This window comes from Serinus canaria, chromosome 4A (genome assembly GCF_022539315.1).
Source record: "Serinus canaria isolate serCan28SL12 chromosome 4A, serCan2020, whole genome shotgun sequence".
NCBI lineage: Eukaryota > Metazoa > Chordata > Aves > Passeriformes > Fringillidae > Serinus > Serinus canaria.
In genome coordinates, this window is record NC_066318.1 from 2,538,792 (window position 1) to 2,610,880 (window position 72,089).

A 72,089-nucleotide genomic window follows, 5' to 3' on the forward strand; every position below is an offset into this window, starting at 1 on the left:
ATTTCTTTATTGTGTATATCCTGAATAAAAATTATTTATTTATTGTGTATATGCTGACTAAATAAATTTAAATTTATATAATCAGGATATAAACAATAAATTACTTGCTAGAAATTTATGTTTAATTGTGCAAAATTAAGATGAAAAGTCAGTCTTTAGAATGAATATTTTCTGAACCTGCTTATCATGGGCTCAAGTCTAAGGTGAAATTTCTGTGATTCTACAGAAAATTCACCTGATTCTGAGCTGCAGGAAATATGCATAACACTATTAAAGGCCCATAAAATGAATCACAAAATTTATTTTCTTTATTAAAAGGATGTAAAATGAAAAGTTAACTTTCAGCCTTTTTTCCTATTAACTCAATGTATGGAAGAATAATCAAAAAGCACATAAGAACAAGAACTTCCTTGCCATATTTTGCTGGCAAGAAAGGAAAAATAATAGTAAGAGGTAACATGCTAAAATACAAATACTGTTTTAATAGTCTGAAGATGAAAGATTTATATATTTTCCTGTTTCTCTGACTGTGTTTTAGCACACAGAGGAGAGTAACAAATTTTTTATAACTCAGGCTGAAACTACATATCCTAGGACTGCAGTTAATGATATAAATTAATAAGCTGAAATAGAAACCAAAAATTTTGGAATCTGGTCACGATTGAGCTGCAAGGGAATTTGCAAGACTGAGGGAATTTCTAAGACCAAACTCTGGGTTCCCTTTTGAAGTATTTCCCCCATTTCAACGAAGAGATAAAGATCTGTGTTCTAAACAGAAATTCAGAATAAAGCTTTTTAAAATTTGTGCCTTGAAGGGTCCCCAGCAGTGGGTGAGCTGTGACCATCCTTGTGAGGTTTAATCTGTCACCAAGCACCCGCAGTGACCCGGGAGACACAGCAGGATGGACAATGCACAAATCCAGAAACTGGATCTTCTTCTCAATGCCACAGGATTTAATATGGCAGAGCAACACAGAAGAGCAGAATGGCACCTGATGGCTACAAAGAGCACAGGGAGAACATCAGAACTTGAAGGAAACTTCTAAAAGTGACCTCCAGTGCCCTTCTGTGTGCTGGGATGTGCCCATCACTTACATGCCACTACCTAAAAATGTAAGAGCTATATTGGGATGAGGCTAGCAGGGTGAAATATTAGCTGAGAAAATGACAATGTTCTTTGTTGGTGATTTATTCTGGCTTCAGTTAATGTGTTTTCTTAAGCTTTTGGATAGTGTCATCTTCATTCTCAATTGTTAAGTTTCAGACATGCAGCTATATTATTAAAAATTCCTTTTGATAGAATTAGACTATCATTACCAGGTAATGAGAAGAACATTACTGACTTTGTGAGGAATTATGTCTTCCAGGATTTTCATCTAAATTAAACTTTGGTCTGACTTAAAAGAATAAATTGTCTCTGAAGTCTCCCGTTTCCTTGGTGATATTTTTTATTCTCGTGTCATAATGCGAGCAGAAGAAACATTTGAAACTTTGGTTAGATTACTCTCCAATACTGCAGAAATGGGAAGATCACACAAAAATTGAATGGTACCAAATGAATGGAGTAGAGAATATGCAATTATGGTTAAAGTAGGATTAAATAAGTAAAGGTTAACTGCAAGCATGACATGATGGAGAGGGGAGAAAAGGAAAGGAAAAATTTCCCTGTGCCTCTTTTCATAACTCATACGTGTGAGTTCTCCAGGCAATAGATATTTTATAGAGATCATATAGATCAGCTTGCACAGAGAACTAAATGTGCTTCAAATGACAGAAACTGCTAATAACACACCTGCAAGAAAAGCAGAAATGGTTTTTTTCATACTACATACAATATTTTTAAATCTATGTATATATACACACACGGGTAAAAAGGGTAAATGGAAATATTGTAGAATAAGTTTGGCAGTCCAACAGAGATATGCAATAGTTCCTATTTATTTTTTAAATTCAAGTACTTTCTTTGAACTTCTGTAGTTATCTGGAATTTGCAATAAATAAAACAAGCACAGTCACTACCTTGTAGAAAATCCATACACCAAAAGGCTTCATGAAGAGAATAAACTATTGCACAGTAAGAAATCCAATCCAAAGAACTTCTTCACATACTCAGTACCTGCTCAAAAGGGATAAAAATTGTATGAAAATCTCATAATTTTTCAGAGCAAAGAATGAAATCAGGAAGTGGCCAGAATACATTTCATTACTTAAAAAAAAAAAAAATCTGCTGTGAGCAGAGAGTTTTCCATATTGGTTAATCAGAAAACAACATCAATAGCTTTAGAGACAGGCATAATTTCAGTATTTATACTGATTTCAATGGCATCAGCCTTTCCTCGAGGAGAACCTCGTGGGTTTGCCTTAGAGAACGCTCACCACGTGTGAGAATGCTCATCACAGCCTTGCTCCTGTTTATCTGAGGGATTTCCAGGAGCAGCCCTGGTGGAAGCACAGATGGATTGCTGCTTCTCCGGGACAGTTTGTCAGGTTGGTGCCACCCATTTGGACCCTGCTCTTTCAGGGTCCCTGTGCAGAACCACAGCCCAGGGCAGGTGATTCCCCATCCCCTGGATGTTATTTTATGGTGCTGGGTTACAGATTCAGTCAGAGAAGGTCAGAGCTGGCCCTGCAAGAGCAGGGATTTGTTATTCCCAGGGAGATTGCAGTGCAGCCCATCAAGCACTCAGAGCTACCCCTGAGCCAAAGCTGCAGGCAGAACAGCAGCAGTGCCCCAGCCTGGGCTGTTGGGCTCCTGCCCCAGCAGCAAGTGGCAGAATAATCCCATTTTCAAAAACTACAGGTCTGGACCTTCTTATTCTCTCCTAATTAAAGTAATAAATAATCATTTGATTAATAGTGACTAAAGCCACTGTCCAACCTTGATTTTTTTTTCCCCTTTAGACCAATATTCTTTCAAATACTAATGAAATAGTAATTAAAGGTTTTTTGTTAGATTAGGACAGAAAGACTTAAAATTATCCAAATATCTGCAATTATTGTTCTGCAAACATGAACAAGGACATCCTGCATTTTAAATTTTATGTGTTAAGAAATCTGAGATGACAGAAAATCCTTAATAAATCAACCTTTTACAGAAGAGGAGCTCAGTCAATATTCCAAGAAAAATATTCACCTGGCTGGAAACATTTGCACTACATTTGGAGGCCCTGGGCTATTGGCTTGTGTGAGGACTCAAAGTAAATTTTTAGATGAAACATTAATTTCTTTCAGGAGAATTTTTACTTCATGAGTTGAAATGACAAAAATAAACCCCATGTAGTTGTTGGGATCTGTGCCTGATTTGTCCTCAGCTGAATATTTACCTGGCTTTGCATCCAGCAGAGCAGGGAGAAGGCTCTGTCTGGGAAGGGATCCACTGGGTCCTGCTCAAACACAGCTTGGAGAATAACAGGAAACAGTTAAAAAGGATGCTGCTGAAATAAATGGAAGTACTTTTTTGTCTTTACCTCATCATCCCAAAGCACATCCCCAAATACCAGGGACTGTTTAATAATTTTCTGCTTATTCTGCCCATGCAATGAACACTTCACTGAAATTAAAGTGATTTTGCTGAGTAAGTGATTTTGCTGCATTCTAAACTGTGGTTTCCCACTTAAAAAGTGTTCCTTAAGTCTTTTATTCTTGTATATAAACAACTTTAAAAATCTTCTGCAAGAGTAAGAAACTCAAATTTCTTGAAAGCCTTCAATTAGTGGAATGCATTAAAACTATTACCTTGTAATTTTTATCAGCATCATTAGCACATTTCTTAAATTCCATGTCCATCTTCAGTAACAGAATCATCAGAACTGCTTAGCAGAAATACCTTTTCAAAAAGAAGCCAATCCTAATTAAGAAAATCAAGCATGAAAAATACTCAAATTTCTTCCAAATTTCATTTGTGGAGCAAAAAGCCAGAGTTATTTTATTTATCCTTGAGAAGTAGGAAAAGAAACCAACAAGGAAGGATTTCTGTGCAGTTATCTGGTGCCTGGAGAATTTGGGAGCACTGAAGATGTCAAGGTAAGATCCCAGGCTTTAGAAGACTTTTGTGCAGCACAGAGGACTGACTGCACCTCAAGTTAACCAAGTCTCTGTAGAGTCACCACATCCTCACAAAATTTCAGGATCAGAAACTAATTTACTCATCATTTCCACTATGGAAAACTCAGTTACAGGTGCCCCTTCTAATTCAGACTTTTACATTTTCCTAAATTTTCAATAAAATCTTCCAACGGGTCTGGACTATATAAGAATAATTATAAATTCTATATAAGAATAATTATAATTGAGATAATAATTACTGCCTGAATATGCTAATAAACATTGTGGTTAATTCAGGCTAGAAAGAGCACCTGTGCCAGAGCTGGAGAGGAATGGTTGGATCTCAGTCTGAACTGAAATATCAGCTCCTCCTTTTACCTTGCTGGAGAATTTCTTGGCTTTAACCACATTATGGTTTCTCCAGATAATCACTGGGCTGCTTTTTCTTTTTTTCCTGCTTTAAAATAGAAGGTTCTTTGGGAGGAACCAAGGCTTTTGGTGCTCTCTGAGCCGGAGGTGCAGCAGCCAAGCCCAGGGTGCTGTGGAGCAGGAAGGGCTTTGCCAGCAGCAGCTGCAGGATTTGGAAACTCAGGAGCAGCAGAAGGAGAGGCACAAATGGGATAAATCTGAGTGCTTTAAATAATGTGTGGCCTAATATGCTGCTTTAAAATATTAAAATCTCAAATGATCAACGAATCCTCTCATACCTGGAGGTTTCACAGCTTCCCTCAGGGCTGCAGGGACAGCTGCTCCTGACAACTCCACTGCACTGCTGTAAATCTGGAGGAAATGCACCCCTAAAACCCAGCTGGTTACAGAAGGGGCAATCCACAAAACTGTAAAAGATACTAAAACTGATCCTAAAAGCTTAGTTTTATGGTTAAGATACATATGCCAAAGTCTATATTACTCATTACAGGTTGTAAAGTCAAGGTAAATGGGATATGAATTCACATCCTACAATACAGAATTGATGGCTAAGCTGCCTTACTTCTAACATGGTAACTCCAAAATCCATCAAGTTTTACACTTGTGGGGATAACAGAGAAAAATTTAAGAAGTTGGACCCTCTGAAGGAAAGACTTGTTAAAATGTTTGTAATCAAATTTAAAAACGCTTTATAAATGATAGAGTGGTAAACAAAAAAATTCATTTTATTGTCATTACAGATATATGAAGCACATCATGAATTGCTCCAACAGCTGTTCTTTTACTGTAAAAATAATCTGTAGAAACATCTGAGTTTGTTTTGTTTGCTCTGCCTACCCAGGAGTTTGTTTGTCTGAATGTTACAGCTCTATGTTTCCAGGATGCAGAAAGACAGATCAACTCCTGTTCTGAGGCCAGAAAGGCACAGATCACTCAACCCTTCCACTAACATACCTTGGATAACCTCATTATTCTTATTAAAATTAGGTTCTAAACATGAAAATTTGGATGATGCATTTGAAAAATCATTCATGAAAAAATCTGATTCATCGAACCGATTTCTTTCATTGTACTTTTTGTGGCTGATTTCCCCTAACCCAAATGCCCTTTGTATAGGATAATCTGGCCTGATTGTGGGAGAACTATTGCACCTTCACCAATCAAATAAAGGCCTCTGTGAAAATTAGCTCCATCTCACCTTTTGGCTGTCTGCTGTCTTCTGGATCATTTGGGCTTGAAGCCAATGTTGAAGAGCCACTTCCATTTCCTGTAAATTGCTGCCTCCTTGTTTGTGGCGCACTTCAAACAGATTTTGAAGCTTTGACTCCAGATTCCAAAGCTCCTTCACACTCAGTCCCCTGGCACTTCCATCAGGATGACTCCACTAATTAGTTGCTGTAATTTCTCAGCCTGCTCTTTTGGAATTGGAAACCTTGAGCTGCCGACCTGGTTTTGTTTATTCTGTTTGACTGCAAACACAGCGCTTTGTGCTCAGCTTTTGGGTTATCCCCAAGGTTATTCTCTCTGATAGTTCAGCTGATATTTCACCCTCCTGTTGGTCCAGGGGCTGCCCAGTGGGGGAAGGGGATGCCTCCAGAATTCCCAAATTTCTGGCAGTGCTGGCAGCCCTGGCTGCAGGCGGGAGGTGCAGCTGCTGCTGTTGCTGTAATGGCACAGAGAATGTGAAATTCCTCTCTCCATAACATTAACAATCCATTTAAATCTGTCCACAGAAAGTGGAGCAGAACAAAAACACTGGCTCAGAGAATGCTCTTTGCAATCTTTCCCCACCATTGCTTCTCTGATTCTTACCTCAGTTGGGCTGGGTTTTTTTCTAAATCAGTCTGCTACTGCCTCTTTTTTCTTTTTCCTTTAGAACCCAACTGCTTAAAAAAAAAGGGACTCTTCTATCCCTCTGTTCTAGCTTTGATACCACTTAAACCTATTATTTTCCAGCTTCCTTTAAAAAAATAATTAAAAAAAAATATTTCACATTGGGAAAAAAAAATAACAACCCCAAAATTGTTTAATTCAGATATTTCCGCCCAGGAACATAAATTCATTTTCACTCATTCAGTGAAAGTTGAGCTCTGGCTGTATCTGTAATATTTAGGATGGCGTTCAGACAGTGTTGTGGCTCGAGTTTTTAAAGATTTGTAAAAATATTCCCTAAAAAGTTTAAATTTGAAGCCATTTTTGAGGGACTTGTGGAAGTCTGTCACAGTACAAACAGGAGAAGGGGGTGTGTGCACTTCACTCCACATCACAGACAGATTCATGGCACATCCCATGCTCTGTAGGCATGTCTGAAGTATTTTCTTATGTGTGTATCTGTGTGCTTTTGTCTGAGAAACTCGTAACAAGTATAATTTAAATGCATTTAGATTTTTTCTGGTTTATGAACAGAAAGGAGAATGAATCCTCCAAACTGCCCAACCATTAAATGTGTTTTTTAAAGCCTCATTTTAACTATAATATTAATTATCTATGTTTCAAACCTCCATCTTTGACTAGCCCTATTTCTATTTTTTTTGCAAGTTTCTGCTTTGAAAAGTGAAAATCTTATTCAATCTGGTGTTCTGCTTTAATATATAACAAAGAGAATAAGCCTTTGTTGTTTCTCACATAATTTTCTTTGTATTTATATTCAACACACAACTGTGCTTTTTCCCCCTAGTCTTTGGTTTGATTTACCACCAGAATTATTCTTCCTTCTAAATAAAATCTCATATTAATTTTATTCATAGATAGCCCTTATAAAAGTTGTCTCCATGTTATTTAAAGCCCATTAATGGGACAATATATATTAACATAACTTATGTTACATTTGTTTCCTGTAGGGGTTTTAAATCTAGGCAGCAACTGATTAAATAATGAAAAACCACTTGCAAAGAATTATTTTTGGCATTCTGATTTAGTTCTCTACCAAGATTCTTTTTATCTTAGACCTCCATGCTGGCTCCAGGATAGGTTACTGTCCAGCTGAAATCAACTATTAATAAAGAGAGCTTGGCATGCACATCACAGTTTAAAATAGACACATTTCAGCCTATCTCATCCTTTTGCATTGTAATATTGACCCAAAAACTTTCCTCATGTAATTGATCCATAAATATCTCAGGATGAAACAGTCAATTCAACTGCAATCAATTCAAGATTTTCGTTTTAAGAAATTAAAAAATCCCCCATCCATGCACAACCTCTTTAAACTATCTTTGCTATAGTCTTAATTCAAATAACTTGTTTTTTTTTTTTTTAATAATTAGAAATTGAGCCATGTGCAAGTTCACATTTGGGAAGCAGAAAGTGTTGGTGGAGCTGCCTTCATGAATTCTATTGCACAACAATATTGATGCTGACACAGGGTGAAGGACTCTGTGCAGAGGGGACACTGAGCTGAAGCCAACCACAAAAATATAAGGAATTCACAAATTGGGCAAAATAGGAGTTGTTATTGAGATGATTTCGAATCAAATAAAATGTAGGAATTGTCAAGAAGGCAGAGTTGGAAACCATGGAAAAGGAATGATCCTGCAATGAGCTCTGGTCAGAAGGAGCCAGTCCTGGAGTGGGACTGCACAGACACAGACACAGACACAGACCCGGGGACTGGGCTGGGCACTGATGGCTCAGCTCCTCTCAAACTCAGAAGGAATTCTCCAGCACTCACTGAGATTAAGATCCCATCCAATGGCAAGCATGTCATTGCAATTAATTTCATTTTAATGCCTGTTTGACACAAAAAAACCCCAAAACCCACAAACACTGTTTAAAAATCAAACCCAGTCCTTTAGAGCAGCCCTGCAGAACATCAGCTGGTTGTTAATTTACTGTATCAGATCTCTGCAAACCTTCACATAACCACAAAACCAAAAATGTGTCTTCCACCATGGCAGCCATTTCATTCTCAGTCCTCAACTAAAGATCATGTCATCCTCATGACAGCAGCAGAGATTTTACTGAATTTTTCCATATTTTGAATGGTTTTTATTTAATTACAGTCTACACCACATAACAAATAAGTATCACACACAAAATCTGTTCCACAGAACAATGAACCATATGTTTGAAAATTTGTTTTCAGATGGAAAATGGTAAAAAATGGAATAAGGATATTAAAATATTTCTAGTTTACTTCTGCAAGTTGCATGATTTTGGATCAGCAGAATAATCACCTGCAGCTATGTCCAACCTCAAGAATACTTACAGGAGTGCAGACCTTACCTGAGAGGGTGATGAAAGCAACCATTTCACAGCAGAATGCCATTTTGCCCTTTCCTTAGGAAACAAGTCTCCTCTCCATTGTTTTTTTTATTTAAATCTCCCAAAATTTCAGCCCCTTAAGACCAGAGCTTTGCAGCTAACTGCTGTCTCCACATCTTTTCACCCCAAAACATCCCTGTTCAAAATCAAAGCAGGCCCAACAGCCACTGCAAATGCCAGAGGGGAAAACAAAGCCCATTCCATGCACCTGATAAACTCTCTGTGTGCTGGCACTGCCCTTCCTGGGTCTGACCACGTTCTCCTCCTTCCAGACTGCTACTTCTGCCTTCTATTTTCTCTTTTCCTCCTTTCAACTTAACAATTTTCACAGGGCTTCATCTCAGTTGCTCACACTAATAAAATCCCACCTTAATATTCTTTTAAAAAATTGAAATTACATTTGTATGTGACAAGGAAAAGAGTGACAAAAGAGTTGCAGGAAATTTGAGAAAACTGTCACTGATACATTAGATTTTACATTAAAAGCCTCCAGCATTCTGGAATATGCTTGTGTACAGTCTCTATGAAAAGACTCAACTGAAAACAGCATGGATATTTTCACAGAACATTTAGAACAGAAAACAAGGCTGAAGACAAAAACCCTTGCTAGAAGCAAGAGAGCTGACGTGGATTACCTTTGACTCCTCTTTCACTGCACTGGAAGCACATGATGGCACACGGTTCTGACAGGGAAATAAAAGGAATTAACAAAATGGTAACTGAAGACGTGTTCCAACTTTAGGTTCCAATTATAGCCCCCATTGCTCCAAGCCAGGAAATGTGCAAACATCTAACAGGGGTGAAGGAGAGAGATCTAATGGAAAAGACAACATGACACCAGAACACCGAAGCAGAAGCAGCTAATTAAACCCACACAACTGCAAAGCAGATGAATTATTAAGAGAGGCAGGAGTTAGTGATAAACTTGCAGTGCTTTCATGCTGGAAGAAGAGTTAAAATTGAATAACCTGTAAGCACAAGTTATGAGTGGGCTGGGGATGTGGAGTAGTTATTGTATATTTTTTTTCTGCTGTAACCTACTGTGCTACACATCAAAGACTTTAGCCCAGGTTTGCCTGTGGGCTAAAGGGATTTGGATAAAAAGCTGTGTAATGCACACTGGGAACTGCTTCATTCTTTGGAGATAACAACAACCATGGTCAGAGGTTTAACAGCAACAAAACACGAGTGGGTTTCAAAGGCAGTGCTCACTCTGCTCACCACGAAAGCTCATTCTGTAATTAAAATAATCTGCAAAACTTCCTACTTGACAGGAAGGGATCTACTGCTGATCCCCAACAAAAGCAGAATTCTGCACAGCAGAATGAACTCTGGGGATTCAGGGATCTGGCATGGATCATCACTACTCCTGGTTTCTGCCACGTGCAGTGTAACCCCAATGAAGGAATATGGAAATAAAGTCATTTAACCCTGAAGTGTTCAAGGCCAGGTTGGGCAAGGCTTGGAGCACTCTGCTCTAGTGGAAAATGTTCTTTTCCATGGCAAGGAATTTGGAACAAGATGATCTTTAAGGTCCCTTCCAACCCAAACCATTCCATGACATCTCCACAGGCAGCATGTGCTAGAAAGGGGTGAGCAAAGGGCTCAGGGGTGGATGGGGAGATCCAGATCTGCCCACAGAACCAGGATCTGGAACAGGCTCAGGGGTGAAGGGGAGGATCCAGATCTGCCCACAGAACCAGGATCTGGAACAGGCTCAGGGGTGAAGGGGAGGATCCAGATCTGCCCACAGAACCAGGATCTGGAACAGGCTCAGGGGCGTCCAGATCTGCCCACAGAACCAGGATCTGGAACAGGCTCAGGGGTGGATGGGGAGGATCCAGATCTGCCCACAGAACCAGGATCTGGAACAGGCTCAGGGGTGAAGGGGAGGATCCAGATCTCCCCACAGAACCAGGATCTGGAACAGGCTCAGGGGTGGATGGGAGGATCCAGATCTCCCCACAGAACCAGGATCTGGAACAGGCTCAGGGGTGAAGGGGAGGATCCAGATCTGCCCACAGAACCAGGATCTGGAACAGGCTCAGGGGTGAAGGGGAGGATCCAGATCTCCCCACAGAACCAGGATCTGGAACAGGCTCAGGGGTGGATGGGAGGATCCAGATCTCCCCACAGAACCAGGATCTGGAACAGGCTCAGGGGTGAAGGGGAGGATCCAGATCTGCCCACAGAACCAGGATCTGGAACAGGCTCAGGGGCGTCCAGATCTGCCCACAGAACCAGGATGTGGAACACAGACTTGTGTGGGACTACAGGGACAGCTCTCACCTCTGGCCAATGTTTCTGTACCCAGGGAGGGAAATCTGTGGGGTGAGACTGAGTTAGCACATCACCACTGCCCCAGACACTCCAGGAGTTCTGCTCACGAGCAGGAGTTCTCTGTTCTGCTTTTCCATGAGCAGTTCTCTGCCATGTGCATCTACTCATTCCTTCTCTGCTTTTGAAAACATGTACAGACCTGAAAATCTACATTCAGGAGCTGTTTTTACAAACTTCTTGTGAATTTTTTGAAAATGTGCTGTGAAGCGTTTGAAGAACAATAAATACTTGCTTTTACAACTCCCTATAAAGAAAGCTTTATATATGAAAAAAGTTACCTTTTTCCCCAATATCAAGGAGTTTTTCCCAATGATACTGAATAGGTTGTTCCTCCCAGTCTGAACACTTACTGCAGGAACAGATGCTTCAGTTGTTTCCCTGCCTCTGACCTAAATTACTCATTTCTTTGCTTCTGATCATGGTTATTACTGAAATTGTCAAATACTTTTAATTTAAGGCCCTGAAAATATCAAAATAGTCCTTAAAGCATTCCCCATATCCTTGAAAAAGTCATGTGTGAAATATTTTTTATCATAAGTTTCTTCCTACACTAACTTTGCAGAGTGTTTGGTTTCCCCAGTATCCCTGAACATCTGCATGCTCTAAACATAAAAAAGAAATCAATTTCCAAAACTGATAGAGCAGGAATAAAACTGCCAAATATCAGCAAAGTGCATTTTTACAGCAGAGAATAATTTGAGTTTACATTACCGGCGCTTTTCAGCTGAAATTTGCAAGTTGCACTGTTTAAAGTACAAAGTACTAATTTAAGGGAACGTATCGGAGCCACCAAAGATTCCTAAAGTTTGCTGAAGTTTCAGTCTCTGCTGGAGAGCTCTGTGCAGTTGTGGGGTCCCCAGGAAAGGAGAGACATCCTGGGACCAGGAAGGGATTAGGGGATGGAGCATCTCCCAGGCAAGGAGAGAGCTGGTACTGGTGCCTTTTTGGGCTACCTAAAAACAGAGCCCAGACAGAAATAAGGGGATAAAAGCAGTGATGTTCATTGGAGGGCCTCAGGTACATTTAGGGCAGATGAAGCCCCCCAGGGGCTGCACCCAAAAATGGATGATGGGTCAGGGGTTTGCACACTTTGATAAGTTTGGTCCATTTGCATTTTGGGGATTAATGTTCCAATTACAGCCTCAGCTAATGAAGACATTGACCCCAGGTTTGCTCCCCAAACTCCCTTTGGTTCCCATCCCAGGCCCTGAGGCAGTGAGGTGTCCTTGGTTCCCAGCCTGGAGAGGAATTGCTGTGTCTGCCCAAAGTGGGAGAGCAGCAGCTCCCACTGAGTGTGGGGTTTGGAGTTCTGCACTAAAGAACTGCAGGGTTACAAATACAGGGAAAATAGAAAAGCTCCAATCCCAAGGTATCAGAACTGCTCATCCCCAAGGAATCCGGGCTTGGGGTGGGTCATGGGAGAGTGCAAAAACACCTGGTGAGAGCAGCTCAGACCAGACTCTTCCCAGTGGTACCCAGAAACAGGACAAGAGGAAGGAGGTGCACGTTTAAACAGCAAATTGCACGTAAGAAAAAGGAGTTTAATTTTAACTTGGTGCCTTTTGTTTTGGGTGAGAGTGGAAAAACAGATTGCTAGAAAGCTCTGGAGTTGCCATTCTTGAAGATGTACACAACCTGAGTGGAACAACCCCAAACAACCTGCTCTGGATGAGACCACTTTGATGTTGGACTGGACCTCCAGGGATCCTTTAGTATGCAGCTACTTCATTTCCTGATGTTCTGGTTGATCATTTTTTAGCCTCTGACATTGTGGCTCTCTTTTCACAAAAAGAATGCATTATGAGCAATTTTTATTAATAATTATAATTATTTTTCAGGACCAACTTTGTTTCTCCTCAGTGTAGTAAAAGATATTGCAATTAAAGACAACTGGAAAAGTGTCACTTATTTTACAATCAGTAATATTTATAATTAATTTTCAATTCCGTTATTAGACATGATCCAGACACAAAAACCAAATCAAACCTAAAACCCCCACGTAACAGCTGAACAGCATCAAATTAACTTTCATTATTAGGCAGATCTCATTAATTTTCCTGAATTAAAAAATAAGCAAAACATTTTATATTCCTCTACATCCATCTAATATTATTGCCAACTGGAGCCGTTGCAATTTTTCTTTTCATGAGTTATACTTAATTATCTTTTTATGTTTTTGAACAAAGACTGAAGAAAAACTTCCAGGACCTGAAACATAAACAGTTCAGTGTTACAATGATCACATTTCTCTAAAGGTTGAGCAACAGCCTTGAGATGAATGGAAAGGTATAAAACAAGTTGATATTTGAGAATACTCACGGGCACTGCCGTTCCCTGGTGGGGACACTGGGAGAGGCAAATGCTGTCCTGGGCTGGGATCCAGGGTGAAAGAGATGGTCCAAAGTGAGGGATCCACTCAAGCATCATGGAAAGGGTTCATGAGAGAGCTGGAGTGTTGGGATGGATGGAAATCCTGGATCAGCCCCCAGCCTCAGGGGCCTGAGAACCAGCAGCTCTTCCACTTGCCTGGAGGAGCCGTGGCCAACCCAAAATTACCTCCAGAATTTTATTAATATAAATTGACTGAGCATAATTTATCTGAATTAATCTTGGTACTTAGCCCTGCCTTGAGAAGGAGGATGAAATGAGGGACCTCTGCAAGTCACCCCAACCTCATTTTTCCTCCAGTTGCAGCTACACAATGCTCTGTTATTGAGGTAATTCTCAAATATTGATGCCTGTGCTCTATTTCAGATTTTATGGCTCACTTCCTTTTTTGGGGGCATTTTCACAAATTAATGCATATCTTACATTCTTTTTGAGATACATTCTTCCACACCACGTCTCACCAGGGCCATTATGCTTTAACAGAGCACTTTATTTCCAAACTTTTTTAAAGAAATCAAGCCTACTTCTTTAAGATTTCTCCTCCTCTATCCATTTATTCTTGAGGAAATGAGCAAGAATCATCATTTCAGGTCTTTTTATTTTACTTTTCAAGGTGTAATGCATCATTGAAAAAGGAAATATAGCTCTAAAAGTTGCTGTTAAGGACCATGAAGCAGAAAAATAATATGTAGTTGCTCTGCAAGGTTTTTATCTTAACAGCATTACTAACTGTGACATTTATCCTGCTTAACCTCACCAAATGTACCCTAGGGAAATGTCAACAGAGTCTTATGGTTTTAATACAAATGAATTATCAAAGAGTTTGAATAATGTAATCATCTTAATGTATTCAGTTTTTATAATGAACATCTGTTATGGGCAGAGAGAGGCAAAGTGACTGGTTAATGCAACAATTAAATAAACAATTAAACTCAAAAATGATAAAAACCCCCATTTTACAAATTTAACTGTTCAGAGCAACAAGCTGAAGAAACTGCCACTGAAATTCCCCTTCCAGCCCTCATTTCTGTTGGGTGCATTTTTTTCCTTTGGTGGCACTGATAAATGTTTTTCAGATGCTTGTTCTGGGTAGAATCCTGTTTACAAAGACAGCTTGTTCCCCAGATAGAAATCTCCTCCCTCGAGTGATGCATATTTGTGTTCTTAAAGTCACTGCCAAATCTCTTCCTTCCCATGCCTCTGCCAATAATCCTTTTGCAGAGTATTTTCTGTCAACTCCATTTATTAAGAGGGTTGTTTTCAAACATCCTGCTTGCATACATTACTGGGATTCTGCTCTCGTGGGAATGCATTCTCTAATTATTGAGATGGTCTAACAAATGCCTCTGATATTTACTGCTATTATATTTTATTCTGGCATTGCACTTCCCGACCTAAAGAAAATATCTGGGAAATTGGCATGAATGATACATAATTTTGCAGCCTATACTCCTTGGAGCTACCCTTTATGAGTAATTCCAAGAAATCATGAATATTTTGTTAAGGAAATCATGCTGTCATTTACCATTCAGAAAATAAACATCCTGTTTTATCAGAGCTCCTGAATGACATTTCTCTCACTCCCCACGCTCTGAACCTTGTTCAGACACTGTAATCAGTTTGTTCTTTTGCTCCTGAAATGCTGCAATTTGAATATACTTTAGGAACACTTGTCAGCTTGCCTTTGCACATCCGTGCAGACAGAACAGTGTAGGTCCTGAGGATGCAAATCTGGAATATTGGAATTGTGCTCTCAGGATCCCTTGCCAGGTTGGTTCAAGGCTGGGTTCATCTGCTTTTGCATGATGGCTATTTGCTGTTCACAGATTGCTAAGCAGGGGTAATTCAAACTGCAGTCAGAATGATGTTTCAGTGAAAGGGAAGGCTATCACATGATTGAAGGTCCTAATTACTCTTAGATTAACCCCAGAATCACCAGGACAGAGAAAATTCCTGACCTTGGCCATCACCACAACTTAACTGGATAATTTTTTTTTTTAATTGGAATTTATCTCTCACTGAAATCCACATCCTCAGTGCCAATGGCTTTGTCTAGAGAGGTTACATAGCTCCAAAATGGTATTTACAGCTTCTTGTGTATTGACTAGGAGAAAACACCACATGGTTCTACCTGGGTGAAGGGAAGCAGGTCTGCACTGCTGAGGCCTTCAAGGAGTTCCTGTCAAGATTCACAATTTATAACCAGCACTAGAGTAATTTTCCCTCTCTTTATTTAGAAAGAATGATTATGGTATAATATACCTGAGAGATTCCTAGTATGATAATGGTGTTTTCTCTCTATATAGAATGTTCTAGTCATAACACATTAGACACAGTAGTCAGGTTCAAAGCTGATTTAAATGTACATTTCTGCCACCACTTTACACCACCCTAAAAAATCTTCCTGTGGAAAGAATGACACAAGACAATGAAGATCTCAGAAATCACAATTAGGGAGAGAATGATAATTATTTCTGAAATTGAGTGGAGAAGGGGGAGTGAGGAGCTGGCTCTGCTGGCTGCTCACCCTTTCCTGGCCAGGGAATAGCTGTGTGTCACACATGACAGCTCTGAAACCCGGGCACACAGGCAGCTTTTCCCACTGCAAAGTCAGTCCCTGCAGTCAGGAGCTCATGGAGAACTGGCTGCTGTCAGAATCACACAGACATATGCATAATTTTCATTCTGGTATTCACAGTCCTCATTAGCAGGGAAGCACAGAGAGCAACAAAGCAGATGCCCGTGGCTCTGAGCAGAACTCATTCCCTTCACTCTCTGCTGCCTTTCAGCCCCTGCTTGAGAATGCCCTCACCTGATTATGGGTTTCCTTTCACTGTCTGGTTACCACAATCATCCCTGAATTTTACTGTACTCCATGCTCCTTTACTCATCCCCTATTTGGTCCCAATTCTTTTGAAACCACTGAATCATCGAAATTCTTTCATCCTGACCAACTTCTCCAGGAGGGATAAAACAATGTGCTTTTCTTAGGATCTTCTACCCAGTTTTCTGGGATACTTTTTTCCCTTGTAGTCAGATTGTGCTGAATTCCATTAGGAGTGTTGACACTTTGGTCATCCACAGATCCAAATCTATTTCTAGGGGACAGGAATTCTTGGTATCAGGCATGGTGTGAGCACAGCTGCTCTTTCCTTTGGAGCACCTGGAATAACTGGAGAGAAGATCTCACCCAGAGCAAGGTGTGAAACTGAGGCCAAGCTGGGATGTGGGAGAAGCAATGCTGTGCATGAAAACAAACCAGGATTTAGATAAACCTTCCTGCAGCTCCTGGCTGATTGCTGTCTCTTCACATTCAGGCAGAAATCAGAAGGATTACACTTCCTGACACTAAATGTCTGTGTTCTGCCCCAGTTATGTTTTAAATGCCTTTTACAAACTAAGCCTGGGTCTTCTGAAATTAATTATCTTTAATTACCAGGTTCACTCCTCTGTCCTCAGAAAATTGTCACTTCATTTTCTTTGTTCTAATATTTGCTTACCTTCCCAGGAAAACGTGACTTTTCAGGATGAAATTCTCCATTGTACAGCAGGGTATTTCCAGCTAATTTCCTCAATGCCCAAAGGATGCTCATAATCTGGACTTTCAGAAATGAGTATTCATTTCTTTTCTGTATATTCCCTCCTTTGATCTTAGTTTTTTTACAAGGTCAGTTCTAAGCACAACTTTATACATTTTCAGGCACCTCCTCCAATTTCATTTTCTGTGCCCTTCAGCATGAGCAGCCACAGGTAAATGACACCCCAGTGCAAAAAAAAGCTTTTCCTCTTCCCAAAGATTTCCCTGCTGTTTTCCCTGCAGGTTCATTTTGCATTCCAAAAATCAACTTTCCTTTGACATAGTGCTGCCTCTCCCAGTGTCATCTTTACATGGCTCCTTGAGTCACTCATGCTCATTAATATTCCATTTATATGATTCCAGCAATGCATTGAAAACCACAATTGCTGTCACCTCCTTTGCCTCTGCAGTCTCTCATTTCTGTTTGCTCCTCTCTTTTCATGCAGCCATTTTAAAGCATTTACATGTTTCCTCTAATCTGATTTCTGTCTCAAATAATGCAGTTCTGAATAAACTGAAATTGCCTGGCACGTTTTAGTCAAGTGCCACTCAAACCCTGCTCTCCTTCACCAGCCCCTCTCACCCCAAACAGGCCTTGAAGGCATCATTGTTCATGCAGACCATGAAATAAACTTTTGTTCAGAGGGAATTTATTGCTGAAAGTGCTGACTCCTGTTCCAGCTGAATTTGTTGCTTTGCTTTCCAGAGTTCTTTAAAGGCAGAGGGGAAAGGATCACTAAGATTTTGACAAAGACACGTGTATCAGTTAATGATAAATGAAATTATTTCGATGCTTGAAAATTAAAATAATCCAATTTTTCTGGGTTATATTAAAAATAACAGCTTGGAGGTAATATTTGGTGTAATGGATCAGAAGATGTAGACTGGATAATGGCAGAAAATCCAAGAAGTCTATCAGTGACAATGGGTTTGTAACTTTAATTGACATTCATATCTTGTTTAAACATTGGCCTCTTGAACTGTCAGCCTCTCTACTTAATTGAGTTTAGAATAAAATAGAAAAGATATCTTGATTTTTAAACTGTGGCCACTAAAAACACCTAAAGTGATAAAATCTGGAATCTCAAGATATTTAGAACCAACGGGTTTTTATTTCAGTAAAACTGACCCTACAGCCTTCAAACTGACCTAGCCTTTTTGAGGACCTTATTATATGATTTTCACTCTCATATTTTGAATTTTTTAACTATATCTTGTTCTCTTTTCTTCCTTGGAAGTAGATTGAGTTTACTTTCCAAAATCATGTAAAAGGTTGATATAATTTCTCACAAATATTATAAAGCAATTTCCTTTGATTCTGCCAAGCCTAAAAAAAGAAGAGAATATTTGAGCACAGACTTTTTACCCTTCTTCCAAAGCATAGCTGATGATGAAGACCTGGCAGGAGAAACAACTTGATCTTTGCAAAACATTTAACTACCAACCTTTATTTTCACTTACAGTCATCCAGAGTTCACCCCTTGTGAAGCTTTTCCTGTTAAGATATTCACCATTACAAGGACACTCAGACTCCTGGATTCTGGTGCTTCTCACTGTTTTCTTCAGCATTTCCTGAGATCTGTGTGAAACAGCACAGAAATTTGTCCCACAGCTGAAATTACTCTGCCCCTACCTCTGTTTTATTCCAGCCCTTCTTGGACACACCTCTCCACCCTGTCACCCATTCCAGCAGGTTTTTCTCTGCTGGGTCTAGCAAGTCATTCAGGGTTTTTATCTTTTTCTCCACATGTTTGTTTGGTCATTTTTGGGGGTTTATTTGGCTTTTTTTTTTTTTTTTTTCCTTTTTAATATTTATACAACGCATTTTGTTCATTTTGTATTTCAGATTGTAAGTTCTACCCATTCCCTCTGTTTACCAAAGCCATTGTTCACCAGCTTGTCCTGACGTCCCACACCACAGGAAATGTCCAGCTGGGAAGGTTAAAGCAGAGATTTACCTCTGGGTTCTGCCTCTTCTTTCACAATGGAAATCTTTGAGAAAGAACTGATTTGATTTCTGTGATTGCACTTCAGAGACATGGAGCAGGCTGGTGGGAAATTTGGTCACTCAACTCTTTCATGACTCGCTTTAAGTGGGAAAATTTAGTATCAATCAGGGGATAGAGAACTCCAAATCTCCAATGACTGGAAAATATTGCAATAAATTACTGCATTTTTCTTCACTCTGTGCCGTTCACTCACCAAAAAAATCAATTAAAAAAAAAAATCCTCAAAATCCCAACACCTTCTGGATTGAACATGAGAAGGATAAAAAAAAACCCTCCACACAACACCAAGAGGCTTAGCTTGAGAAAAGAATCAGCCAGAGCTCCCATCAAGAAATTGATTTATGATACACAAAAACACACAAAGCTTCCACTCATTTCAGAGCCTACTTTTGAAAGCCAATGGAACGCTGGAAACAGCAACCTCCAAACAAACTAACTTCTGACTGCCATTAAAATCAGGGAAAATTAAATGTTAATAATTAAAAAAAGGACAAAATTACACTAAATAGTAAATTAGAGGCTGGATAATTAATGCACTCTGTTCTCAATACCAGATGTTCTTTTCTTCTGAAAGCTTAAAATTTATAAGCAAAGAGAAAGAAATTCTCAATTGCTGATAAACAGATAATTAGAAGCAAACTAAGCTTGAAATTAGATTATATATTTTTACAAGAGGCTGTATACCTGAAGAGTTATAAAATAATTGCAGGAAAAGAGAGGTAGGCTTTAATTTGTTGAAGCACAGGATGAGGCAAACTTTAAGAGACTGAGCTTGAAATGAGAGCCTTTTGTAGAACAAAAACATGATGAGACAGCCTTTCATAGCATTTCAAGCTTTTCCATAAAATAGTGTCATTGCAGCCAAAGAACCTGTCAGAGATGATAATTTTCACACAGTTTTGAATAAAAACTTCAAATGGATCAAAAGAAAACTTTCAAGTTGCTTTGTGGTTTGTAAATATCTTTAGGAATTGCTTTGTATCACAAACAATGGCACTCGAAGCACTTCAAAAAGAAAGCTGTTAGTTATGTTACCTAACAAAAATAACATTATATACTGAAAATAGCTTACAACACTTACAGGGGATAGAAACATTTATGTAAACAGCAAAATACTGGAATGACTCTGTAAAGAGAATTGTACAACCACAGCCACATTGATTAAAGTTACTGCTGAATTTCCCCTTTTATTGCTTTTATTTCTCTTACTGTCCTGGAGAAAATGATTGAATTCTCTCAGCCCCCAGAATGTGTGACTTGGTAAAGATTTGAAAATATGCAAGTATTAGACTGCACAAACCCGGTAATTTCCTCTGATAAATAACCTAGGGGAAAAGGCTGGTACTCATTATCCTCAGCACTCTGCAGTGGAGTGTATGGGCAGTAAAATATATCTCTGTACCTCATTTGTTGGCAGTAAAATACACACCCCAAATAAGTTTGAGACCTCTAAAATAAGTTACATGTCATAAAATATCAAAGACAAAGCCTGGGCTGACCTCAGGGGAGGTAGGACCGTATAGAAATAACAGATATTGCCAAAAATAACCTGGTTAAGGAAGTTATTTATGCATCTACCTGCTCAGTGCAGAACAGTGAATTTCCCAGTGATTGCTGCATTTCCCCACTGCCCAGTGCCTGCTCTAACTCAGCATTCTTGGCTCTACCTTAACCAACAGGAGAGGGGTCCCCAAAAATTGCCACTGACTGGCAAAGCAATTTGGAGCTAGACAGAAAAACGTTGCCTTTTTCTATACTGAAATTTGGAAGATGAAAATCAGAAGGGTTTTTTTTTAGTTTTTCAGTGTAATATTTCCATTTTCTCAGGACAAATGTGAGCACGTTGTGTCGACAGAAATGCTCAATGTAACACATTTAGGGTATGGGCGAGAGCACACAAAAAGCTTTTCTTTATTAAAAATTTTATAGAAGCTGATTTTTTTTTTCTTCCATTATGACCAGATCCAAATCCTTATTTCATTTCATGACAAATGTTGGAGGAATTTACACTCTGAGACTCCCCTAAATGCTGGATGTTGAAAGATACCGTGCCAGCCATGTAATCTTTATCACGGCTGTACAGGGAGGTTTTATTCCTTTTAAACCATACAGATCCCAAAACAATAATCCAAAAGGCAGACTTAACTGAGTTCCCTTGGAAGCACACCACTCAGATTATTTTCTCTAAATCTCTAAGGCCATTAGCAGAAACCTGATAAATGAGAAATAGTGCTGGGTAAAAAGAATGTTACTGCAAGGCTATAATTTCATTTTATAGAATTTTTCTAATATTTTAAGCTTTTATTAGTGCTAAGATTAACTGAGTCATACTTCATTACATTACTTGGCTTCAAATATTTTGCCTCTTGATTTCATCAATGGAAAGTATTCTTCCCTTCTGTGAACACAAATTTTACTTTGTTTTTAAGAGATTTCTAACAATGAAAACAAACAAAATCCCCCTGATGTGTATAACCTTAATAATAAAATTTCTTGCCCAAATATGAATTTAAAAAATACTTATGCATTCCTTTTGTACCAGAACACCAGCAATTAAGAGTTGGATGGTATTTAATTAGCTTGTCAAGTCTAACTACAAGTTCTTATATATATTTTTTTTCCCTTCAAAAGAATTGTATAAAAATTTTATAGTCTGCCTCTTCACAGGCTGAACCTCCCTCCTGAAAACAAATGATTTTATTCCTTCTGGAAATGTGAGTCGTGTACTAAATCCCATGCCATATAAATAATACCTCCTGGACACAGACAGATCAAACAGAAAAACTCTAAGCCTTAATCCTCATCCCCAGACAATGCAAGCAACTTTAGAAAGCAAATAGATCATGTGTCTGGAAAAGGCTGATTCTGCTCCAAAGTCAGCAGCACACAAACCCCACCGAGCCCCTTTGTGCTTCCAGGCCAGTTTATCCTGCATGTCACAAAGGATCCTGCTGCTTTCCACAGCACTGCAAACTCCTTGGGAACATCACTTCCTTCAAGCTGCTGAACTCAACTGAGAAAATCCTGGGGTTTTGTTCTGCCTTGGTTGTTTGGGGATGCCCACAAAAGCCTGAGTAGAGAATCTCAGGATCCCCCCAGCCCCACCTCCACGTTCACCATCCATCCTGTCCTCAAGTGCCACAGCCACGTGCTCTGGGACACCTCCAGGGCTGGTGACTCCATCAGTGCCCTGGCAGCTGTGCCAGTGTTTGACAACCTTTCCATGCAGGAATTTTCCTTGATATCCAACCTCCACCTTCCCAGCCTGAGGCCGTTCCCTCTGCTCCTGTCCCTGTTCCTGGGAGCAGAGCCTCCCCTGGCTGTCCCCTCCTGTCAGGAGCTGTGCAGAGCCACAAGGTCCCCCCTGAGCCTCCTTTTCTCCAGGCTGGGCCCATTCCCAGCTCCCTCAGCCCCTCCTGGGGCTCCAGCCCCTTCCCAGCTCCATTCCCTTCCCTGGACTCACTCCAGCCCCTCAATGTCCCTCTGGTCATGAGGGTCCCCGAGCTGCCCCCAGCACTGGAGGTGCCCCAGCAGTGCCAGCCCAGGGGACAGCACTGCCCTGGACACCATTCCTGACCCAAGCCAGGTGCCACCACTGGCCTCCTGCCCAGCTGGGGCCACGTTCAGCCAATGCCCACCAGTCACCCACCTCCACAGGATCCTTCAGCTTCAAAGCAAAATGTGCTGCAGGGGCTTGCAGCAGCAAAGAGCTGAACTTTCAGGTGGTTTCAGCAGCTTAAACACTTTATTAAGACTTTATCAAAAAAGCAGAAAGAGTTCCTGCCTACCACCACGCTGCAGAGGAAGGAGCTGACTGTTCTGAGGTGCATCAATCACAGGCAGCACCTGTAGGAATGCTCCCTGCTCTTGCTTTGCTGGGGAATCATTTTTGGCCATGCCAGTGCTCGATTCCATATCCTGCTCTTCAGCAAGACAATGAATAATCCTTACCCAAAGAGCAGTTACAGATCCATAATTCCAACTCTCTCATTTCCCTTAATGAGGGAAAGCACCAAGGGCAGGAAATACAGGCAGCCCCCAGCTGCCACTAACAGTGAATGAGATGTGCAGAAGTAACCTATTTGAAACTTCAATCTTTGCATATATCTGCCTCAAAATTACTTCAGCTGTCTTTACAGATGCCAATATTCTCCTGTTTCTCCATAGGTGAAATGTCTGTGCCTCTTTAGGGACCATAAACAAAGTTCACAGACACCCATCAAGCATTTCTTGTGTTTCTGCTCCCCTCAGAAGAAAAGCTGATCCTGCCAAAGGCTGCAGGACCCATTTCATGCTGGGTCCAGCTCAGATCCTTGGCATAAATCCTGATTTTCTACCAGAGGAAATGCTCTGAATCAGAAAAACACAGGATGTACCCCCAGATCCTCAGTTCAGCCAAGGAACTTTGCTTGGCAGCCAAGGTTCCTTTGCAATCCACACAATCACTTTTTACCTTCCCATCAAGTTTAATTTTGCTTAGAAAGAATTTTTATATGCTAATTTTATACATAAGAGCTTTCAGAATACAACATGACATATGGGAACAGCAGCTTAACAAATTTCATAAATGTAAATTCTTATCTCAAACAATGTCACAGAGCTTTGAATCTTGTGACTTTGTTTTCTCCCTTGTTAGCTGGCAATGCCTGTGAAAGCAGGAAAACTGAACTGCAAAGTGCAGATTTGTCAATTTTTCCCTTTTCTTTATCAAGGATTATCAATAGCATGTGACCCCATGTGGTAACAGAACATGAAGTAATGCATTCTTTACAGTGATTTCTTGGACAGACTAAAGCAAATCTAGTTACTGGCAGAAAAATGTAATTCCCCCCCCCCATCTTTTAAAAGACTTTTTAATTTTCTGAGAAAATCTGAGGCCATACCTTTATGCTTTAACTTTTCTTCTTGTAGAAAACAAAAGGATGGGGAGAGAAATTTTCAAAAGGTTTTCCTTGCAGTAATTTCTTAGTGCACACTGTGGGTGGTAACTCAGAGTGTCAAGAGTAAAAATGAGATTTTATCTCAGGGACTTTAATAAAACTATCTGTACAGGCCTGTCTGGGATTCCAAATATTTTTTAAAAGGTAGAAATTAATACTTCTTAAGGTGCCACCATCTTTAAGTCTCTTACATGTTTTTGGGGTGATGAAGGACACACTTTTTCCATCAGGAAGAACTCCTGGATGTCCCCTGCTCCCCCCCCCATTTCAGGTATTTATGAAAAGACTGGATATTAGAGAGCACATATTTAAAATACAAGATATTTAAAAGATATTACAAGATATTATACAGATATTACAAGATATTATTAGATATATATATTAGATATATATATATTAGATATATATATTATTAGATATATATTAGATTATCAGATATTACAAGATATTACAGATATTACAAGATATCAAGATATTACAAGATATTACAAGATATTATACAAGATATTTAAAATACAAACTTTTCAATCACCTCAAATGATGTCCCTGCCCCTGGCAGAACAGAGCAGCCCCATCCCAGACCAAGCCCAGCTGTGAGCCAAGAGACCCCAGTGTGAATATTGATGATTTTGGGGGGAAACTGAGACAAATTGCCATTTATTTTAGTGAATTAGCAATTGTTTTTAGTGAGTATGTAAAATACAGCTAGAAAGTAAAGGGCAAAAGGCTGAAGGAAAACAAAAATTAAAAAAAACCCAAAAATCTTCCTCCCTTTACTTTAAAAAAAAATTCCTTTCTACTAAATTTTACATCACTGTGAAAAGTCCTCTGGATTTTTTCACAGGCTATTTTTTAGCAGTGTTTTCCTGGTATCTAATTTCTCTATCTGTAATGTCATAAATCTGTCAGTCATGCTGGAGAGAAAAATGAACAAACACAGAAAACCCCCTGATAATATCAGAACATAATTGCTAACTCAGAAAATAGATCTGGTTTTGGGGAAAGCTCTGAATACAAACCTGCTCTGAAAGCTCTATGAGCAGCAATGCAAAGTGCAAACATGGAATAAATCCACCTGCACAGCTTTTCATTGGCTACCCCTGCTACCTTGCAGGGGGTTCAGTTACAGCTCTTCCCATTTCATAAAAATCAAATTCAAAATTTATATTACAATGTGTCAATTTTACAAAGAAAACAAAAATAGCTGCCTCCTTCAGATGGTTTTTTTTTTTCCACACCCCTTTTGTACAGGAAAAAGAGAAATGTGCTGACTTCTTACAAGCATAGCTGGAAAAGGTATGAAAATCAATTTCTGTTCCTTACAAATGAAGGCAAATCCTGTGCAGAGCTGCTCTTCCTACTCTGATGCTTCCCAGGTCTCCTTCTCCATAAAAAAAGCATCACTGGAGAGGCTCCCAGTGCTGCTCAAAGCTGTCAGAACAACCCTCTCATTAAAGGCTTTGAGCTTTACATGCCTTGGACCTGCTCCTGTTAGAGGAGGAACTGAGTTCCTTTGGAAAATTGATCAGAGTTTCTGCTCCTCAGATCCCAAACCCTCACGTGGAGCTGATTCTGGAGCTTCCACATCTCTCCTCTCCAGGAATCCTGCAGCAGCGTGGCACTGCTAGGTCTGGAGCGCAGCCCAGCAAAGATAATGTTCCTTTTGTAATTGCAACGTTCCTATAAAGAACAGGAGCCACATTTTGCTTTGTTGGTTTTTTGGTGCCTCTTTTCTGTCTTTGTGATAATGGTTTAAAACTGAAACAGCACCAAATTTCAAGGTAACTAGTTAAAAGAATGTTACTTTTGTTTCCTGAACAATGCTCACTACTACTGCCATCCTCAAATTATAAATAGATTTAAAAACCACTTGTATTTACATCAGCAAGCTATAAATATTAATTCCACCACCCACTGGAATTTTTATGAAACCTCCCTCACATATTCAATTAATTCTATTAAGGAATAAGACAACTGTAAAACTACAAAAAATCCCCCAAGTTAGAAGCTTTTTCCATTAATATTATTTACCTAAAGAAGGACAGCAAAGCACGTGGGGATGCTGAAAGCTGCTAATTAAGGTTTGCATAAGCAGTGCTTGGCATCCCAAACTATATATAATATATGATTTATATATTATATATTGTATATTATATATTATTATATATTGTATATGATATATTATATATAAAATATATATTATATATTATATATTATATGTTACATAATATATTTATAAATTATATATTATATATTATATATTATATGATTATGTATTATATATTATGTATTATGTATTATGTATTGTATATTAATTATATTTTATATTATATATTGATTATATATTATATATAGTTATGCTTTATTCACATGGCACAAAAACTCCACGTCCCACAGCTGTTTTATCAGCACTGTGTCATATTATTCACAGATAAATTCCTCCCTCAGTAAGATAAAGGAGAATGAAATCTCAATTTCTATAATTTCCTTACTTTAGGCCATGGGATATTCCAGCAGCTGCTGCATACCCTATTTTGTGCTGGTTTTATCCCAGCCTTAAATAGAATGTGTGACAGCCCTTCTATCCTTCAAACTCTTTCAGCCAAATCCTGAGCCTCCAAATACTGTTCAGGTATAACAGATATGAAGAGAAAAAGTTTTGTCTAAACCAAAATTATGATTATTTATGTAGTCAGAACTCCCAAGAGTGTTGCAGCAATTAATTAGCAGGAAACATGCTGAGAAGGGTAATAGATATGGGACATGCATCCTTTCACTTCTAAGAAACCTGCTCACTTTTATTTGTTATTAAAAATGAGGAAAAGATGCTTTGTTGTTTGTTTTTGCTTTTTCCCAGTTAAATAGTGTTAACTGCATGTCTGGTCTCAGGCCAGTAACACAAAAATTATTTTAAATTTCCTTCTGAAAGAATCAGAATAAACTCCCCAAACCCCTTATATTTCAGCCACACTGCCAGCATTTATTCTGCCAGAGATACAGGACAGCAGAAATCCTGGAGACTGGAATTTCTTAGGTGAGATTAATGTCAGGAAACACCTCTGTTGGCCTGTGCTTACCCAGATTAAAGCCCTCAAACAAGATGCCCTGATCAAATTCTCTGATTGTGTCTGACAGCACCTTCTATCAGAAAGAAACCAGCCAGAAAAAAACTTGGAGCGAAATTCTCCAAGTTCTTCTGACATCCTGCAAACTTCCTAGAGATCATTTCACACAGAGGAGGGGAACAAAGGGAAATGGAGCAGCTGATGGCTCTGGTAGGGCAGCAGCTCCCCAGCCCTGTGTCACAGGAAGGGTTTTTAGCGAGGGGGAAGCTCTGGATCCTGCAGGGAACAGGAATCCCCCAGGGCAGGGAGATCAGTCTGGCTGTGACACAGGGCTGAAGGGATTTTGGAATCAAAGCCTGATTGAAACAGATTTCCTGTCAGATTTCTGTCTCAGAAGTGCCTGGTGACAGAGCCCCTCGCTTTTCACAGATGGAAATGTGATGGGAGCCCAGGGACTGGGATCGCTGAGCAGCTGCCAGCCCTACTCCGAGTGTTGGATCCCTGCTCCGAGTGTTGGATCCCTACTCCGAGTGTTGGATCCCTGCTCCGAGTGTTGGATCCCCGCTCCGAGTGTTGGATCCCCGCTCCGAGTGTTGGATCCCTGCTCCGAGTGTTGGATCCCTGCTCCGAGTGTTGGATCCCTGCTCCGAGTGTTGGATCCCTACTCCGAATGTTGGATCCCTACTCCAAGTGTTGGATTCTACTCCAAGTGCTGCCATCACTACTCAGAGTATTACCTCTTTTCTGAGTGTTGTATCCCTTCTCCGAGGGCTGAATCCTACTCCAAGTTTTGTATCCCTACTCTGAGTGCTGCCATCCCTACTCTGAGTGTTGTATCCCTACTCTGAGTGCTGCCATCTCTACTCCAAATGTTGCCATCCCTATTCTGTTATCCTTACTCCAAGTGTTGTATCCCTACTCTGAGTGCTGCCATCCCTACTCCAAGTGTTGTATCCCTACTCCAAGTGCTGCCATCTCTACTCCAAATGCTGCCATCCCTACTCTGTTATCCTTACTCCAAGTGTTGTATCCCTACTCCAACTGCTCCCATCCCTACTCCAGGTGCAAGATGCACACAATCAGTGGAGTAACCTCCTCCCTGCAGCACAAACTCTGCTCAGGAAACAGGCACCATTCCTATCCAGGGAAATCAGAGTGCAAAAATTCTGTTCTTTTCCATAACTCTTGTAGGAAATAGAGCACAGAGTGATTGCTCTGGGACAGCAATTACAAGGCACGGGGATTCTGTAGCATATTCAGATTTGTCTTTGTATTTTAATGCCCCTTTCCCTGCCCTTTTCTGAATTTCCTGGTTCCTTGTCCAGCTACCTTGCTGTAATTGCTCTTGCCTTTCTCTCCTCAGACTATGCACTATTATTTACTGATTGGTCTTTAGTTTTCAAAACTCACACCTCAATAAATGTAAAATTAAGGCAAAGCAAAACCAGAGGTGAAGAAGTAATGAAATGTGTGTTCTTTTATTCCTCTGAACATCTCCCAGTTCAGCCACTACCTCCTCTGTTTTAATGTCACTGCTGTGGAGATCTCTTTAAAAACCACAAGCACAGACCCAGAGAAAAAATATTCAGTGTAGAAGTCAGAAACATGAAGCCCTCAGGCAGAATATTAAATATTTCTTTTCCTTTTTTTTTTTCTTAAGAAATATCATTTATTCATAGGCAAAGCCACTTAAATAGATATTTCTTAACAGCAGCTTTTATTTCCCTTCTGTGAGAAGGAGAACCATGCATTCTGCTTGCAAAGCTGTCACAGAATGTTTCAGCCAAGCCAAAGGAAATTTGGGTATTTAAGGAGCTCTTGCAGGCAGGCACTGAGAGCAAGAGTTGCTAAGTGGCTCCTGTTGGGGTGACAAGCTTCTGGTGACAAACTGCCCCAGAGGAGAACTTGGAGACTCAGAGAGGGTTAGGAGAGTCTCTGTGACAAAATGCTGAGGGGAGGAGTGAAGGACAAGAGAAACAAACATTCCTTCAGCTGGCCAAGCTCCTCAGCTGGGCAAAGCTCCCAGCACTGCTGGTCAGATCAGTGGGCAGAGCACTCTGCTCCAAATCAACTCTTACATTTAGTCCTGGCCTAGGCAAGCCCAGCTTTGGGGGCCATGCAGTGGAGCCAGTCCTGGGGGTGGCTCCGGGGAGGATTCAGGCACTGACATTTGTTCTTCTACACAGAACTCGTTTGTTTTGGAGGTTGGAAAAGACCTGCAGGACCAAGCTGGGACCAATGCCCACCTTGTGCCCAGCCCAGGGCACTGAGTGCCACATCCTCTCCTTGCTGGGACACCTCCAAGGATGGGCACTCCAAACCTCCCTGGGCAGCCCCTTCCAACGCCTGGCACCTTTTCCATGCAGGAATTCCTGCTGTGCCCACCCTGAGCCCACCCTGAGGCTGTTTCCCTGGAGCAGAGCCTCCCCCTGGCTGTCCCCTCCTGGCAGGAGCTGTGCAGAGCCACAAGGTCCCCCCTGAGCCTCCTTTGCTCCGGGCTGAGCCCTTTTCCAGCTCCTTTCCCAGCTCCCTCAGATGCTCCTCAGACCTGCCCCATGTCCCACATCCCATGGAAGCTGCCTGACTCTCCCACAATAACATATTTGGAATTGTGCAGCTGAGGGCCCCAGCACTGGGACAGGGTGTGAAAGAGCATTTTAACCTCTGAACATGAAATAACAGGCAGTATGAGAAGCCAGAACAAACAGGGGGCTCTGGCCTCTGAAACATTCAGCATGGAATCCTCAGACACTAACTCCCAAGCAGTGAACCCATTAGGAAGAGAGAAACAGGAAAGAGAAGCATTCAGGGAGATGGAAAAGATAGATCCAGGGCTGTTGTGACTTCTGTGTTCATCATCTTACATTGCAGAATATTCCAAAACATTTCAAGGCAAAGAATTAATAAATTAAGATGCTGGTGTCCTCTTCAACAGAAGTAAATGGTAGGTGAGTATTTAAATTTGGCAAATGAAATCTGAGTGCCTAATTATCATCAATTGACAATGTGTGTGCCAGGGATCAGTTTTCATCCCTTGAAGAACTGCCTTGACTCAGTAGTCTGAGATGTGAATAAACCATTATTCTGTCAACTTTCAGACCTTCAACACATCTGAGAGAGAGACAGTGCAGAGATTGGAAAGCTTCCCAGAAGGGTTCTGAAATTGATATCAATGCTGTTAAATGCAGTAAAATTTGAATTAAAAAGGAACTGGGATTTTACAGATTCAACAGCACAGACTGCTCCAAATGAGCACATTTGAGTGTGGAAGATTTGGTTCACTTTCCTAAAAGGTGATTGAGAGGTCCATGTCTAGTGAGAAAAGAGATCCTTATAAATGGAAACCAAATAAATCTGTGTACCCCTTTTCCATTGAAATACTGAAATTTAGCTTTCTGTGAATTTATTCTAAAGGATCCCCAAGTCTTGTTAGCAAAGCTAACAGAAGGAAAATTTTAATGTTTCCAAGACTTTCAATTGGATTTTCCATTGGATCATAGAATTTGCAACATCTTCTATGGATAATAAAGTTATCCCCTTAATTATACTATGATTTCTTATTAATAATATGAATTTTATAACTGCATCTAGTTTAGGTTGTGATACTATAGCCAAAGGAACTATAAACTCAAATTTTAAAGGATTAACAATGAAATTCACATACAGTTCATGTGCACATTCACATTTGTACAGTGAGAGGGGCACATTGCAATCAGTGTGGGAACTCCTGGTTTTTTGGGAATGTGCTAGCCCCTGGCAGCAGCCTGGCCAGGAAGGAATACAGGGCACATCTGTGTCTTGAAAATGCAAGGGCTGAAGGGTGTCTAATTCCCATTATTTTTACTCAATCCTTTTGTCAGACAGGTTTCCCCAAAGGAATAAGGAATTCTTTATATCAGACTTAATCAATTTCTGCTCACAACTGTGGCTTCTTTTAAAGTCTTGTACCTGTCATCTTTATGTTAGGGCCAGGATCAAGAAAACTGAAACATCAGTGAGTATTCCTGTATCAGGACCTCCTGAGACCTCCAGGTAATAAAGACAAGTTTTGCAGTTTTAGTTTCCTGTGGAATTCAGACTACTAGGAAATTCAGACTCCTACAAAATTTCAAGGACAGCAGAATGCTGGTTTAAGGGTTTATTATGTCCCCAGGAGATGAAGATGTTTATGAAACATTTCAGGAACATGAATTGAGCACTTAAAAAAATACATAAAATAAAAAAAGCTCTCTGCAGTGACAGAGTCAGGATTTACTAAGATCCTAAGATCACCCATAACTGCACCAGAGCTTTCTTTGATTTAGGATGAACGCATGGAATTTGGAAGAGTAATTTTGAATGGAATTTGGAATTTGCTTAGATTGTAATGACTTGATGCTGAGGCCTGTTAAAGTGACCTCTGAGCCTAAGCTGGGCATTCCTGAGCTCCATTCATCTCTGACAGGTTTCATCCAGGTCTCATTATCATCTCAGAGTTCCTTCAAGCTCTTGGAAAAGAGTCAGCAAGGAAAGCTTTCCCAAGGGACCAAACCCATGTGGGAGTTTCTGGGCTCTGAATCTGCCAAGACCAAAGGTTCCTCCATTCAGTTTTCATTCCAGGTCAGCTCCAGTGCTCAGCCTGAGACTCACCACTGAGCTAGTCTGTCCCTGTGCAAGCATGACTAAAAGAATGACATTTAACCTTCTAAAGGATATTAAATACAGAGAGAGCCTAAGATTATTACCTCAAGCATATCAGATTTGAAGCAGAACTTTTCTGTTCTACTACCCATAAAATCTCTGTGTTAGAGAAGAGCTAATTCCTTCTTCTTTCTGAATTTATCTGCGTTCCTTGGGTGGTTTGGGCTGTGCCCACCTCACCCAGAACATCCCCTGAAAGTGCTTTGCTCACTCAGTAGCAGTGTGGGGGTTTAGATACAGATTGCAGGAGACAAACCTGCAGTTCAATCCATTAAAGAGAGGAAGATCCATTTGATAAGGCAGAAAATCTGGAGTCCAAAAGAAAGCTTTTAGCTTTCCCTCCACTGCTGCACTTGAGCAGATGCTATCCACTTCACAGAGCAGCAATTCCTCCCAAAGGATTATTCCAGTGCTGCAGCTGCACAAGCCCAGGTCAGGGGTAGTGTCCCAGCACTTGAGAGGATACCAGTTAGTACTTATGCCATAATCTGGAAAAAATTACCATTTAACTTACAGAAAGTCAATTTGAGCACATTCTGACACAATAATTTTCTCTCACCTATTAACAATAAGCTTTGCAATTCTATTCAATCTTTGTAGACAGCTGATCACTTTTATCAAGAGTCTACATTGGTTTGTTTTCCTGTGAGCAATTAATATTTAATTAGTCAGTTTTGTTAAGGACAGAGAAAAAGCATTCCTCCTCACCATTCCTGGTGTGCTGGGAGTGGGGATGGTTTTTGTGCTCCTGGCAGGTTCCCCTCCCTCCTGGGACACAGCAGAGCTGCCCTGCAGGCTGTGCTCCCGGGGAGAACACATTTCCTCTCTATCTCTGCATCAGTGAGAGCAGCCATGGCAGAGATCTGCCACAAGTTAGAGCCCTCAGTTTCTGAATGAGTTTGAATTTCCACGTGGAAAAGGACATCAGTAATTTTCTCACATTTTCCTAATCTCCCCTGATGGATTCAGGCCATGCTTTTCATTTACTCCAGATGTGATAACCAAACTGTCAGCTACGTTTCAGCTTTTCCTTTAATCTTCCCTGGAGCCAATAATAAAAGATTAGTAATTGACAGTGGTTGCCAGGCTAAGGGTAATTCTTATTTTAAACACAGGAAGCAAGAGCTGTATTCTTTGAAGGGATAATTTGTGGGAGGCCAGAAAATTGGATTACTTTGTTATCTGTTGTGTAAATGACAAAGATAGTCAGTGTCCTTAAAATGTCAAGGGAAGTTTAATTAAAAATTTACTACCTAATTTGAAGGTGGGAGAAGAGAAGGAAAGGGAGGAAACATGGTGGTGTTTACAGGTAGTTTAGAAACTTCACCAGGAAACATGTAATAACAATAAGAATGATATTGGTATTTTGATATATAAACAAATTTTGAAACACACAGACTTTTTTAAAAAGGCAAAATTATCTATTTTCATCAGAAGATAAACATGCAACATGCAATAAACATGCAATAAACATGCAATAAACATGCAATCAGCATGCAATCAGCATGCAATCAACATGCAATCAACATGCAATTTTGATAGTGCAACACACTATCAAAATATTACCAATATTTTAAAAATATATGTTTGAGAATGAGGGAAATGTCAAGAAACCTTCAGAAAATGAGCTTCCTTAGAAAGAAATTCTCCAGCCACATCCTCTGCAAGAGGTGAATTTCACTTCACCTGTGCAGTCCCTCAAGTCCTCAGCATTACTACCCCTGCTCAGAGCCTTTTCCCTGCATTACATGATGCAGGAAAAATGCAGCACATTTTTGTTTTCCCTTCCATTTCCATACATGGGATGGAAAACATCAGCACTTAGGGACAGAGTCTGTGTCAGGCAGCACAGCTGAGCTCAGCCCCACTGCTGCACGCAGGACTTCCATCAGCTGATCAAACTGGGATGGGAAATGTGAATTTAAACTCTGCTGCAGAACTGCAGGGGAGTTCTCTTTTACTGAGAAAAGCTGGGGATGAAGTGTCACAGACAGCAGATGGCAAAAGTCAGATTTTTGCTGAACTAAGGTGCACAGTTTGAGTAAAAAAGAATATTTTTGGAATTGAAAGTACATTATAATGCTTTTTAAATTAAATGCAGATTCTTTTTAAGATTTACATTGTTAAATCAGTAACAGCACCACGTCCAATCACAATAAGACTGGATTTCAAGAATACAGATTAAAGCCTGAATTGAATAATGATTCACTTCACTATTTCTGATAGAATCTAAAGGTCACCAATATATTTGCCATAACCCAATATTGGGATCATTTTTCCTAGGGCAGGTGAGTGAAACAGCAAAATGCTTTTTATGGTTACAAATTAGAAGATAATTTGAATTTTTAAACCTTGAAGAGTGGAGGAAGTGGGACAGCAGGGTGAGGGACAAGATGTGTTTGTTTAAAACAGAGAACAGAACACAAGAATATCTTCACAGTGACTCAGTCTATAAATCAATGAGTTCTGTTTGTAATCTAGATCACACATCACAAAACTGAAGAGCTAGAATCCTTGTAACCAAATATACTAATCCTGAACATGAATGGAAAATATAGACAAAAAAAGCTCAGCTGCAGAAAGTCTAATTGAATTTAGCCATGAGAAGGAGAAAAGCAGCCTATGTGCTAAATACCAGAGTGATTTTGATTGTCCAACAAATGGCTCACTGAAAAAGGCAGGAAGTGACAAAATTCAGTCCTGGGGGACTGAATTAATTCACATCCTGTTCTTTTCCCAAATACTCACAGACAACATTATTTTCCTTCTCTAACAGTAAAGAACTGCAAGAGAGGAAATAGTGCACAGAACAGCTCTTGACAGGTTATTTTTATTTCAGTGTAAATTCTACTTCAGGAATTTTCCTGTTCAGACACCAACCTGAAGAAATGCCAAAAGAGGAAAAAAAACCTTTGGCAGCACGGTCCATAATTACATAAGAACACTTGCAGAGCTGAGTGAGTCTCACTTTCCTAAGCTCCCTCTTACACCAGACACAGGAGATACCTTGGAACCAACCCAGCCAAACCAGGAATCTTTGCCAAATCCATCCTGCTCCTTTTCATGATAAAAAGATTGGAGACAGGGAGCAGGTTTTGCAGTGGGATATGAAACACCCAGTCCAAGAGTCCTTAAAGCAAATCACAGGAGCACTGTACAAAAAAGGACAATATTCCCATTTAAACAAGCTCTTCATGGTGGAGACACCTCTGGAATTGCCCTCTGGTGGCATTCCTTAGGTGGGTAAAACCTAGCAAAAGGAATTTGGGAATGTTTTTTCCCCAGGAGTGGCTTCCACACCACCCTCACACACAATTTTGCCAATTCCATCACAAAACAGTAAAGTGGAGGCAGCTTTTGCTCTCAAATGCTGTTTAGCAGTTGTGGGGCTGAGTTCAAGTGAACTGGAAATTCAAAATCAACCCCGGGGTGCATTTGACAAATATCCTACATACCATAACAAATATCTTTGCAGTCTTTACATGTTCTAGATAATCTATTTTATATTAATCTAGAGAGAGGAACCAGATTAGATTTTACTAAATGTGTTTCTATGTATACTAATGTGTCTGTGCATTTATGTAAGGGAAAATGACAAAACAAAGTTTTTGTGTTTTTCAATTACCAAAAGCACAAAGTCTGTGTGTTTATTACACCTGTTCTTACAGCTGAACCATTCTGATTTCCATCAAGTGAAGAGTGGTAAATCACAGATTTCCCTCTATTTAAAACTGGGTTTATAATAAAGAACATCTTTATGTAAAAACTATGCAATAGCAGTTTACATATTTCTTCAGTAGGACTAGATGGTGCCCAGCACTCATAGCCCTGTCTGACATTGCATTCATTCTAAAATAACAGATTATGAGAGGGGAATTTTTAACCAAAAAATTAGATACACTTGAAAAATGTCAATGGTTTTATATGAAGCCATTGAGTTTTGAAACCTGCACTTTAATTGTCTTTTCCCTCCCAATTCCAGTCTAAAGATCACATTTACAGGAGCATAAAGAGCTGCTGGACTTTTCTGCCTGCCTGGGGGTACCTCTTCAGGCAAGCAGTCAAAGGCCAAACTACAGGGAATGGCTCTTTTGAATCAAATGCAAACACTGAACAAAGAAAATTACTTCCAAGGACTGAGACCAGCCAGACATTCAATATTCAAAGGGCTCCATGAGAGACTCCAAACCCAATCCAGTGTTTTGTGCCACGTGCCAAACAGGTTCTGGAAGATGCTCTGTGCACAGGAAGGTCTCTGGGATTTGCCATCAGTGCATCCTCCACTGCATTGGTTTTATTTATTGTTTTTCACCAATTATGAACTGTACTCACAAGTGCAAGGCTAATTCAAAGCAGTAACACTCAACACAAAGATTTGGATCCATGCTAATCCCCTGCTAGGTTTAACTCCTTCTGCTGCATCTCACACTTAAAATTCCTTCTGTAAAAAAAAACTATGCAGGACTTCATTATTTGAAAGCATCACCTCAAAGCTGATGATTCCTTTAAAAATCATTGATTAATGGCTGCTTTAAATGGGAGCTGCTCATCAGAAGGTGCTTTTATTTACAGGCAGCAAGAGCAGATGAGACAGGCTGACAGGAATGGAGGGATTGCACTGTAGAACTTCTCAACTGAAAAATTTACTAATATTGACCTTTTCCACTTCATCCACTGCTCCCTAAGGACACACTGCATCTTCCAAAAGCCATTTTTAAGGTTATGCCTTAAACTAACAATACAGCTCACAGGAATATGAAGTGAAGGTAGGAGAAATGTTACTTTAGAGCCCACTGAATCATCAGCAGCAGGTAATTCTGTCTTTAGAGGACGAGGAAATGTTTGTGATTTCTGGTCAGAACATGCAGATGAAATACCCACAGTCCTGGTTTGGCTACAAACACATAAAAAACCCCATGTTGATTGTCTATTGAAAAGATTCTCACTGTGAGAGTTTATGCAGAATTTGCTTCTTGATTGTAATTAAGAGGAGAAAAAAAAGTGTGTCTTTAGGGAGGGCATGATGACAAGGCAGTCAGGAGGATCAAAAGTTGGCACCTTTCACTGTGACACAGTATATTTCTGTTCAAATCCAGCACCCTCACAGCCACAATGGCAAAAAACAGGTAAAAGCTTTACTTCGACCTAACAATGGCCACACTGCCCAATAAATCCCCTCTGGGAGATTAAAAAAGTATTTATGCCACTAAACCAGTAAACTTGATTTTAAATATTATTATTTGTCACTGTATTTACTCCAACTTGAAGTTTACTTTTCTTTTGACAAATTAATCTTAGCTTGAATTCATTATTTGTTTCCACTGCTGTCTTATCAAACTTTTGAAATAACTTTAAACATGAATATGCATGTGTGTTATTTATCTACATCAAATGGTTGAACATGCTTTCATCAGAAATTCTTGCAAGTTTTTCAAGGTTCTTTGTCAGAATGGTAACTCTTTTATACAGCAAACTCCTAACAAAGTTAATGTCTTTAGAGAAATGAAGTTTTGAGGTGGAAATATTGAATCCCTAAAGGTTTACAATCTTTAAAGCATTTTTCACATGAATATTCCTCTTTTCTCATTGCAATTATTACAGCTGCATAACAGTTAAGAAAAACACACTGCTGAGCTTTCCAGCCAGACAGGAAACTCATCTGATCTCACATTAGATTCCTATTCTACCATTATTTCAGAGTTTTCTTTTCTTCTGTGGGCTAAATGGGGAAGCTGAAATCACCCATGTTGCACCCAAATGTGCCTTTAACACTGAATAAATCAGTGCAGGCCTAAAAGTCACTTATGTGATACAAAAAAAAAGGGATCTGAAAGGTACAGCCTGGCAAAAAAAGGAGTTCCAGGTTAAACCAAAGCAGTTCAGCTCAGTCAAGAGCTCTAACTGAGTAAACTTTGAATTTCTATCACTGTTTTACAGAAACTTGAATGTGTGACCCATGGGGTGAGGAGGGAACATTCCCAACTCAAGGGTACAACCAAAACTCTGCTGTGCTGGGGTTTGGCTGTCCCAGAGCTGTGACAAACCCAGTTCCTCTTTCCTCAGTCATGTAGGGCGTGCATGGGGGACTGGAGGGAAAAAATGGAAATTCTTCCTGAGATTTGTCTTAAACCAGCACAACTTTCTTTGGAAATGTGGTGGTTCCATTTTTCCCTTTCTCCTTGAGCTCCCCTCTCTGTCATGCTTGTTGTAAATTCATAAAGCAAGATGAGCTTCAGGTGATTTCCTGCATTCAACCCATCCATGCTCTCCTCTGGAAACTTTCCCATTATCCTGGGAAATTGACTGGACCTCTCTAAGGAATTATCCCAGTGCCAATGAACTCTAATCCCCTTTTGGAAAAGGACTGAGCAGACCTCATGATTACAGCCTCTCAATGTGGTTTTTAATCACACCACATAGGTGCAGATGTGGTTTTGAATTCTAAATCAATTTTTTTAAAGAACTGCACCTTCTTCCTCCCTCCAAAAAAAGCTGGAAAATAATATGTTGACTTGACTTTTAGCTTAACTCCAACTAAATGGAAAAAGAAAGACTCATGTACAGAAAGTGGCTGGCTCCTAATGGAAACTGCTAAACAGTTCCAAGCAGTAAAGATCAGAAGAACGTTAACAGCTCCAAAACACAAGGAGCAGTGGCAAAAATAACAGCCAATACTTGAAAACAAGCACAATTTATGAATGTATATTTGTGATCTGGCTGCCACAATTGCAGGGAAGTGAGTTCTATGACCCAGCAAGTCCCACTGCACCCTCTGTCCTTTATTAACTTGTATTTATTCGGATATAGCCTTTTAAAGGAGCTGAGCATCAACAAACTGAAAGTGGAGGAGCACAAAAGGCCCAAAGGAAGGTTAAAAAAAGTAATGGAAATCTATGTAGTTTATGGGCATCTAGGGAAATCACAGCTCTGCTTCTTTATAAGTTTAAAACTACAACTATTTCATTTTAAACAGCTTTTCTGCAACTCCAGCCAGCTTCAGGTGGTACCAAAAATGCACATTTTGCATTTCTCTGTGCTTTCTGTGATTATGCATCCTGATGCAATATGAACAGGGTAATTACATGGAATACATTCCAAATGTGATTCTGAGATCTTTAATGAGCAGCTAACCTTTCCAGAGGAGCTGGAGCACTGAGCCTGCCCTGGCTCCTTCCTGAGCTGGCTGCAGACAAACCTGGAGCAGCACATGGACGTGCAGGCTGGCTTTACATGGTGCTGAGAGCTACACCATGATGACTTTAAGGTCTCCACATAAATTTCGGACTTTTTTCAGTCCAGTCAGCTCCTCACATGGATGAGAAATGTCCAAAGGACTGTCCTGGGGCAGGATTTTGCTGCAATCTCAGCCACAGCATTATCTTTACACAGCAGCATGCTAAAGCTGTGGAATTTTGGTGGATCCATTTCAGCAAAGCCACTGCCATCCAAACTTGTTGACCCTTGAGCTGATTTCTAGGTGAATATCCATTTAAAAATGTGTGTACACACATTGAACAGGCTGACCTGCAGCACAGTCAGGGATTACCAACTGTGCCTCACTCAGACACCCCAAATTCTGGCAGTGGGTCCTGAACACCAACCTGTGCTCACTGGAATTGTGTAGGAATTAATCCAGATCCCTTTTCTTCCTCCTTCCTGTCCATTCAGCAGCATTTAAATTCACCCAAAAACTGTTACTGTTTGCACTGCCTTATTCAGCTTTTATAGCAAGAAATAAATTACCAATGTAGAAGGTATGGAAAGAATGTGAATGGATTAATAATAATTAAACCAATTTCAAAAATACATCATCATTTTGAGCTTGAAAAGAACCTCACAACCTCCAACAAAACCAATCCCACCATTCCCTCAGGTGCTCTGCAGTGCTCTGAGGTTTTTTGAGCAATAAACAGAGCCAGGGTTGGGAGAAGCAATAGGATTAACAATGAATTTTAATGCAGTTGTCAGAATTGACACTGAATAGATTCACTTACAGATCAGTTTATTCACCTTGGCATTACAGAACTGCTCCTCTACTCTCTTTTCATTGTGGTTTATTTCAAAAACCTGAAACCAGTATCAGGAAGCTCTCCTCCCACTAAGAGTCACCTTATTTATTGAACAAAAAAGCACCTCAGGAATAATATTTTTTGAACTAATGAAAAAAAAAAGCCCCCAAAAGAAAAATTCTTGTTTAATTCACAACAGATTTCAAATTGAAATTCCACAGCTACAGAATATGCAAAACCTCACAAGTCACAGAAAAGTAACCTGATTACAGCTGGAAAAGGGAAAAAAAACCCTCAGCAAATAAAGCCTTTGACCTCCACCCAAGTTCTGCAGGAGTGACTCAAATGCAGGAGACAAATTCACAAACTCACAATCATCCCCTCAATGATATTATCTGGTGTCATTTAGCAAATTCTGCACCCTTTCCATGGAGAGGGCAATGAGCAGACCTGGCCTGGAGGCCCCAGCATTTTGTAACTGATCCACGCTCAGGACACACTTCCCTCACCCACTCCAAAGTCCTAAAGCCAGGAGCACCTTTTGCCCTGCCAGCTCTGATAGAGGAATCACCAGAGTTTGTGGTTTTTGAGCAGTGAATGGGAAGCACCAGTGAGCACTGTGCAGGATGAGCATGGAGAAGGGAGGAGCAGGAGCGGGGCTTGGACCAGCTGAGAGCTCATGGAGGGAAAGGGCTGGTGACAGCCCCAGCTCTTCATGTCCTGAGTGCCCCTTATTCCTTAAAGGATTGCCAACTCACCACGGAAAACACGGGGAAGTGAAGTCTTTCTACAGCTGTACAATTAACTAAAATGATGACTTTGGTATTTTACATTACTGGATTTATTCTAATTGAGAAATAAAGAATTAATTACGTTTTTTCAGCTTGTGGTTAATGCTTTTATTTTTTCATTCTTGCTTTGTTTTTCCTCCTCCACTTAATTTTCATTTCCTGTAGTTTAAAAGATGAAGGAATTGAATAACATAATAATAACTAAATAACCTTTCCTGTAGAAAGAAATATTTAAATGGAGATTTTATTTTTAAAATAAAATCTCAGTTGTAGAAGTTCCTTCAATAGTGAGTAAAATTCTAAAGCCCTGCATTTTCAGGCTTCTCCTTTTGGGCTTTAAAGGAGTGCCCCAAACCAGCTCAAGGGTCTCTGTTCACCACCTCATGCCAAGGGACAGTGATTTCCCCTATCCAAATATTCAATATATTGAGATTGTACCTGCAGAAAATGCAGTCCAATTCTTAAAGGCAGACAGAAGAATCCACATGAACCAATTTTACAAACTAAGAACTTAACTAGTCTTGAATAACTCTGGTTTATACAAGCTTTGACTTTTGAAATTACACTCTGGACCCCTCCCCAAGAGGTAAAAAAATTGCCCTTCTAAACTGCCCATATTGTGGATTTTTCAGTCAACTCCACATGGATAACTCATAACAGGAAAGTGTTCCCTTTTATTTCATATTCACTCCTAATTTTATGCTGAGGATCTGATGAGATACAGATCTGTACTCTGAATTTCTGCAATATGACCTTTCATGGATTTGATTTACTAAAGGCTCAGATGTGATAGTTCCCATTTGCATGCTTTGTTTTATAAGGATGACATTTTCCCTCAAACATTAACCTGCCATTTTATTCTCTCTCAATATGTTTCCTAGATGGAGCAGTTTTAACTTGCCACAAAATCAGAATTGGTCCACAAAAAGTAAGCTTTGGTAAGGAAAATGCATTTTTTTTTTCTTTTTGTCCTTGTGAGAGCAGAATTTCACATTAAACCTCCTCTGGTTTATCCTTGATAGAGCACCTCAGACTGTTTTCTCTGGGCCACGTGTTTTACATGAAGTTAAAGGGCCTTTCATGTGATGCCACACTTGACCTGAGGCCATCAAGGTGTTATTTACAGAACTGAAGTTAAAAATGCTCTATACAGTTATTTTATGTTATTCCATTGACTAAAAATGCTGAATTGGTTACGAAATTGAGCTCTCTGAACTCACTGAACTCATGGTTTCCCTTCTGTCTGACATGGTTTTTGCCATGGTTTATCTTCATCAGTCACAAAAAGAATTAAGGATTTACTGAGACAAAACATGGGAAATTATTGCAGGGAGAGGGAATTGTTTCACATTCCTTCCAAGGAATTTCTGATTTCCAGCCTTTTGTTTCTATTCATCCAGCTAAGATGGGTGCAAATCTCTTTTCCAGTATTTGATTCCTTTGGTGAATCAAGAATATCTGCTGGGGTCTGTGCTGCTTCACCTCTCCACAAAATGTACATAAATACGCAATTATTTTCCTCCAGAAATAAAAATAACCAAAATGTGATTGAAATACATATTATTAGCACTTATTAAGAAACAGAAGTTTTATTTTTTTGTTTAATAATCATCTTTCTTCAAATAAGGATGCACAATGTTAGAAAGGCGTGCAAGAGTGATTTAAAATTCATGAGAGAATGCATTTCTCAGTATATTTAAAATATTTTTGTAAAATACAGAGTGTGAATTTTTAATAAGCTATTGTTAGTGCACTACCAACCTTGAAAATTAAATACTGTGCATTTTCAGACATTTTGACATCTCTGCTGGAAAAAGCAGTACAAAATGTGCACTTCTCTTCACACTAAGTACTGAACTGAAAGACTCCCTGCAGTTCAGAATTCCTTAACTCGAAATTTTGTCAAAGTTTTATAAAAGTTGTCATGAAAAGCCCAGAGGAAGCAAGTCCCAAAGGATGGCTTATCCATTTCACATATTATTTGGGATCATGGCAAATAATTAGGATTAATAGACAGAATTCTTATCCTAATAATACTGGTGCTACAGAGAAAGCAACAGATGAATAAAATATACAGTCCTTGCAACAAAAGAAAAGTAATTCCTCAAAAATTAGAAAACCATGTACATATTTATATATGATATCTATGGGAGCCTGCAGGGACAGGACAAGGGGGAATGTCCTGTCCTTCAAACTGAAAGAGAATAAATTCAGACCAGATACCTGGGACAGTGGAAGGTGTCCCTGCCTTGGGGGACTTCAAAGGGCTTTAAAGTCTCCTCCAACCCAAGCCACCCTATTATCTATACTGGCAGTCTGGATCTTTCAATCCAGCCCTTATTTTCCATTAAAACCATGAGGCATCAATAAAAAAAAAGTAGCTTAAAGGTATTCTCAAATACTATTACTCTGGAGAAATGGGATTATATAATGGGATTTAACCCAATTCCATGTGGAGGCTGGGGAGGGGATCTTCCTCAGGACATTCTGGACATAATGTCCTGCCCACATGAGCTCCAGTCTGTCCTGAGCCTTTCCCTGGTTTTTCTGAAGGGAGGGGAGTTGGGTTTGTTTCTTGGTTTTCCTAGGAGAGTGTTTAGTTGTTTGGGATTATTTTTTTTCAACTCCATGTTTGACAGAACTGTGTTCCTGACAAAGACAGACCTGGTCCACAGCAAGAAGTTGTAGCATCACCCAGGAAGGGTTCAGGCTGGGCTGAGCAGCACTGGATGATTCACAGCATTTCACCCAGCTCAGAAACCTTCCTGGGAGCAGCAAACTTCCCTGGGAAATACCCACCTGACATGGATCCTGGGGCAGGTTGTGCCCTCCTGACCCCAAAGTGACAATGGCCTGGGGACAGGCCAGCTTGGTGTGACCCCTTCCAGACAGTCCTGCCCCCGATGCCTTAGGGTTGGAGCTTTTATGTTTTTCATGTATTTGTAACCCTGCAGTTCTTTAGTGCAGAGCTCCAAACCCCACACTCAGTGGGAGCTGCTGCTCTCCCACTTTGGGCAGACACAGCAATTCCTCTCCAGGCTGGGAACCAAGGACACCTCACTGCCTCAGGGCCTGAGATGGAAACCAAAATGAGTTTGGGGAACAAACTTGGGGTCAATGACTTCATTAGCTGAGGCTGTAATTGGAACATGAACCCCAAAATGCAAATGGACCAAACTTATCAAAGTGTGCAAACCCCTCACCCATCATCCATTTTGGGTGCAGCCCCTGGGGGGCTTCATCTGCCCTAAATGTACCTGAGGCCCTCCAATGAACATCACTGCTTTTATCCCCTTATTTCTGTCTGGGCTCTGTTTTTAGGTAGCCCAACAGGATCCCCCAGCACTCAGAGCACCCACCCGTGCTCCCCACTCTGCAGATCACAGAAATCCCTCCTGGCAGCACCAAGCACTGCAAACCCCCCCTTTCATGTCTCAGGGAACAGAAAACACTCAGGGGACTGTGAGGGGAAAGCTTTGCCATCAGGGCTCTTTTCAAAGCAGAAACAGGTGATTTTTCCCATTTCTCTCTCTGTTTTTGCCCTGGTGCCTCTGAAGGGGTGACCACTTGCTGCAGGCACACTTGCTGTGTCCTGGGCCTGTTTTATTTCCCAGCTGGCAGAGTTTTGCTCATGTAGCCTTGCAAAATTACACCATCCATTCTTTCACTTCCCCCCAAAGCTCCAGAAGCAGGCTGGCAAAAAACAAAGCTCAGGTTTTCTGGATTTTCACTACTCGAGCTCCTCATTCCTCACACACCTTATCCACTATTGCCACGTGGGCTGGATGTTTATCTGCATCAGTCACACAAGGAATTCAGGATTTACTGAGACAAAACATGGGAAATTATTGCAGGGAGAGGGAATTGTTTCACATTCCTTCCAAGGAATTTCTGATTTCCAGCCTTTTGCTTCTATTCATCCAGCTAAGATGGGTGCAAATCTCTTTTCCAGTATTTGATTCCTTTGGTGAATCAAGAATATCTGCTGGGGTCTGTGCTGCTTCACCTCTCCACAAATACAGACATAAATATGCAATTATTTTCCTCCAGAAATAAAAAAATCCAAGCACTTCCCTGTGCCTGCCCCAATCCCTCATCCTTCCCCACAAACCCAACGCCACTGGTGCCTTTTGAGGTCATGGAATAGTCTCAGTGCGTCCAGCATTGAAAATCAAGACAAAAAAGTGCCACCTGTCCAAAAGGTAACACAAAGACATTTAAAATATTTCACATTCCAGGGGAGGGAGTGTGAGGGCTGCTAGAAATGCTCCATCAGCAACACCAATTTCCCTCCAATAGCTGAGACAGCTGAAGCAGGGAAATTATCTTTATCCAAAGACCATTCTAGCAACTAACACAGTGATTAAAGCACTGCTTGCTCATTTATTATTTCTATATTCTCATTTATTTTTACTGAAATCCTAAAATAAAATTACTTCCCAAAGTATAGCTGGTTTATTTCTCATAATAATCTAGATAGATTTTTACCACCATAATATTTAAGCATTTTATTTCCTGAGGCATTAAACACAATTTACACTTAGCTGCAGAAGAGTGCCTGGTATCAAAAATGTTGGGCATTTGTCTGAGACAAAAGGATTTGGGCTTTTTTTGAATAATTATAGATTTGTACTTCTTTGCACTCTAATGCAGCTATATACTTAAGAAATACAAAAAGCTTTAGTGCTAGTCCATCATATTTTATGAATTTAAATCTAGAATGTAATAAATTTTATTAAAATCAATGATAATCTGATTTAACTCCTTGGAAAAAGTTAGTCCACTAGAAAAGAGAAATATATTTTTGTCTTAATCACAACTGCTTAGAAAAATGAAAAAAATTTCTTTTCACACAAATGCTTCCAGAACATTTTTAAGGCATTCAAGAGCCTGGCTCTTACTCTCCCTTCAATGAGATTGAGAGGGCAGGTTTATTATTGAGTTTTTCCTGCCAAAGTGTAATCAGATTTATCTCAGGGATCAAAGATATTTCTGCAGGTTTAGCTGAAGCATTCTCCATCTGTCAGGCATGGTCCTCAGGACTTTGGCACTCCACTGATAGACATGAACCACCCATTTTTCATCCCTGCTATCTCCTGTTAACAGAACAAAACCCCAGCTATTTTAAATAGTTTTAGCCATTCTTATCTCCTTAGAAAACTTTTAAACAAATTGTATCTATAGAGTAAAAATTGAAGAAATCCTAACTAATCTGTCATCACAAAAACACCAAAGGAATTGTGAGATTATTTCACAAACACCAGAGGTAGACATTGTTCTTTAAATGACCTACTAAAGTTTGTAAAGCTAAACAATTTATAAACTTTTACAGCTAAATTCAACTTATCTTCATCTTTGAAGTTTGCCTCTTTTATTCAAGATCTGAAGGAAGACTTCACCTGAAAGCTTGTTGTACTTTTTGACTGAAAGCCTTTGTTCTCCTTTCCAAATAAAATTGTTTATAAGGAAAGATTACCTAAAGAAAAGAAAGAATACCCTCCATCTTATCTTGAAAGAGAAAGATTTGAGGCACTGGAACAGCCATGAAATTATAATTTCTGGAAAGCAAGGCCACAGGGGATGGGCACTCAGGAGCCAAAGCCTCACCAGCCACATCCGACCCTTTTTTCCTGCAGAGACCTGGGAGCTCTCAGCCCAGTGACCAGAGTGTGACTGCTCCTCCCTAAGAGCCTTCCAAGGCAATGGTTCCCTGGGATGTGGGAGTGGAAGCACCAGCCAGGCTGGGCTGAGCCTTGGCTCATCCTTTTCATTCCTCACTAATTGCTGCTGTGCAGGCTCCTCCAGAGGTCCCAGGAATGAGTCCTGATCTGAGCATGCAATAACTGCAGAGAGCAACTCAGTGCCTGAAAGAGCAGCTGCAAGCATTCCTCCTGCTCCAGCCCCCTCACTGCAAAGGTTTTCTTGCCATAAAACCCAGCTTTGCCAGGAAAAAGCTGGAACCTTTCAAACACTCATCCCTGCCTTTCTCACTGAGACCCTTCCATTTGAATGCTGTGACTGTTCATAGCCCACTTCAATGTGAGACAGAATATGAACCAAGCCACTACTGAAGGAAATTTAACCTCTTTCAGCTTATTTCAAGAGGAAGCAGAAATTCACGTTTCTAGAACAGTAACAGAGAAGCTGTACAGTTCCAGCTGCACACACTGACCCACCTCATCCTTCATTGGCAAGAAAAGCTGCTGCCAAGCTCAGAATTCCATCTTCAGCCTGAGAATGACTCAAAGACCAACCTCTAGAACAGAACAATCCAGAATTCTGTGCAATCTGTGCTCATAATCCAGAGCTACCTGTACCTGAACTCTTACTGGCACCTCCTCTGCAGGAAGGTAAACAAACAAAGTCATCTCAAAGAGGTCTTGATCCCCCTGGAGTTATCTTTTACAGGTAGAATGGTGCTGCTCAGCAAATATGTCCTGCAAGACATTCTGTCTCCATAAAATCTGTATAATCCTTTCAGGGCTGAATTGCCCCAGCCAAGAAATGTTGGAAAATGACCTGAAGCAGCTGTGCCACTGGGATCTGTCATCATTTGACTACAACCTAATAAAATTCCAGTCTAAGGCAAATTTTCATTAATTTTATAGCTCCTAGAAGACTAATATAAGACATATATATAACTTTTAAGTTTATACCTATGCTTGCTGAGCTAAATCTTTAATTGTAGCCCAAATCAGCCAAGCACTTAAACAGATGCTTTATTTTTGAGCACCTAATTCTGCTGACTTTGCTGGGCCTGTGTAGGTGTTAACATCAGGTGTCTGCTTCAGTGTGGTGCAGGATTCACATGGAGAGTCTGAGTGATGTGAAATCCACCCTTTCCTAGGGGTGCATTATTTTCTTTCTGGTGGCTGTTTTGTTGTTAATAAGGAAAATAAATGAAAGCAAAAAACGTCCTAACAGTGAGACAAAACTGAGAATAATACCAGCTTTCTTACCTCTCTAAAATGATAATTGATATTGAGAAGCTGCTGTTACTTTCTCCTCACACTTTCCAGTGGATGCAACCTAGACCTTTGCTTTTGTAATCAGCTTTTAATTAAGCCAATGAGTTTTTCACATTACCCTCGTGCCTGTAATAATTGTTATGATTCTATTACCTTCTTTGTTAAACACATTTGTAGTTTTAAATGACAGGAAGTCAAGCCAGCAATTTGTAAAGATGTGTGAATAAGGAAATTGCTCTATTCACGGGCTCATAATGAACAGAGAGATAACATAATAATGCTTTGTATTCTCTCACCCTCGGAGCAGAGCAAAGAAAGGCAAAGGAGGTGGCCTGGATAATTTCCTGCAACCCTCCCTTTGTTCTTAAGCCTTTTTACCAGTGTTTATTGAGTGATGTAAAGCAAGACAGATCATCCAACCCAGGCTTGGAGCTGCTCTAGCCACAGGGCTTGCAAGAAGGAGGAAGAGCTCATTCATCAGAAGAAGCTGCTGGGAGAAAGCCAAAAGCCAAGGGCACCCATCCCTGCCTCATTCTGCTCCCCCTGGGGCTCTGCTGCTGAAACATGGACACACCTGAGCTCTTCCAGCCTCAAATCCCACCTCCTGTCAGTCACCAGTGGGAACAGAAGGTCCCTGAGGCACTTGGAAGGAAGGAATGATGAATCTGACTCCACGTTCTCAGAAGACTGATTTAGTATTTTATGATACTCTATTATACTAAAGAAAACTAAACTAAACTGTACTAAGGAATACAGAAAAGTTGCTTACAGAAGGCTAACAAGATAACAATGAAACTTGTGACTCTCTCCAGAGCCTGACACAGCCTGGCCCTGACTGGCCAGAGTCAAAACAATTCACATGGAACCTATGAAACATTCACAAAGAGTCAAAACAATTCACACGAAACCAACGAAACATTCACAAAGAGTCAAAACAATTCACACGAAACCAACGAAACATTCACAAAGAGTCAAAACAATTCACACGAAACCAACGAAACATTCACCTGTTGGTGAACAGTCTCCAAACACATTCCAAAGCAGCAAAACACAGGAGAAGCAAATCAGATAATTCTTGTTTTCCTTTTCTCTGAGGCTTCTCAGCTTCCCAGGAGAATTCTGGGCAAAGGGATTTTTTCAGAAAATGTGACAGCCACAGCCAGGTTAAACAGTGGGGAGTCAAAGGGGTCAGGGGAACTTTCCTTTGATTCTGGAACCTTCCCAGACACCTGTCAGAAGGCCCAGGGGGTGAGGAGACAGTCTCAGGGATGTTGTCACTGTCCCCTTCCCCTTGCCAGGGTCCACAAGTCACAAACCCAGACCCAGAAAAGGCTCAGCTGCTCCTCTGCCCTCGGATGCTCTCTCCACGCCAAAGGAGTTAAATCTGCACTTTCTGCCTTATTTTCCACAGATCCATGGAACATCACTGAACAGATATATTTCAAGGAGGAGGGAAATAATATTTTAGCAGACAGTTTGTCAAACAAATGATACTTACTTGGTTATTTAAAGAGATTTTATAACTGCAGACTGCTCTGCAATCTAGCTCCTTGATGTTTTCCCCACTGTTTATAGGCAAACCAAAATGTTCAAGCATTGCTACTAATTATGTACAAATTTCTGAACAGCAGAGCCATGAATTCATGCCAATTTGCTCACTTTAAGTGCTGCTCACTTTTCAGGTCCTGTCAAAATTTCTATTTGAACCTGAAGAAATTTTCAAGGACAATTCTCCATTAAAAGTCAGAACACACAAAAAACCAGAACAGAAAACCCATCAGGAGTGAGACTCCTGCCTGTCCTTCCTGCACCCACATCTGGAACTCAATCTGTCCCAGCAATCCACTCTCCATAATATTTTGTCCCCCAGCTTTCCTACCTGCTGCCTCCTCTTGCCCCAAAGTATTTCTCCTATTTAAGGGATTTCTTTGCAAAAAATAATTAAAACTGTAATCTAGGGCTGGAAATTTTTCCCTGCATCACATTCAGAATTTCTTAGGCCCAGTATATCTTCCCTTGCTGACATTTCTTTCCAATTATTGTGCCTGACTTTCAGAATTTTCAAGTCTCTTTAATTACCATTCAAAATGAAAGTTTGTATCTTATGTTCAGTTATTCTCTAATTGTGTGCTTTGTGAGGACTTCATTACAATGGGTTAAACACTAAAATTAAATGATTGCTTCCCAGTTTTATGGAATTGAGAATACTGCAAAAGGGAAGCAATAAACTTGGCAGTTTTCTGGGCTAAAGAAGGTGGCAGAAACTTTCTGCATCATCACAAATTTTGAATTTTTTTTCTCTCTACTTTTTGGCGTCTTTCAACTCACTTTGAATCACATGTACAAAGTGCCAACCAAACCCAAGTCTCCCAACATCAAAATGTAAAATATATTTATAATTCAAATATTTATGATGCCATTTCAGTGATTTATCAGGAGAGGTGATTAAACCTGCTCAGTGTTCTCACCACTGAAGAGAGGAGGAGCCAGCACTCTTGGGGCAGCCTGGAAAATTTGGTGCCATTGTGACTCACTGTGTGTGCAATGATCTATTTCACACTAACAGGCCTAAAATTAAGATTAAATGACAAGTCAATTGCCCAAGTCTCCTAATGAAAGTAAAATGCACATATTTGCTCTGCTCTTAGAGCATCCTTTCCACATATACTTCTCTGTTCTGCAGCAATAAATCCAAGGAACTGATGCTGGGATAGATAATACTTTACATTTACTTTGAATAAAATAAACAGTTTTTTTCTTCTTTGCAAATCTTAAATTTTACCCATGTGAGCAATTTTTTTCAGCTTTGCACAGTAATTACAGAGTGATGCATTTGACCTTAGCAACAATAACAACAACCAGCAATGAAAAACAGACTGGAAGTGATAAAACCCCAGAGATCTGCAGCCTCAGTGTGGTTATTAAACTCCTGTATTTTCATTAATCAGGAATATCAGCCTCCTTTGGCTGTCACCAGTGTATCTGGGGCGGCACATTCTCTGCAGATCATTAGCACAGCTTTCTGCCCCTCTGTTTCCGTGCTGCTGTCCTGAGTGTTTGAAAGATAAAGTAGCCACGGGCACAAACTACACTGAAATATTTTCTTCACCTCCCTTGGAGGCTTTGGGAAAGACAACCCTGTCCCAACAGACCCTCAATAACAGCTCCATCATTCACAGTTCTGGTGATTTCCTTTGCTTGGACATTTCATCCCTGAGTTCAAGCCCAGAACCCAAGAGGTGACCCCTGTGAGCCTCACTGGCAGGTAAAGGGCTGGCTGAGATGGATTTTCCACCCATCCCAAAGCCAGAACCACTTCTAGAGGTGATCACAAGATGATGCATACTTACACCCCAACTTTCCAGCACATTTATCTAAAATTACTTCAGATTGATCTGTAATTTTAAAGCATAAGTGGGCTTTAGGCAATAGCTGAGGGAGGAGTGTTATTAATGTTATTAACCCAGCAGGGACAGGAGTGTCCCAGCAGGGAAATCCTGGGCATCCCTGGCTGCCACCTGAAAGGGGAAGGGCTCAGGGAGTTCTGAGCCACTTATGCATGAGAAAGGTAAAACCTCAAAGAAACCAAAGAGGTTTTTTTCCTCTTTGCCATAATTGTTTCTTTGTAAATAAATGAAAATATTTATATCACATGAAGACAGAATCCTGTCTGATAAGTGGTCTGAATGCAGGATAGTCACCTGGGCTGAAAAGAGTTGATAAAAATCTTGGTTTGAGTGAAATGTGGCTGCCTGCTAAAAGATAATCTGAATTAACTCCTGCAGGAAAGAAGTTCTGAGGTTTATGTCAGTGTAAAAAGTTAAATGTTCCTACTGAGTTTAGTATTCTCTGTGCTTGCTTGCAGGGGAGCAGAGAATAGAATTAAAAGGGTTTCAGAGCCAACAGCAAGTTCAAGAAACATCTGCCTCTGTACTATGCGTGTGCTGGAAGCTCTCTGGACATAACTAAATACCTGATATCCTGGAGTTACCAATAAAAATAACTTCCCATTGTTGAGTTAATTAGTGATCCACACTCAGCCTGTTGCTCTGTGCTGCATCTCATTCCTCTTCATGTTCCAGTTCAGTAATTTCCCACTGAGCAATTGTTGAGTACATCCCTAATCCTAGAAGCAATCTGCTTGTTATTTCAGCTTTTGAATCAGGACATCTTTCAATTTTAACTTACAGCTCTACAAAAGGCAGGGCTCTGTTTCCATCCTCATAAACAAGGACTATTCCACCAATCTCATTACACTCCTCTCTAGCAATTCACAATTCTAAATCTTACTTAAGTCCAGCTAAGTTGGTTGTAAATTGACCACTTAAATCCCAACTATTGGAATATCAAACACACCATCCAAAGGTCAGTCATTTTTAAGGTAACTGCTCATTAAATCATGGATATGAAGAGACAACACTTCAGTGCTGAGCAAAGGAGTTGAGAAGTGTTTTCATTCTTCCCCAAGAGAACTTCATTGTTGTGAGCTCTTGTCCTTCCCCACTTCTCCCATGCTTGCAACTCAGTGCTGGCAGCTACAGCTGCCAAAAACACTTCTGTTACTCTGAAAGGGGCAACTGGATGTAAAACTGAGGCTGTATCAGCTTTTCAGTAGTGTTGAAAACTGGTATGGACATCCTAACTGCACTCAGAGGAGCAGTGTTACCACAGGAAGAGTCACTGAAAAAGCTTTTATAAGTCAATTTCAATCAAGCCATCAGCATCACACCTCCTGTGGATTTCCCCAGGTGGAGGAATCAACACCCTGGGAATGCCATAGATAAATCTGTCATTGTCCTGAACCCCAGGGTCTTCTCCAACCAGCTCCTTCTCATGGCAATCACAATCACAAAAACCAGCAATGAAAAGCAGACTAGATGTGGTCCTCTAGGGACTTCTCCCAGTTCCACCCTATGACATGGATACTTTTCTAACCCGTGACATGGATCTTCTCCCACCCTATGACATGGATCTCCTCCCACCCCATGACACGGATCTTCTCCCACCCTATGACATGGATCTTCTCCCACCCCGTGACACGGATCTCCTCCCACCCCATGACATGGATCTTCTCCCACCCTATGACATGGATCTTCTCCCACCCCGTGACATGGATCTTCTCCCACCCCTTGACATGGATCTTCTCCCACGCCGTGACACGGATCTTCTCCCACCCCACGACATGGGTGTTTTTCATGCCTGATGATTCCTTGCAGAAATGTCACAGAATTTCTGGAAAAGCTCTGCCACAAGAGCCACACTGACCAGGTTGCTCATCATCTGCAGACGTGCTGCAGAAGGAAGGTGGTGTTAGGTTCAAAGATGGATTTAAACCTGGTTTGATCACTGTGACTCCTTCCACCTAAGCTTAGTTAGATGTACAGATGGGATGAAAACAATGCAACTTGACAAGAAATAGCAAAAAATATAATAAGAGCAGATTCCATCTCCTGGGAAAGCATTCTTATCTTTGCAGTGTGCAGGGTCTCTGAAGGCAGGTGGTGAAAGAGCCTTCACCAAGGCCAGGATTTTATTGTGAAATTTGTTGTGGAAAGGTTTTCTTCTTAAGAAAGGGTGTATCTGATAACTGGAGTGCCTGAAAAAGCTCTTTCATGAAGTCCCACATTTCCATGTCCCCTACATCACAGAAATCCTTATTAGAGCTATATCTGAATTGCACAAATGCCAAGATATTCAAATACCTACATTTGCAATGCAGGGACAAAGTAAAAAATGAATTTATTCCATCCCTTCCCTTGCTTTCATTCCCATAATTTTCAATGTCTGATCACAAGAGAGGAACAGAATGCATGAGCACATTCCTGATCAGGATCCACCCTGCTCAAGGGCAGTGTGAAGGCACAAACCCATTATTTCCCCTACAGAATGAAAGTAGCTCTGCCCTAAATGAGCAGAATCTGAGCCAGGATCCTTAGAGCTCCCTGTGAATACCATGAATTGCACTGTCCCTGCCCAGAGAAGCCACAGCCTATGGCACAGACCTGCTCCACTTTATGGTTTGCACACCTGGGCTGCTCCACCAGGGACAGGTTTGCCAGGAGGACAGACCAGGCCATGGGTCATAAATTCATCACCTGGCAAAGTGAAAAGTGTCCTTACACAGCCCAAAGTCCAGCTTCATCATTTAATTCTCATCTATTATGTTTGGAAGAGAGAAAATAGTGGAGAGGCAGGAATTTTGCTTGATTTAACTTAAATCAAATAATACATCAAACACACTAAAATATCCTTGTGTTTTCCTACGTACACTGCCAGCATTAAATACATCATTTGAGTGTACTCGCAAGCTTCCCTTATTTTCTGTTTTAAAGAACTATCACCGAGCCTGGCAGAGAGCAAACACTGCTCAGAACCACTGCAGGTGCTGTGAAGGGAAAACTGAGTTTGGAATCAGCAGAAGAGGGCAGCATCCTACCACGGTTTAAAGTCTCGACTTCCCCAAGTTGAGACGCAACAGGCAACTTCTGCCGAATGCTAATTTTGCTCAAAGATGACCTACATTGGTTAAAATTTTCCCTTTCATTAGCACACAATATATCACCTTTCTAGTTAAGCATTTAAACCCCCGATAATCCTCTGTGAGCTAATTGCCAATAGCAGCTGATAACATTTGCCACAGGAACTTCCCTTCCTGCACCCAAGCACAGCTCCCGTTTCACCCTGATAAAAATGGAATTTCTACATGGAAGGAGCAGCAAGAATGCTCCAGCTCCAAAGCAGAGCCTGAAGGAAGCACCCAGAGCACTGCAGGGTTTTGTCACACAGCTCCCTCCACTATTCAAACAATTGTTTGGAATCAGACATGGAGATCATGTCAAGACCATAGTGAAAATTTGAATATTCAAACCTTCGTGGGCAACGCAACTTTGACTGGAGAACAAACACATGGACCCTGCCACAGCTTGCCTTGGGCTCTCTTTGCAGACTTCATGTTGATGGGATTTTAAGGGAATTCCAATACATTATTTCTGTTGTTTAGAACTTTTCTAAAATTTACTCAGCCAAGCCACCCAGTGTGAACTCGTTTTTCTTTCTCCCAACCTTCACCTCTACATACTTCTCCCCTGATCAAATGATCAAATATTTCAGGTAGAAAGACACCATTTGCTTGAAAAACAAATAAAATGAAATAGCACTGGAACACAATATAACATTTATAAAGTGTAAATTAACTTTTATTTCCCTACACACATAAAAAAAAAAGACTAAATTCTTGATGGAATAAACTTGTCTACTAAAGAATTTCTTTTTAGCATTTAAGGCTTGCATTTACACTCACTAAGGAATAATTGATTAATAGCATCAAGAAGGAAAAATTTAAAAGTAAGGAAAATGTGGCATCCTTTTCATTATTTTTTGTGAGTTCTGAGTGATTCTTACTGAGAATCAACCACCAGATACCTCAATTTCAGTAAAATGTGGTGTTAACAACCCCTTTGTAATGGAAAACATTGATCTCTACAGAAAGGTGGTCTTGGGAGATATGAATTTTTATCTTAAAATTCCACACTTGAGATCAAGCAAGGTAGAAACAGGTGGTTTCCATAAAGAACTACCTTATTATCTATTATTCATTTATTCCATGCCAAAATGCTTACAAGGAGCATTTGCTTGTTTGTGGTATCCTTGCAGCCTCAGTTTCTGCTAGCAATTCACTTTTCTCCTGTTTCACTCAGGAAGGTGTGGGCAGGTTTTTGAGTGTAAAACAAATGCACAGAGAACAGGAGGGAGCTCCCAGAGCTCTTCATCTGATGGCTACACCTGAACGTGCCCCAGAGCTCTGAGGAATATCAAATACTCTGGGTTGCTGTCAACATATTTAAAATTATATTCAAGGTCAGGCTGGATGGAGCTCTGAGCAACCTCTTCTATTTCCTGCTCTTTCTAGTTTTGTTTCTTTCTTTTTTTCTTTTTTTTTCTGTTGTTTTGTTTTAAATTTATCTAATATTTTACTTTGTTTTGAGTTGATTACATGATATTCATGCATTTGTCACAGCTTAATGACTGCAATTATAACAGGGGCACTTTAGTTTTTAACACCCCTCTTGCCAGAGGCAGCACATGTATTTTTCCTTCTATGCTGCATTTATTTATTTTGTGTCTGGCATGCCTGGTAGATTTTTATGGGTAGAATTTAAAAACAAACAAACAAAGTTAAGCAAGTACTGGCTTAATTAAAAATAAAGGCAAGAAACCAGTATCTTAAGATGATTATAAATTCCAGCAGGTGTATAAATGATGATATAAGTGGTAATTACATGAGCTCTAAGGTCTTGGTTGGAGTTCTAAGTGTACTGAACGTGGCTCTGGCTCTGCTATGAGGTAAGAGGCACAGCCACCCCACAGAAAGCTACAAGCACAAGATTTACACCCTCAGTTCAGGGGTTTTTCATTAAATCACTGCTTAGTCCAAAGAATGGGGCACTTCTGGAACACAAGCATCATCACAAAACCCAAATTAAGAGATTTAAACAGATTTAAATCATTGCATGTTGCCTCATTCCACTGTTCAAAGGGCACCCCAAAAAGAAGAGAGGAAAAAAAAATAAGGCCAGGTAGAAAAGGCATCAAAAAGTCAATGAAACATCTCATGGGAAAAGCATTCCAGACCACAAACGCTGCTCTAGTTTCCTGTTTATAAAGCCATATAAAGTGAATCCTCCCATCTTCAAGAACTCTGCCAAAACATCACAAAAATGTCAAATTTTCTTTGCAGGGTAATGCAGGAGCATCATCAAGCAGAGTCAGCTCTGCCTCTGTCTGGGGGAGTTTTATTTCAGGCAAGTTAACAAGGGATTCTGACATCAGGATGGCAAAAAAAAAAAAAAAAAAAAAAAAAAAAAAAGAAAAGTTCTTTTCCCCACCAATTTTCCCAGGCAGGAAATTGTAGTCAGATGGCTTTTTACTGTAGCATCAGTTTTTAAATCTTTAATGAAATTAGCCTTACAAACATCCTGTAAAACTGTGAAGTGTTATTCAATTCCAGTGGAGTAACCGAGGTACTAAACCCTAAATGACTTGGAGAAAAACTGGTGGAAAAAAGGCTTAAGCTGGAATTTCTTAAACCCCAGTCTAGTGGCTTATTCCCCGTGCTTTCTCTGGGAAATGTGATTAAATAGGAAAATCAATAAAGATTTAGGTTTGCCAGATAAAACACAAAAGCTTCAAAGTCGCTGACAAGAATTCAGGGCGTGAGGCCAAGTTTGCTCTGACTCCTCGGAGTGGATCAGTTAATAGCATGAAAACAAGGTAATAAGGAGAAAATGAGACACCTGCCTCAGGTGGAGCCACCAGGAGTGTCCTCAAGGGCTTCGCTTTCATTTCTGAGCTGAGTGCACATGAGGAATTCCTCAGCCCATTGACACCGAGGGTGGAAATCCCTCTGTTCCCAGGTTCAGCCTTATTCAGGCAGAGGTGATACAGAACTCTCAATGTCAAATTCACTTCTCCCTCTCCTGGAGTCTCTCTCAGCCTCTGATTGTAAATGAGTGAGGAGAGAGACCAGCGTTAGTGCTGGCAACCTGGGCTCCCCAAACCCCAAATTCATCATTCCAAAAAGTGGCACAGCATTGAGGAAATAGCAAGTAAAATTAATGCACAGCTTTAGAAATAATCACCTCTGCAAAATTAAGGCAATTTTACTTAAACACTTATTCTCTGTATATATTTATCTATATTTTCATTCTCTGACTTCAAGAAGAAACTTGCATTTATATTGGTTTAGAAAACTACGGTCTCGAAAAGTAAACACAAACTGTTGTGTTTCAAATAAATATTTCATGTTACTGCAAAATATTTTTTCTGGTCTGTGTTTCATTGTTAGTCTTCTCCAGCTTATCAGGCCCAGAAGATCAATTATCTGACTGGCTTTATACAAAAAGATCAAAGGAGATAACACACCTAGTTTGGGAAGGCAGCAGCAGCAGTCCTGATCAGCAGCTTCTGCCACCTTAGATAAGAAACAAGGTCAACAAACTTTCAGAACTGAACTAAAAAAAAAAATAAAAATAGGTGTTTTCTCACTGAGGGAGGATGCATCAGCTCTACTGCTGTCTGCAGAGAAAGTAAAATATTGCTCTTCAGTGACAATGGAAAAAATGAAATCTGGCTAATTTGATTCTCCTCTCTTTTTACATGCAAGCACCATAGATCAGAGGGTTAGCTCTGCTGTTTGTGAGGAACTTTACAGACTTCAATGCCACTTCTTGCCTGTAATACGTGAAAAAAAAAATCCTGCAATTAAACTCTCTAACTGACAAATGTATTCTTCTTTTTAGCTCATGCAGTGATCCTCTTTTCTCTTTTTGATGGAAATATCTGGTGTCTTCTAGGTCAGAAAACCAACCTAATGATGCCTCAGGATGAGTACCTGCAGCCTGTGGAGGTCTCTGTATAAAAGCCTGTGGACTATTTATATTTTGTGATCAGTCATTAATAAATGTTTCATAGTCATCTTTGGGCTTTGTGAGTGTAGATTTGGTGTCTGCTTTTGTTTTCAAACAGACAAGAATTGGTGAAGTCCTTCAAGAATTCTTCATAAAGAACCTCCAATTTCTGATTAGTTTAAATGTAATTAATCCTCATTTCTAGCTGGCCATGCATGTTTCCCCTTTAGCCTGGCAATTATGGCTCAGTTTGAAGGCAAAAATGGTTGTTTATTTTTTAATGTACCTTTACCATAGAAGTGTAATGACAAAGACAAAATAAATTGGAGAGATTCCCATTAGATAAAAGATGGGTTACCCAGGAATGGAATTTCCTGCAGTGTAAGAAGAGGATGAGGAGCAGTTTAAGGGAGAGCTGGGCACTGACCAAAGATGGGCTCTGCAGGACCATCCCATGTGCTGCCCACCAACCCCCTGGAGATTCCCATTCCCAGATCACATCACAAATGACTCCCTGGGGCTCAGCCAGGGGCCATTGCTCATCCTGAGACAGCAGAATATTGTGTTGGCAAAGATGTCAGGGGCTGGCAAGTCCTGAGCAGACAGAACTCCCCTGATGGATGGCCTGGCTGTGCCCTGTCACAGCACAGGGTGGACACCCCAAATCAGCCTCCCTGCCCTGGGGAGAAAACCCCAAACCCCTGGGCAGAGCAAATCTGCCTCAGGAAGCCTCTGATCCCCAAAACCTCCCAGGCACTCTGTCATCCACTCTGGGCACAGTCAGCCCTGAGAGAATTAAATGGGCCCTAACCTCATCTGCATTAAAGACAACTCTGTTACAACAGGGCATCTAGAAATACAAGTATAGTTCCTATATTTTGACAAGAAAAATTCATCAAATGTTAGGGAAAAAAAAAAATCAGCAAAAAAAATTCCAGCAGAAGCAGCAGTTATCAAAACCACTGGGGCTGTTACATTTGTTCCATCAGAAATGTCCCCTAAAGCATTACTGATTTAGTCTGTGTTGAACCCCAAAGGTGCCCTGATCTGAATGCAGGGGTGTGGCAGCCTGGCAGCTGTACCTGTGTCACACCTGCCTGTTTGTAGTGCCACCAGCACAGCACATTTGGGTTTTTAATATCCTGTTGCTTGGCTTACTTTTAAAAAAACATATTATATCAGCCAAGGCACATTTAGCCTTTGTAGCAGCCAACTATTTTAGTCCAAGGCAAACAATGAACTGTGAACTTTGGCCTTCTTTGGGTTTTGGCCAAGCACAGGTTCATTTAAATCACCCTGCACTTGTCCAGGCTTTACACAGCACTTGGATTTATGCACTCCTGAGTTTTTCAGTGATGCTGACACCCCTGAAATCTTCATGTGCTTGACATGCTAAATTGCAATTTTTTTTTTTTTTTTTTTTTTCACCTTTAGGACTTTCAGAATTAATTTATTGCCTGCAAAGCTGAAAAGATTCTCAGCACAAGGCTGTGTGTGGGACCAGGCCATGGAACACACATTTTTTCCAAAAGACAGATCCACTACAGAACAGTTCCAGAGGAGGAAGATGGAGATCTGAAGGAATTCAGATGATGAGTTAATTCAGAATTATTTGAGCATGCTGATGTTATGTTCAGTTAGATCCATCAGCAATTCCTGCCAGCCTCATCCCAACATTTGTGCTATTGCCATGGCACTGGAATTGCCACTGCCAGAGGACTGGAACTATCTCAAAGGTTAAAAAATCCAAAGGAGGACTGAGATGACAAATACACTCCACTCTGGAAGTGAATTCCACATGTGACCCCCTGGCACACATTTCTGTCACTGCCAGGGGCTGTGCCCACACCAGGAGGATGCTCCTAGGAGAAGAACAGCAGCCTGGGATGCAGATAAATGTTTGGGATTGCTGCTGCTGCTCTGGAACAGGCCTGGCACCCCTTGCACCACAATCCCAGCCAGAGAAGCAAGCTGGTTTTCTGCCTCCTGTCACATTTACAGCCCCAGCTCCACAGCTCTCACCACATCTGAAGGAGCTGACACGTTCTGTTTGTCTCACAGGGGCAGTGTGCAAGGGTTTATTCCTTTCTCTGTTTTAAAGGAAAAAAAGTGACTTTTGGGCAGGCTTCTGTGATAAAGCAGGAGCTTATGAATATTTATCCTGGATGCTGCAATTCATTCAGTTGCTGGGTCTGTAGGAAAATAGTAGGACAAATACAACCACCAAACTGCTGGCACAGAATTTATGGGTTTCCTACTTATTAAAAAAGTGGTACACATTTAATTTCCAATTCACCAAGAAGTCCTAAAAACATTTTATTTCAGATGCTAAAGCAGAGCTCTTAAAGCCTTGATTTAGAATTAACCTTGAAGGCTAAACCTGCCCCTCTTTCCAAACCATGGTGTTCCTGTTCTGACCAAAGCAATTCTGAATTCTAGCTAAACAAAGGGAAGGCTGACATCACAGACTTGTGCCATCAGCATGATGTTTTTCAATAATAAATAAAAAAAAGATTTATGAATTGCCAGCCATTGTTGACAATTCACTTTTCTTTATTGATTTTGTTCTCTAGCAAAATTGCCCAAATGAGATCTTTGTTGGTTTTTTAACATTTCACTTTAATAGAGTTAAACTGAAGACTGTGCCTAACCCATAAACCAGCTTTTAACCCTTAAACCCTTTCTAACCCATAAACCAGATCACTTTACTGCAAGTAAAAATATTTAAAGAATTAAATCAACAAATTAATCTCCCATTTTCAGGAGATGCAGTTTTTTACTGACACCACACTAAGCTTTGCCTTTGCCTTACTCCGACCCTCACTTTTTTCTGGAAGATTTACAATATTTCTCTATAAATTGTTTTAGCCCAGAAGATATTATTTTTTTATTAAAAAAATTAAAATAATATTTCATTTATTCTGCTTTTCAGTGGAATGTAAATTGTCATTTTACAGAGAAGGTTGCCTTTTTGTAGGAAAACATTCTTTTAGAAATCAGGCCCGACCCTCAAACCAATGACTTGCTGTGAATATTTGTCTATTACCAAGCACACAAATCTCACTGAAGAATACACCAAGAAACTCTCAAACTATTTTTGTGCCTTCACTTAGAAGAAAAGCACTATGAAAAAAGTTATTTTTAACCTCTGACTTGATATATTTTCTTGTTCATTGGTTCAGGTTAAGGGTTTCTTCATATTTTGAAAAAAGATCAGAGAAGAAGAGGGGTTTCATATCTGAAATATCTAAACTTACAAAGTGATCCCTGTAATAAACTCGACATGCTAAGGCTGGAATTTTTCTCGGTGTGTTTATGCAGTTACAGCTTGGAGGGCAAGAATGGAATGTAAAATAAATCCTGGGCAGACATTCAGGAATAGTGAGCACACACAACATCCACAGGTAAGAAATACAATCTAGCCCAGCCCAAATAAATGGTACATTTCAAGGTGCAATGAAATTTCCTGTCTATTTTAAAGTTGCTTTATAAAGGGAAAAACCCCTAAATATAAAACCAACAACTTCCTTGGTATTAACTCTGATTTTCCTGTATATTAATAAATAAATAAACAAATAAATATTAAACCAGATAAAATCCTGGTTGCTTTTTTCCAATATGTGACTGGCCAGTGCTTTATAATTTTACACTAAGGTGTAACCTCAGGACTGAAACAGAATTCAAATGACAGAAACACCTTTTTTGAGCAGTCCATAAAGATTGCACTTTAAAATTTTATATGCAAATTTTTCCATGGATGTTTATTGATTGTCCCTTGGTTTATGCATCATGATTTAAATGTCTTTGCAACAGTGCTATAAATGGAAATTTATCACAGTTATTTTATTGCCACAGTTAACTTTAACAGCTTATTTTATGAGGTTTTGGAGAAAAGTAGAAAAATTAGAAAATAGAATGCAGGGCATACAATGTAATTATACAAACTGTTATTTTAATATTTCTTGAACACTGTATGCCATAATTTACAGCTGCATCACAAGCACCATCTCTGGTAAAATACCCTTAAAAATTGAGTTTCAAATGCTTGCTCCTCTCAAATTATTTGGGGTGGAGGGGAAAGGGAATATAAATGTTATACAGTTCTCTCTGGTCACCTAAAAATCTCTTTATAAATGTGAGTTTGATCATCATTTTATGTGTTTGTGGACCAACAGGCCTTTGAATGTGCTCAGTTTCACTAAGAGTACGTTTGAATAAATGGCCAAGCCTGCAGCACACAGAAATGAGGAATTCTGGGTGCTCCAGCTGAAGGACCTCCAGGGTTTCACCAAACCCACAAGGTAAGGCAGATGAGCAGTTTGAGCCCTGCTCAAAAATACATTTTAAAGGATGGGAACTTGCAGATATCTGAGGAACTGACAAATACACCCACCCAAAATTCACACTCTGTCAAAACTGGGGCAGGTCAAAATAACCATTTTTACCACGTTCTTTTCAAATTTGCTGGTTTCATGGCAAAGCTCTTTCAAGAATTCATTGATACAAACTCAAAACAAACTTTAAAGGTGCTTGGCTTTTCTTTTCCCCTCCCCTCTTAATAAACAGTTGCAAGATTTTCAGAAAAAACCCTGAATATCTATTTTTTTTAGTCTTAAAAGGAAATGTTCTAGGTTTTGAGATGTTCTTTGTGGCATTGGGCATTCTCAAAGGAACATGAATCAGAAACAAAGAGCCCAATTCTGATAAATGTGCTCACTCCTCAAGCTGATTAAAGAACATTCTCCCTCTCCCCTCACACATGCACACAGGATAATCAGCCTTGTGTAATATCCACATTTTTTCATGTTTTCTCACTCTAATGATAACATAAACTACAAATTACATTATCAGCAACTCTCTGAATTGAATGTGCCACTGACATTCTGAATTTAATGTGCAATTCCAGTCACTGATGTACAGATTAACACATTAATATTAAACAGATCTGCAGTAATTAGCACCAATTAATGTAAAGGATAAGTTAATTTACAGAGCATATCATTCAATATGCAATCCAATTTCTGCCAAACAGTGCTGTGCTAATTCAATAGCCCTTATTTTTAAATTCCTATGAACTGGGGCTGAATAACTGACCATTTAGGGGCTAAAATCCCTGGAAATATTGTGTCTCCCAAAGCCAGGCAGGTGCACCCACAGCTCCATTTGGTGCCTTAGCAAATTGCAAACTCTATACAGAGGACAGAAGACCACAAAGAGAAATATTTCTTTAAAGTTCCCTTCAAAACTTTTTCAATTACAGGTTTGAAGCCTGCAGAAATTTTTGAGCTGAGATTAGTTGACAAAGGTAAATGTTTCTGCTGCAGCAGCTTTGACCTGGTGTTATTTCCATGGGAAGGGCTGGGCTCCCTCAGACCCCACTCAGAAGTGGATGCTGCACATCCCTGCACAGCAGGTTTGCTCTGGCAATGGACAAATATCCCCAAACCCACACAATTCCCCCACACCTCATGAACACCAGCCAAATATTCTCAAGGTTGCACAGAAATGTCTTATGGGGTTGTTTAAGGCACTAATTATTGGTGCTGCTTATTTATAAGCTAGAATATAACCAAGATATGACCAAATGACTCAAATATTGGTTAAAACTAAGAATAATCCTACAGGGCTGAAGCTTTGCTGTCCACCAGAGGAGGATTGGACCCAGCTGGAGAGATCCCATACAGATAATGGCAATGTTGGAAATGCAATTTGTTGATTTATTTTCATGTTTGAGGGTGAGAAATACAGCTGATCATTTGGGCTTGAAATGAAATAGTGAGGACCTCAATGCTTGCAATAATTTCTGGATGATTCCCTGCCTTACTCCAATGAGGAGCTTATCTCTATGACATGAAAGACTGAAGCAGAAGATGGATGATACAGGGATAAAAAGCAGTTCCACAGCACCTGAAGGGTTTGTGTTCATTAACAAAGAGGGAGCAAGGGCACCAAGGTCACTGGAAATTACCTAATTATGTCTTGTCCTTCCCTGTTTGTACTGGGTTGATTCTGGTTTGATCTTCTTGCTTGCCTTGAGAGTTTGGTCTTGAGCCCAGACTGAGACTTTTCTGCTTCCATACATTATAGTTCTTTCTCATCAATCTAGCTAATGTTACTTCCTACCTTAATGAGAACTAAACCCACCAGTCCTTCCTCCTGATCCTCTGCTTGCTCATTCTGACCCCATTCAGGATTTGATTCAGTACTGGGGGCCTTTATTTTGGAATCATCAGCAACATGGGTTTCTATTGCCATTCTCAGAAGTAAGCAAAACCAGTGAAAAAGTTGGAAAAATAACCAGTGTGGTTTTAAGGAACTTCAAGGATAATTTGGCAGAAAAACTTTGAGGTTAAATTTTAAAAATCTCTATGAATCAGAAAACAAGGAGATGGAAAAACACAAAGAGAGACTGGCTGCTTGAGCTGAGCAGGAGCTATTTTATTGTCCTAGAGTGGGATTTCATTTGTTAAAATGGAAAAGCTAAGCTTTGTATGGCATATATGACACATTTATTCTATCCCTGAGCAGCTGCTGGGTGTGTGGAAGGGCCCTGAATAATCTCAGACACACACGAGTGCAACTGGGCCTGCTCAGGAAAAACAAAATCTCATTGCCACCAGCAGGCTGGGGGGGAAACACTCCGAGAATGCAGTCCTGAAGGCAAGGCCTTATCAGTGCTCAGTGTTATCTCTCCAAGTGAGCCTGAGAAGGTCACAAGGAATAGGAATTAAATGATCAAACCTGCCCTGCTCAGCAGGGCAGTCACTTGTCTGCAATCTGCTCAGAAGCTTCAGCTCAGAGAGAGAGACTGAGAGTGGCAGGGGAGTAAAGGAAAATCTTCTTGGTGCTATCAAACTCCAATCATTTTATAATAAAAGCAGTAGTAGTAAAATAATAATTATTATAACAACTGCAGCTGGTTCTAGCTGCATTTTTTCAGATGGAGCCTTCTGTAAAGTGCACAAACTCACAGGCAGACATTTAATGGAAGTCATGGAATGCCAACAGCATCTCAGAAATAGATGGCTATGAGAGATGGTGAAAGAGTTGGTTTGTTCAGAATTTATGGGGAAATGCCCTGAGCTTTGCTAAAAAGGGGATCTCCAGGCTGTGCAGAACTTGATCTTGGAAGCTGTGCTAATTCTGAAACTCTCTGCCTTGAAAGCAAGAGGACATCCAACAAGTCAAAACTGCTTGGGAAAGGAAAAGACAGAAAAAGAATCAAACTCAGGAACCTCAGGGTTTGTGAGTGTTTCTCTCTGTACAGGTACATCTGCCTGGGGTAAGAACCCAGGATATCCCCTGGGAGGAGCTCCTAAGGTACTGGGTGAAAAAGAGTCAAAGATGTTGTGGTGCGCATCCAATTTCCAGTTGTGTTATCTTCCCTGTTTGTATTGTTCTCCCCATTTTGTAATGTTCCCCCAGTTGTAATCCTAAACCTACTTTGATGGTTCAGCCCTGGTTTCCCCCTCTCCCTGAGTTGGTTCCCTCCCAGTCTGGCCATACTGCCAAGCCCTTGTCTCCACCCCCGTTTCCATGGTTACCATCCCTCTTGTTGCTTTTCCCCTCCTCCCGGGCCCTGTCCATCTCCCGGGGCCCTGCCCATTTCTCCAGAAACTTCTCCCTTCCTCACAAGGTGATTGGGCAGGTGCTCCAGGCCCCTCCCTAGCTCTTGTATCATTGGTTCTCGCCCGTGTCAGTTATGTCCGATTCCCCTCCTCAGTTTCCCCCATTGGTTCTTGTACCTATGATCCACCCCCTTTATATACTGCTGTTACTCTCTGTTCTCTGCCTTTTCCCTCCTGGATCATCTGGAGATAATAAATTTCTGGATTGCACCAGGCGAGTTAAGACCCTCTTTTCTCTCAAGCTTCTCCGCTTTTGCCGCTCCTCTTGATATCGCTGCCCTGTCGAAGGCGCTGCCCAGACGCCCTGGCACATCAGGGTAGTGCCCCCAGCTGCTGCTGTGCTCCCAGCGAGCCGGCGCCGCCTCCCCCCCGCTCTCAGGGGAGTAAAGTGCACTCGACGCAGCAGCGCGGCACAAAATCAGAAATAAAACAAGTGAGATAAACCTGAAACTGTGCCCTTGCATCAATAGAGCCCAGACAGCAGCACACTGATGATTCTTATCTCCACAGCCTGTGGATAAAATACTGGCCTGGACTACTCTGTGCTTAATCTGAGTCACCAGGGAATTAAATAGATGCAAGCCTGAAGATAGTGCTAAATTTAATTAAAATGACCTTTATAATTGCCATTCCCACATTTCAGATGGTATCATATTGATAAATAACTCCTAGGAAAAAAAGTATTCTCTCTCTTTTAAATAATCATTTCTGCAACTTTCAAGACCTTCAAAAAGTCACATTTGTGAGGCTGTTTATGAAAACAAAAACTCCAAACAGAACCCACAAGATACAAGACAGCTTTAGACCAAAATTCTGCTTAAAGATTCCTGCTTACAACCCCAGGATCTGGAAATTCTGTGGGCAGAAGCTGAAATCAGTTTCCTGGAGTTACAAACCTCTGTGCAGTCCCATTCCTCCTTGCTTTCAGCAGGAGCAAAGAATTTGCCCATGGATTAAAGACTGAGAATCTTTGCTGCTACGAGCCTGAGCCTCCAGCAAAAGGCAGAATTAAAGAACCTGGCAGGAAATGCTCTCAGAGCCACAAACGTTCCTAGAAAAGCTTTTTTTATTTCCTCTCTACCACCCCTTAAAAAGCCTGATCTCATTTTCCCTGTTTCCAGTATCAGAATCACAGAATCAGTGAAATTTATCATTAAGAGCCTTATGATTTAATATTAATATGCAATTTCATTTTGGTTTAATTATATTTTTTTATTTTCCTCTGCAAAATTCTGATTAATGAGCACACCTTGTGCCTGTCACAAATGAGTGGCAATTTCTTTAGTATAATTTACTTTCATTGACTGCAATAAATTAAATAGAACAAATAATAAAAGGGGATTTGGGTGGGACAATTTGGAGATTTTATTCTCTGCTGAGCCTCATTTTGAGTGTAATGCTTTAGCATTGAATACATGGAAGTTTTTTTAAAGGAGAGAATTTATTTCAAATTATCAATACAATTTCTAAGCATTCTTACAGATGCTGAGGACTAAACAGGTGCATCATGACAAAATACTCCGAATTTTCCACATCCTGAACCTGCTCCAAGATTTTAAAAGTCTGTGAGAAGACACATAGGTTGAGAAAGGAATAAAAAAAGCAATTTTCCTGTTTTCTTGCAACACAGTTGCAGCAAACCCACAACTTCTCTAACCCTACACCCATGATTTCAGAGGGAACATTGAACTCATGACCTCTGACTTCCAGAAAAGTTCTACATAGCTCCTAAAAGTTTTAAAGCATAAAGTAATGACACATATTTGATTTTCCAGCTCCATTAAAACCCCTGTTTTCTGGAAGACTTGCCAGCCCACTTCTGCCTGGTGTTTCCTACACTAAAGAGACCGAGTCCCACAAATTCCTACTTGCAGAGCTCTGCATCTTCTAGAGGTGCAGCAGAACACAAAATTCCTTCCTTCCTCATTTCACAGCTCCTCCACCCATCCCTAGCCCAGTCTGACACCCACCCGTGTTGTATTTATGATTTTCACTTCTCCTCGCCCGACGTGGCACCTCACACTTGTATTTACTGAACGTTATCTGTGCCATCCACATCATTTCTCCAATTTAGGAAGGTTAATTTAAATTGTAACCTTGTCCTTCAAATTATTTGCAGGCCCTTGCAGGTCATTGTCATCCACAGATTTGGGAAGTTTACTTTTCCCTTCCATCACTCAAGGTTAAAAGTGGGAAAGAACAGAAACCAGAGGAACTCCCCTCAGGCTCTACATGGGAGTGAATGTGGAAATTTAGAGAAAGTCATTCCAAACGAATGATTTTGGTTCATTTTATAACAATCAAGCATGCAGTGCTAAAAATACCAAGTAAAATAGCAAAATGGTTCTGTTCTGAAGCATTTAAGTTCTGGTATTTCAATTTTTTCCTTACAAATTAATCTTTGTGAAAAAAACCCCAGTATAGTTCTACTTTAAAATATTTTAACTTTGAAAGATAAACTGCATGACCAAAAAGGGAATTCTAACAACTTTTTTTTTAACAAAAAGGGAATTCCCAAAAAGGGAATTTTAACAACTTTTTTCTAACACAGTTTTTTATTTATTCTAGATCCAATTCACTACCTTAACCTTTAAAGATATTGTAAGAAAATATTCACATTAATGTGCACTTGAGTTTTTTTCTGTTTTTCTCATTTTAGCCTGTAACCTTGCTGGGGTCCTGCTTTTGTTTCGTAAGCAGAAACATCTATTTAGTTAGAGCATATTGATTTTTGGAAATCAGGTACAGATAGCAGGCATGAAAGGGTCTCAAACTGCTAATATAGGAATCAATAAATATTCCAGACAACGGGGTATAAAGAAACCAAGGAAAATGACAGGTGCACACAGAATTCATTTCACTGCTCAGAAAACATCTTTTCTTCTTGGGAGCTATGGAGCTGAATGAGAAACTGCTGAGCACTGATGTTACTGGGCAAACTTCCCAGAGCTCTGACTGCTCTCCCCCAGGCCTCTCCTGCACACAGGTTCCTGACTACCCCCAGACAGCCACCAGGAAGATTTTAGGCCCTGAGTAGGGAAGAACAAACAAAACTGAAGTGTAATTGCTGGGGAACAATGTTCTTTGGAGTTGTGAGCAAGGAAGGGAACGCTGCAGGCAATGAATGCCTGCTCTGGATGGCTGCTGCTGCTGAGCAAATAGCACCAAGCACCTGGAGCACCTCTGGAGCACAGAACCTCAGTGTGAGCAGTGTGCAGGGCATGGATCAGGACAGCCATGTGCAGTCTGGGTCCAGGATAACGCTGCTCTCAGAGCTCCTCCTTGGCTGGGATACACAAACCCAACGGGGTTGGCTGAAGAGGCATTTGGAGGGTGGTTCCCTGCAAAATCAGCCTCAGGGAAGGTGGGACTGTAAGGCTGTGACACCCAAAGCCATCCCTTCAGAAGCCACTGTAATTCTAGTGACAATGTCTTTTATAAATGTCCCATCCAGTCAGGTACTCCCACACAGCTCACTAATATCTTCATAACCAATTGCTAGATGCTGTTTTACACAATTCCTCACAATGTGCCTTTTCCTATCCAATCCTAGACCTCTACAGAAACTTATAGCTGTATCCTCTACTTTTATAAAAGTTCTAATCTGCTTTTATAAAAGTTCTATTTTTAGTTTTATCATAACAAGTTCATCGTTTTCTACTGTCTTGCTTAGCATATTTGTTCACTTACATGAGGCCTATTCCTACGTGCTTAAAACATATTTCTGCTTAAACTACAAATCTTTGTTCTTGTTTTGTGTCTGTTTCACTATTCTATTCTACAGCTTCAGGAATTCTCCAAGGTCTTAGGTCAAACCCTGTATCCATCTCTATCTCTGAGCTTGGATGCTCGAGGCCTTGGGAGCTCTCTGTGCTTGCATTTCCCACACCCTGTGCCACTGGTGTTCCCCAGATGAGTTTTCCATGCTCCTAAGATACCTCATGCTACCAAACAAGGATTGAGTTTTCTTTCCAGGAACATTAAAAAGTTTTATTTCCATATTAGAAGTGATTTTTTTCCAAAAGTGACTTTGAAACTGAGATAGTCGAAGTTTACCAAGTTATGTTTAACCCACATATATTTTAATCAAAATCCAGAAATAAATTAAGAATTTTGTAAATTCAGGGTGATAAACTTAAGATCAGCTTGGTAATAAAAATCCAAGTATAAATTAGGAATTTTGGTAAATTCAGAGTGATAGACTTAAGGTCAGCTTGGTTTGCCCTTTGCCCCCAGTCAAAACTGCATTTAACTGATGACTGGAAGCTGTAACACCATGTAACAAAAAGGAGATATTCATTAAAAATAGTACTGATTTGGACACTGAAACTACATTAAAACATTCCATACTCTTTTTGGAATCTGCATTTCTAGAGATCTAGAATTGGGAAAATAAGTGTCTTTGACAGGCTTTCAGGATGCCCAAACCATGGGTGCCATCCTTGGGGACCTCACCATGAGACTGCACTCAGGGTGGCAATCTCAGGACATTTCTGATGCCACATGCAACAGAATTACAAAAATAGGAGAAGTCTAACAGAGGGTCAAATAGAGCAGTGGCTGAGTAACAGAGATTAATTAAACAGCACTGAAAATGAGAACTTTCTCCTCTCAGGGTCAGTCCTTCTGCCCTGTGCCTGCTCGGGGCTGCTCGTGGAAGAGCTGTCTGTATTTCTTATCCATGGGTAAAAATAATTGTCTATTCCCTTTTTATCCTTCAAGTATATTCATTTTACAGTCCCCCAGGAAAAATACAGATGCACCATTTCAAACCTGCTGTGAGGAATTAACCCTGTAAGATGGTGTGGTTCTGAAAGTCTTTTTCTGACAGAGTAAAAATGATGGCAGACTTATATTTACTGTTTTCCCATAAAATCCAAAGGGAGGCAAATTACTGCCCCTTCATATACCCTGCAAGCTGCACCCAGAGCAAACCCAGGGCAGTTTGAAACCCAGCTTGAGGCTGTGCATTCTCTTGACATTTTTCTGGTGTTCTTATGACCAATTAATCATATCTCCCAACGCAAAACAGTCAAAATGTTTACTCAAGCATATGTGCCACTGAATTGATTAAAATAAAAACCAAGAACAGCACTTGTTAAATAGATCTCAAACATTATACAACTGTCTGAGCAACTGGTATTGTCCAGTCCCCAGTTCCTAGAGGATGGCAAGCAATATGTGCATCTATTTCTAATGCACCCATTGAACATATGTCTGTCAGAGAAAGATGGAAATAGAATGAGGCTCAGATAATTTAAATAAACAGCTGTCACTTTATGCAAGATTGCCTCTGGTGAGCTTTGATTTGTGTGTGCACAAAAGAGGAAAAGCACAACTCTAGAACTGAACAAAATTACAAAACTGAGGCTTTTCAAGTGGGAAGGTCATCGTGCTTGTCTCCCGTTTTTCTGTAATCCGCAAACAACAGCAGCAACTCACAAAATAAAAACTTATTCATCTGTGTTATTGGCTCCTTCATTATCCTGCTGGCTGTCAAAGACCTCACTGCATTGCCCTGGGCCTGCTCAGATTCCTGCAGAAGGTGCCTGTGAACTGTTTGTGCTTTCCAGAGAGGAAAGGAAGGTTTAAAGCCGTCCTCTCTTCGAAGGCAAAGCAAAGCCAAGGAGTTTTACTCTGCTTGCACAGACCTTTCTTCAGGGAACACGGTTCCACTCCTGCATTTACATTTTGGAATGTGCACATGACTGTTTAACAGCCAGGAACTCAACTCACTTGAACATTTTTGTTCTTATTGGATGAGTCAGCTGAAGAACGGGCTCAAAACCCCAGCAAGATGGAAAATCTCCAGGCCAATAATGTGCTCTCTTTGAAGCTCAGTTTGCCAGGAAGAATAAACACAGCTAAACCCCAAGATTTCAAACTCTTTAAGGTCTCAAAGCACAGAAGAGATTCTCGTGGTTTAAGCCTACACATGAGCCTTGATGTGAACATAAATGTCAGATCCTGAAAAATGAGTATCAATAATGTAAAAAGGAAGCAAGAGACAAACCCACAGGGAAGAACCACGCAGGGATTTTCTCCACTTTGGAATGGAGATGAGAAAAAAGTGAAAAATTCCAAACTGTCTGACTTTGAAATTTTTCCCTGGATCTAAACCCTCCCAATGACATCTTCCTTTGGATTTCTGTGCAGCTGAGGCAGAAGCTGCTCTTTAGAAGACACGTGTGTTCCTGAGTTCTCATTCCATGGTTTTCCTTCACTGATGCTGCAGACTGGCAGGATTAACTGTAAATTCCAACTCATAAAACCTCTGGAAATTTCCATAAAACCCCCAGTCTATTAAATAAAACAGAAAGAATTCCAGCATGGGAACACGTGCTTAAGGAACAGTTTGACACTGAAAAGTGTCAGAAATGTTTTTTATCACCAACACAGACTAAGGAGGAGAGAAAATGGAAGAAGAGTTTTATCAGTGATATCTTTTAGTGACACTTTTGGCTATCAATCTTTGCATGTTTCATGAGGAAAACCCACTACTTTTTGAGCTGTGATATCCCAAAATTCCTGCTTCCCCTAGTAGTTATAAAT